Here is a 72,089-nt window from a genome sequence, read left to right as displayed (position 1 = left end):
GAATAAGAACACCTCCTCCCAACTGCCCACTGCACTGAGGATAGGAAACTCTGTCACCACCGATAAGCCCACTATAATTGAGAATTTCAATAAGCATTTTTCTACGGCTGGCCATGCTTTCCACCTAACTACCCCTACTGCATTCAGCAGCACTGCACCCCCCACAGCTACTCGCCCAAGCCTCCCCCATTTCTCCTTCTCCCAAATCCATTCAGCTGATGTTCTGAAAGAGCTGCAAAATCTGGACCCCTACAAATCAGCTGGGCTTGACAATCTGGACCCTTTCTTTCTAAAATTATCTGCCGAAATTATTGCAACCCCTATTACTAGCCTGTTCAACCTCTCTTTCGTGTCGTCTGAGATTCCCATAGATTGGAAAGCAGCTGCTGTCATCCCCCTCTTCAAAGGAGGTGACACTCTTGACCCAAATTGCTACAGACCTATATCCATCCTACCCTGCCTTTCTAAGGTCTTCGAAAGCCAAGTCAACAAACAGATTACCGACCATTTCGAATCCCACCGCACCCTCTCCGCTATGCAATCTGGTTTCAGAGCTGGTCATGGGTGCACCTCAGCCACGCTCAAGGTCCTAAACGACATCGTAACCGCCATCGATAAGAAACAATACTGTGCTGCCGTATTCATTGACCTGGCCAAAGCTTTTGACTCTGTTAATCACCACATCCTCATCGGCAGACTCAGTAGCCTTGGTTTCGCAAACGATTGCGTCGCCTGGTTCACCAACTACTTCTCTGACAGAGTTCAGTGTGTCAAATCGGAGGGCCTACTGTCTGGACCTCTGGCAGTCTCTATGGGGGTACCACAGGGTTCAATTCTTGGGCCAACTCTTTTCTCTGTATACATAAATGATGTCGCTCTTGCTGCTGGTGAATCTCTGATCCACCTCTACGCAGACGACACCATTCTGTACACTTCTGGCCCTTCTTTGGACACTGTGTTAACTACCCTCCAGACGAGCTTCAATGCCATTCAACTCTCCTTCCGTGGTCTCCAACTGCTCCTAAACACAAGTAAAACTAAATGCATGCTCTTCAACCGATCGCTGCCTGCACCTGCCCGCCTGTCCAGCATCACTTCTCTGGACGGTTCTAACTTAGAATTTGTGGACAACTACAAATACCTAGGTGTCTGGTTAGACTGTAAACTCTCCTTCCAGACTCACATCAATCATCTCCAATCCAAAGTGAAATCTCGAATTGGCTTCCTATTTCGCAACAAAGCATCCTTCACTCATGCTGCCAAACATACCCTCGTAAAACTGACCATCCTACCAATCCTCGACTTTGGCGATGTCATTTACAAAATAGCCTCCAATACCCTACTCAACAAGCTGGATGCAGTCTATCACAGTGCCATCCGTTTTGTCACCAAAGCCCCATATACTACCCACCACTGCGACCTGTACGCTCTCGTTGGCTGGCCTTCGCTTCATAATCGTCGCCAAACACATTGGCTCCAGGTCATCTACAAGACCCTGCTAGGTAAAGTCCCCCTTTATCTCCGCTCACTGGTCACCATAGCAGCACCCACCTGTAGCACGCGCTCCAGCAGGTATATCTCTCTGGTCACCCCTAAAGCCAACTCCTCCTTTGGTCGTCCCTCCTTCCAGTTCTCTGCTGCCAATGACTGGAACGAACTACAAAAATCTCTGAAACTGGAAACACTTATCTCCCTCACTAGCTTTAAGCACCAGCTGTCAGAGCAGCTCACAGATCACTGCACCTGTACATAGCCCATCTATAATTTAGCCCAAACTACTACCTCTTCCCTTACTGTATTTATTTATTTTATTTATTTTGCTCCTTTGCACCATACTATTTATATTTTTAACTTTGAACTTTCTTCAAACTACAAATCTACCATTCCAGTTTTCTTCTTGCTATACTTTATTTACTTTGCCACCATGGCATTTTTTGCCTTTACCTCCCTTATCTCACATCATTTGCTCACATTGTATATAGTCTTGTTTTTTTATTTGTATTATTATTATTATTATTTATTTTTTCTACTGCATCATTGATTGTATGTTGTTTTACTCCATTTGTAACTCTGTGTTTTTGTATGTTGTCGAACTGCTTTGCTTTATCTTGGCCAGGTCGCAATTGTAAATGAGAACTTGTTCTCAACTTGCCTACCTGTTTAAATAAAGGTGAAATAAAAAAATAAAACAAATAAAGTGAAGGACTATCAACTTTTCAATACCTTGGACCACGCCAATACAAATGGATTGAGTAGTATGTTTGGTCGTAGTGACTGAGCTGTAATTGGAAGGGATTTGGAATTGAAATAAAATCAGGCAAGCATTGAGCAACCTCTTACCGTCTGTTTAAAGTACTCATTTTCCAACAGTTTTTAATGCGTTTGTTCAGTTTTGTAATGTAAACTCCTGTTGGTCAGGTTATCACCCATTACAAATTCAACCCTGTAGGTCTACCATGTGCTCTGTGGATGTTACTCTCCCCACACCACCCTGTAGGTCTACCATGTGCTCTGTGCATGTTACTCTCCCCACACCACCCTGTAGGTCTACCATGTGCTTTATGAATGTTACTCTCCCCACACCACCCTGTAGGTCTACCATGTGCTTTATGAATGTTACTCTCCCCACACCACCCTGTAGGTCTACCATGTGCTTTATGAATGTTACTCTCCCCGCACCACCCTGTAGGTCTACCATGTGCTCTGTGCATGTTACTCTCCCCACACCACCCTGTAGGTCTACCATGTGCTTTATGAATGTTACTCTCCCCACACCACCCTGTAGGTCTACCATGTGCTTTATGAATGTTACTCTCCCCACACCACCCTGTATGTCTACCATGTGCTTTATGAATGTTACTCTCCCCACATCACTCTGTAGGTCTACCATGTGCTCCGTGCATGTTACTCTCCCCACACCACCCTGTAGGTCTACCATGTGCTTTATGAATGTTACTCTCCCCACACCACCTTGTAGGTCTACCATGTGCTTTATGAATGTTACTCTCCCCACACCACCCTGTAGGTCTACCATGTGCTTTATGAATGTTACTCTCCCCTCACCACCCTGTAGGTCTACCATGTGCTTTATGAAAGTTACTCTCCCCACACCACCCTGTAGGCCTACCATGTGCTCTGTGCATGTTACTCTCCCCACACCACCCTGTATGTCTACCATGTGCTTTATGAATGTTACTCTCCCCACATCACCCTGTAGGTCTACCATGTGCTCCGTGCATGTTACTCTCCCCACACCACCCTGTAGGTCTACCATGTGCTTTATGAATGTTACTCTCCCCACACCACCTTGTAGGTCTACCATGTGCTTTATGAATGTTACTCTCCCCACACCACCCTGTAGGTCTACCATGTGCTTAATGAATGTTACTCTCCCCTCACCACCCTGTAGATCTACCATGTGCTTTATGAAAGTTACTCTCCCCACACCACCCTGTAGGCCTACCATGTGCTCTGTGCATGTTACTCTCCCCACACCACCCTGTATGTCTACCATATGCTTTATGAATGTTACTCTCCCCACACCACCCTGTAGGTCTACCATGTGCTTTATGAATGTTACTCTCCCCACACCACCCTGTAGGTCTACCATGTGCTTTATGAATGTTAATCTCCCCACACCACCCTGTAGGTCTACCATGGGCTCTGTGAATGTAACTCTCCCCACACCACCCTGTAGGTCTACCATGTGCTTTATGAATGTTACTCTCCCCACACCACCCTGTAGGTCTACCATGTGCTTTATGAATGTTACTCTCCCCTCACCACCCTGTAGGTCTACCATGTGCTTTATGAATGTTACTCTCCCCACACCACCCTGTAGGCCTACCATGTGCTCTGTGCATGTTACTCTCCCCACACCACCCTGTAGGTCTACCATGTGCTTTATGAATGTTACTCTCCCCACACCACCCTGTAGGCCTACCATGTGCTCTGTGCATGTTACTCTCCCCACACCACCCTGTAGGTCTACCATGTGCTTTATGAATGTTACTCTCCCCACACCACCCTGTATGTCTACCATGTGCTTTATGAATGTTACTCTCCCCACACCACCCTGTAGGTCTACCATGTGCTTTATGAATGTTAATCTCCCCACACCACCCTGTAGGTCTACCATGGGCTCTGTGCATGTAACTCTCCCCACACCACCCTGTAGGTCTACCATGTGCTTTATGAATGTTACTCTCCCCACACCACCCTGTATGTCTACCATGTGCTCTGTGAATGTTACTCTCCCCACATCACCCTGTAGGTCTACCATGTGCTTTATGAATGTTACTCTCCCCACACCACCCTGTAGGTCTACCATGTGCTTTATGAATGTTACTCTCCCCACACCACCCTGTAGGCCTACCATGTGCTCTGTGCATGTTACTCTCCCCACACCACCCTGTAGGTCTACCATGTGCTTTATGAATGTTACTCTCCCCACACCACCCTGTAGGCCTACCATGTGCTCTGTGCATGTTACTCTCCCCACACCACCCTGTAGGTCTACCATGTGCTTTATGAATGTTACTCTCCCCACACCACCCTATAGGTCTACCATGTGCTTTATGAATGTTACTCTCCCCACACCACCCTGTAGGTCTACCATGTGCTTTATGAATGTTAATCTCCCCACACCACCCTGTAGGTCTACCATGGGCTCTGTGCATGTAACTCTCCCCACACCACCCTGTAGGTCTACCATGTGCTTTATGAATGTTACTCTCCCCACACCACCCTGTATGTCTACCATGTGCTCTGTGAATGTTACTCTCCCCACATCACCCTGTAGGTCTACCATGTGCTTTATGAATGTTACTCTCCCCACACCACCCTGTAGGTCTACCATGTGATTTATGAATGTTACTCTCCCCACACCACCCTGTAGGTCTACCATGTGCTTTATGAATGTTACTCTCCCCACACCACCCTGTAGGCCTACCATGTGCTCTGTGGATGTTACTCTCCCCACACCACCCTGTAGGTCTACCATGTGCTCTATGAATGTTACTCTCCCCACACAGTGAAAGAGCACTGCATTAGCATTACCAGTTAGCAGACCTGTACTAACTCCTACTCTGGCTCAATCTAAAGGAACCACATCCCAGATGAAAGAAAGAGCATTAGAGTTAGCATTAGCTACTTGTATCTCTCTCTGCAACTGCCTGAAACCCTGCAGGATATCTCCTCTTGACTGTCCATTAATTCCAATGAGATGTTCCATCTGTAAGTCTACATCTGTTTCTACTTTCCCTCTGCCAGAAAGACAATCAGTCACTATTAGTCCTTCCATTAATGGCTGTGTTGACAGAGACCAGTCTAAAAAGACATTCATCAAGACCTTCGATACGGTCACTTTATTCTCTGTGTAAATAAGTATTTGACGACATTGTTTAAGTTCGCTGGAGAATTAAAGTCAGTCATGGAGGTCGGATGCTGTCCGTCTGTGATGCGGTGGTTGTGATGGTAACTGCTGCAGCCTCCCCGAGATCAGGCTGCTTGGGATTCAAACCATTTATTCTTCCTGACAGTTTGAATCTCATCGGCGGCGTGAGAGACGTTTTATCATTGTATCTATTATCTCAGACTGTTTTTATAGCCTTTTAATTACTGTACAGTTGGCTCTGTCCCAAGGTGTGTCAGAGTCGACATGGACAGTCTGTTTGGAGTGACCTTTCGGCTTTAATGGCTTCAACTTCTTCTGAAGAGTTCTTATGACTGGACTGCACTGCTAGTGTCTTGATACTGAGAACCATACTACTGTAGATACTACAGCCACATCTACCACTAGGTATTTTAATCTTAGTCGGTTGGTACAGCCCAAGCCGTTTAAATACAGCCCACCAGACACAAGTGGTGTCAGAGGTGATATGAACAGTCCTTTTGACGTGACCTTTGGTTTTAAAAGCTTTTAGAATGAGTTGCTAAGACTGGACTGGGTGGGACGGGTCAGCCAGGGTCATAACGACGAGAGCTATTCTAGAAACTAGAGATATAGTTACAGGTACAGTCTGTCTGTAAAGCCTTTAAAGTACAGCCAGTTCAGTGAAGTGTTGTCAGAGGTCACCTTTGGTCTTGAAGGCCTTTGAATAATCTTCTGAAACTGGACCTGGACTCATCAGCTAGAGTCAAGGTGGAGACTTGGGTCAGGTCCAATCACAGAGGCAAGACAAATAAAGTAAACATTCCTCCGGTTAGTGTCCAGTAATGATGACAGAGGAGCTAGGCGGTCAGAGATGTTCAGAAGCCCTAACTGTAACTCAAGTTTGACCGCTGGTTTTATCGTTTTTTGTTCCTTAAACTTGACTGGACCCATTAGCTAGAGCCAAGGTGGAGACTTGGATCAGAAGCAAGCAGAGAAACAAAGGCTTTGGAAACCAACTTCCTCCTGTCGGCGTCCAGTAATGACTGTCTGAGGAGGTAGTATGTATGTCAGGGACGTTCTGAAGGCCTAACCCTGATCCAGGAGACCAGTAGAGCCCAAATATGTCAGAGGTGAGCTGGACAGTACATTTGGGATGACCTATGGGCCTTAAGAATTTGTTATATAGTTATATAGTCTTGGAGGGCAATAGTTATATAGTCTTGGAGGGCAATAGTTATATAGTCTTGGAGGGCAATAGTTATAGAGTCTTGGAGGGCAATAGTTATATAGTCTTGGAGGGCAATAGTTATATAGTCTTGGAGGGCAATAGTTATAGAGTCTTGGAGGGCAATAGTTATATAGTCTTGGAGGGCAATAGTTATATAGTCTTGGAGGGCAATAGTTATATAGTCTTGGAGGGCAATAGTTATATAGTCTTGAGGGCAATAGTTATATAGTCTTGGAGGGCAATAGTTATATAGTCTTGGAGGGCAATAGTTATATAGTCTTGGAGGGCAATAGTTATACAGTCTTGGAGGGCAATAGTTATACAGTCTTGGAGGGCAATAGTTATATAGTCTTGGAGGGCAATAGTTATACAGTCTTGGAGGGCAATAGTTATACAGTCTTGGAGGGCAATAGTTATATAGTCTTGGAGGGCAATAGTTATACAGTCTTGGAGGGCAATAGTTATACAGTCTTGGAGGGCAATAGTTATATAGTCTTGGAGGGCAATAGTTATACAGTCTTGGAGGGCAATAGTTATATAGTCTTGGAGGGCAATAGTTATACAGTCTTGGAGGGCAATAGTTATACAGTCTTGGAGGGCAATAGTTATATAGTCTTGGAGGGCAATAGTTATACAGTCTTGGAGGGCAATAGTTATATAGTCTTGGAGGGCAATAGTTATATAGTCTTGGAGGGCAATAGTTATATAGTCTTGGAGGGCAATAGTTATATAGTCTTGGAGGGCAATAGTTATACCGTCTTGGAGGGCAATAGTTATACAGTCTTGGAGGGCAATAGTTATACAGTCTTGGTGCATTTTCCGTCATCTCAGCCTCTACAGTACCCAGAGACATCTTATCCGATCAGTTGGATTGGCGTCTCAGTACTTAAGCAGATTGATGTTAGGCTTTGTTTGACCACACTTAGTTAATTCAAGGGTTTTTAAAGGTTATAGGCAGCCAATATCTGAAGAGTGTACTGAAGCACCTACATTGTATATCTCTTGTACATCTTCTTCTTTATCATCAAAGCACTTTTGTCCACCATGTTGCTGTGGTCTGAAGGATACGGAGGACAGGCACCAAATTTTGTAACTAACATTTACAAAAAACTACAAAACGAAGGCACATTTCACTTCCCCAAAGTCTGCTCATCTTAACGACCAAAACTACGTAGACTTGACAGCTATTTTGAACATGAAAAAAATGCCTTAACGTCTGTATTTAACAACCCAGAACAAACGCCATGAGGACCCATCCATCCATCGTCCATCCATCCATCGTCCATCCATCCAGGCAGGCTGGGAGGGCACTACAGCCATGTTAAACCTAGCGGAATGACTCCTTACCTAGATGGAAGAACAGTTTAGTTTTAGGGCGAGTTTGTGTCCCCCACCACTCCTAAATGAACAGAGAATTACATAAATAACGCCAGGCCAGTAGAACTCAGACACACAAAGAACCTGAGAAAGTACTTCAGTGTCCAGTTTTGCCTGTGGACTTCAGATGTAAAGAATGTGAGGATGTGAGGGGAGATCTCTGAGGTACAGGATAGGTGTTCTGTTCTCTACATTATCTCTGAGGTACAGGATAGGTGTTCTGTTCTCTACATTATCTCTGAGGTACAGGATAGGTGTTCTGTTCTCTACAGTATCTCTGAGGTACAGGATAGGTGTTCTGTTTTCTACAGTATCTCTGAGGTACAGGATAGGTATTCTGTTTTCTACAGTATCTCTGAGGTACAGGATAGGTGTTCTGTTCTCTACAGTATCTCTGAGGCTCTACGGAGTCTAAGACACTAAACTACTGATAATGAATGAAAGGCTATAGTTGGATTTAGAGGCACAAACCTTATTTTTGACATTGGCAGATACTGTAGATGTACAGTATATCATAGTTTGTTAAATGTTTTCAAGGTTATTCAGAGAGTTCAACTATTCATGAATCAAAGTCACTTCAACACAGCACTTTCAACATGTTAATTTCCTTACGTGTTGAACAATGATTTAAAACATATCCCTTAAAAGGCTCAAAGTAGTCTTAAATCACTGTGTTCTGAAGCAAATAACTCTTTAGAGGGGCTTGTCTTTTCATGTCGGATGTACAGCGTAAACACTCTTCCAGATGTTGTTCGGTGACAAGATAATCCCAGCAGTACTATTGGGAACACTCAGCAGCCAGACAGCACAGTACTGCTGTGAAACACTATAACACTATAAAACCAGGGCCCTCCAAGCCCTTCCACCCTTCAGAGACTGCGCCAGGCAGTTTTCAGGGCTGGAAGTGGGACTGAGCGCTGACTGAGGGGAGTGCTTTGCTCGACATGTGCAATGAGCGCCAGTCAGGCTGCATTTCAAAATGGCACCTTATTCCCTATAAAGTGCACTACTTTAGGGCTCTGGTCATAGGACTCTGGTCACTAGTAGTGCACTATATAGAGAATAGGGTACCATTTGATACGCAGCCTCCAGAATCACAGGAAGTCCCCCTGTTTATAAAGCATCTGGAGCCGAGCGGAATGGCAGTGTCCCTGGGGACCAGTAAATCACCAGAGCACAGCCATGTCAGAAGGGCCTTTGTTGCATCCTCAATCAAAAACGCTACCAAATGGACGAATGGGAAGTTACTTTCAGACTTTAAAAGCACAGAGACATATTTCAGATATGGTTGAAGCCTTGCCTTTTCCTCTTATAGCTGTTGTCACCAATGCAAGAAAACATAGTCCTTTCCAGTGGAGATTTCATTTTATTTTTCATCTGCATGGTCTGAGTACTTTCATTGTTCATTTTATTCATTTTTATTGAACCTTTATTTAACTGAGTACTGTAGCCTGTCTGCCTGACATCTACTGTATCAGCCTGATATCGGACACTAAGGCCTTTTTGAACAAGATCTTGGTTTAGGGAGGAGGAAGTCCCATTGCTTTTATTTATTTATTCATTGTTTGTTTTAGAGGAACTCAAGCTTCAATATGTTCTTCCTGCATTGGCTTTTCTCTTTTCTACCAGCCATTCCGCCAGTTTCCACAGCCATTTTGAGTAGAAATATATTTATTTCTTAGTCCCTTGTGATATACCTGAGTTAAATAATGCATGGCAAGCTTGGGAAAATAAATCTCAAAGATGAAGTTCATTAATTGAAGTCCACTCCTCCATCTTCGACATACAATTGTTAGTGAAAGTCTACACACCCCCTGCACAGTCTTCACATTTTGCCACCTTAACCTTTTAATGCAGTGGGCTAAATCAGGGTCACACAGTGTTTCTTGGTAGTCTTAAACAAATCTACTTTGAAACAAAAATATACACCTCACACACAGGGTTATGGGCTTTAAAAAAGAAGACATCTTTACCATATCAGATATAGAGTTGTAATGTATTACAGTTTGAGTTTGCATCCAAATATTACACTTTATATACATCACAGAAGACTGAAATATCACAAAACCATTTGACATACAAACACCGGTGTAAAAAAAAGTGTATTAATTATGAAATGATGAATAATCTGAATAACATTCCACATTCCATGAGGCCACTAGGTCATGTGACTGCAGGAAAGGGCTACAATTATATCTGAAAAGGGATTATTATTTTTTTATCTACACAACATACTCATACATTTTCAAAATAATCGTTTTATTTTTCAGCCGGACAATTACACACATTTTAATGCCAAAGACACACCGGAATGGCTTTCCAAGCAGTCTTAAGTGTGCCTGAGGTGTCCAGTCTCAGTCTTGACTTAAATCTTCTAGAAAATCAGAGACAAGGTGTTACGGATTCAGGTATCCTGAGTGTGTATCCTGTATGTGTATTTCTTTTCTCTCCTTCTCCTCCTCGCAGGTGACAATCATCACTTCCCAATCAGCCACAATCAGATGACACCTGTTCCTTTTCCCTCAGCCAATCAAATCAAATCAAATGTATTTATATAGCCCTTCTTACATCAGCTGATATCTCAAAGTGCTGTACAGAAACCCAGCCTAAAACCCCAAACAGCAAGCAATGCAGGTGTAGAAGCACGGTGGCTAGGAAAAACTCCCTAGAAAGGCCAGAACCTAGGTAGAAACCTAGAGAGGAACCAGGCTATGAGGGGTGGCCAGTCCTCTTCTGGCTGTGCCGGGTGGAGATTAGAACAGAACATGGCCAAGATGTTCAAATGTTCATAAATGACCAGCATGGTCAAATAATAATATTTACAGTTGTCGAGGGTGTAACAATGCAGCACCTCAAGAGTAAATGTCAGTTGGCTTTTCATAGCCGATCATTGAGAGTATCTCTACCGCTCCTGCTGTTTCTAGAGAGTTGAAAACAGCAGGTCTGGGACAGGTAGCACATCTGGTGAACAGGTCAGGGTTCCATAGCCGCAGGCAGAACAGTTGAAACTGGAGCAGCAGCACAGCCAGGTGGACTGGGGACAGCAAGGAGTCATCATGTCAGGTAGTCCTGGGGCATAGGGCTCAGGTCCTCCGAGAGAGAGAAAGAGAGAAAGAGAGAAAGAGAGAATTTGAGAGAGCATACTTAAATTCACACAGGACACCGGATAAGACAGGAGAAATACTCCAGATATAACAGACTGACCCTAGCCCCCTGACACACAAACTACTGCAGCATAAATACTGGAGGCTGAGACAGGAGGGGTCAGGAGACACTGTGGCCCCATCCGACGATACCCCCGGACAGGGCCAAACAGGAAGGATATAACCCCACCCACTTTGCCAAAGCACAGCCCCCACACCACTAGAGGGATATCTTCAAACACCAACTTACCATCCTGAGACAAGGCTGAGTATAGCCCATCCCCTTTCCCTTGGTTTAAAAACCCATTCAGTTGTTTTCTCCCCAGATCAATCTTTGTGTTCAATCTCTCTCTCTGTGTCCCCAATCTCTCTTTCTGTATTGATCTCTCTTTTGTTTTGCAACTACATGTCAAATTTGTCCGGTTATCCTGTGAGTATTGTTTTGTTGTTTGACTGTTTGTTTGTTTGGTGGGAAAAGGGGGTACCAAGACAAGTCGCCCATGGCGTTACCCATAGATTACCCACATTACCCATAGGAATACTTTGTCTAAGTACCCTAGTTAGAACTGGGCGGACCACCCACTGTATTTTTGGTTAGTTAGCTAGCTGTTCTTGAAGTAGGCTAGTCTAGTTTAGGGGTGTTTTTGGATTATTGTTTCTTTGCTTGGGTCCAGCTCAGCCCCTTTTCTCACACCCCCTTAAACACTAAATGTTTAAAAATAAACATTTAGTGTTTGACGGTAACTTTCAGTTGTCTGTGGTTTTTCATTCTCACTGTTACTTTTTCCCTATTATAATTTACATGATTTATGTTACGGGTCTCGTTGCCATCCCCCCTAGACTGCAGGGCCAAAGAGTATTCGTAACACAAGGTTTGAATATTGTTTTCCATCAAGGATCGCAACCAAATTTACTGAGTTTGAGCAATTTTGATAAAAAACTATGCATATATGTTGCCCTAAGAGTTGTGCAAGGTTGGTAGAACCTTATTCAAAATGATTAACTGCTGTAAAGGTGCTTCCACCCAGTATTAACTCTGGGGTGTGAAGACAGACGCAATCAAGACATCTTCATTTTCTATTTGTAATTAACCCCTGATAACCCCACGCAACACATGGTTTATAGTGAACCCTGATAACTCCACCCAACACATGGTTTATAGTGAACCCTGATAACTCCACCCAACACATGGTTTATAGTGAACCCTGATAACTCCACCCAACACATGGTTTATAGTGAACCCTGATAACTCCACCCAACACATGGTTTATAGTGAACCCTGATAACTCCACCCAACACATGGTTTATAGTGAACCCTGATAACTCCACCCAACACATGGTTTATAGTGAACCCTGATAACTCCACCCAACACATGGTTTATAGTGAACCCTGATAACTCCACCCATTACATTACATTACATTTAAGTCATTTAGCAGACGCTCTTATCCAGAGCGACTTACAAAATGGTGCATTCACCTTATGATATCCAGTGGAACAACCACTTTACAATAGTGCATCTAAATATTTTAAGGGGGGGGGGGGGGGGGGTTAGAAGGATTACTTTATCCTATCCTAGGTATTCCTTAAAGAGGTGGGGTTTCAGGTGTCTCCGGAAGGTGGTGATTGACTCCGCTGTCCTGGCGTCGTGAGGGAGCTTGTTCCACCATTGGGGTGCCAGAGCAGCGAACAGTTTTGACTGGGCTGAGCGGGAACTGTGCTTCCTCAGAGGTAGGGGGGCCAGCAGACCAGTGGTGGATGAACGCAGTGCCCTTGTTTGGGTGTAGGGCCTGATCAGAGCCTGAAGGTATGGAGGTGCCGTTCCCTTCACAGCTCCGTAGGCAATCACCATGGTCTTGTAGCGGATGCGAGCTTCAACTGGAAGCCAGTGGAGAGAGCGGAGGAGCGGGGTGACGTGAGAGAACTTGGGAAGGTTGAACACCAGACGGGCTGCGGCGTTCTGGATGAGTTGTAGGGGTTTAATGGCACAGGCAGGGAGCCCAGCCAACAGCGAGTTGCAGTAATCCAGACGGGAGATGACAAGTGCCTGGATTAGGACCTGCGCCGTTTCCTGTGTGAGGCAGGGTCGTACTCTGCGAATGTTGTAGAGCATGAACCTACAGGATCGGGTCACCGCCTTGATGTTAGTGGAGAACGACAGGGTGTTGTCCAGGATCACGCCAAGGTTCTTAGCACTCTGGGAGGAGGACACAAGGGAGTTGTCAACCGTGATGGCGAGATCATTGAACGGGCAGTCCTTCCCCGGGAGGAAGAGCAGCTCCGTCTTGCCGAGGTTCAGCTTGAGCTGGTGATCCGTCATCCACACTGATATGTCTGACAGACATGCAGAGATGCGATTCGCCGCCTGGTTATCAGAAGGGGGAAAGGAGAAGATTAATTGTGTGTCGTCTGCATAGCAATGATAGGAGAGACCATGTGAGGATATGACAGAGCCAAGTGACTTGGTGTATAGCGAGAATAGGAGAGGGCCTAGAACAGAGCCCTGGGGGACACCAGTGGTGAGAGCGCATGGTGCGGAGACAGATTCTCGCCACGCCACCTGGTAGGAGCGACCTGTCAGGTAGGACGCAATCCAAGCGTGGGCCGCGCCGGAGATGCCCAACTCGGAGAGGGTGGAGAGGAGGATCTGATGGTTCACAGTATCAAAGGCAGCAGATAGGTCTAGAAGTATGAGAGCAGAGGAGAGAGAGTTAGCTTTAGCAGTGCGGAGAGCCTCCGTGACACAGAGAAGAGCAGTCTCAGTTGAATGCCCAGTCTTGAAACCTGACTGATTAGGATCAAGAAGGTCATTCTGAGAGAGATAGCAGGAGAGCTGGCCAAGGACGGCACGTTCAAGAGTTTTGGAGAGAAAAGAAAGAAGGGATACTGGTCTGTAGTTGTTGACATCGGAGGGATCGAGTGTAGGTTTTTTCAGAAGGGGTGCAACTCTCGCTCTCTTGAAGACGGAAGGGACGTAGCCAGCGGTCAAGGATGAGTTAATGAGCGAGGTGAGGAAGGGGAGAAGGTCTCCGGAAATGGTCTGGAGAAGAGAGGAGGGGATAGGGTCAAGTGGGCAGGTTGTTGGGCGGCCGGCCGTCACAAGACGCGAGATTTCATCTGGAGAGAGAGGGGAGAAAGAGGTCAAAGCACAGGGTAGGGCAGTGTGAGCAGGACCAGCGGTGTCGTTTGACTTAGCAAACGAGGATCGGATATCGTCAACCTTCTTTTCAAAATGGTTGACGAAGTCATCCGCAGAGAGGGAGGAGGGGGGGGAGGGGGAGGAGGATTCAGGAGGGAGGAGAAGGTAGCAAAGAGCTTCCTAGGGTTAGAGGCAGATGCTTGGAATTTAGAGTGGTAGAAAGTGGCTTTAGCAGCAGAGACAGAAGAGGAGAATGTAGAGAGGAGTGAGTGAAAGGATGCCAGGTCCGCAGGGAGGCGAGTTTTCCTCCATTTCCGCTCGGCTGCCCGGAGCCCTGTTCTGTGAGCTCGTATTGAGTCGTCGAGCCACGGAGCAGGAGGGGAGGACCGAGCCGGCCTGGAGGATAGGGGACAGAGAAAATCAAAGGATGCAGAAAGGGAGGAGAGGAGGGTTGAGGAGGCAGAATCAGGAGATAGGTTGGAGAAGGTTTGAGCAGAGGGAAGAGATGATAGGATGGAAGAGGAGAGAGTAGCGGGAGAGAGAGAGCGAAGGTTGGGACGGCGCAATACCATCCGAGTAGGGGCAGAGTGAGAAGTGTTGGATGAGAGCAAGAGGGAAAAGGATACAAGGTAGTGGTCGGAGATTTGGAGGGGAGTTGCAATGAGATTAGTGGAAGAACAGCATCTAGTAAAGATGAGGTCAAGCGTATTGCCTGCCTTGTGAGTAGGGGGAGAAGGTGAGAGGGTGAGGTCAAAAGAGGAGAGGAGTGGAAAGAAGGAGGCAGAGAGGAATGAGTCAAATGTAGACGTGGGTAGGTTAAAGTCACCCAGAACTGTGAGAGGTGAGCCATCCTCAGGAAAGGAACTTATCAAGGCGTCAAGCTCATTGATGAACTCTCCAAGGGAACCTGGAGGGCGATAAATGATAAGGATGTTAAGCTTGAAAGGGCTGGTAACTGTGACAGCATGGAATTCAAATGAGGAGATAGACAGATGGGTCAGGGGAGAAAGAGAGAATGTCCACTTGGGAGAGATGAGGATTCCAGTGCCACCACCCCGCTGGCTCGATGCTCTAGGGGTATGCGAGAACACGTGGGCAGACGAAGAGAGAGCAGTAGGAGTAGCAGTGTTATCTGTGGTAATCCATGTTTCCGTCAGCGCCAGGAAGTCTAGGGACTGGAGGGTAGCATAGGCTGAGATGAACTCAGCCTTGTTGGCTGCAGACCGGCAGTTCCAGAGGCTGCCGGAGACCTGGAACTCCACGTGGGTCGTGCGCGCTGGGACCACCAGGTTGGAGTGGCAGCGGCCACGCGGTGTGAAGCGTTTGTATGGCCTGTGCAGAGAGGAGAGAACAGGGATAGACAGACACATAGTTGACAAGCTACAGAAGTGTTGTTTCTTGTATTATTGTCTCCTGTGTCTTTAGAGAACTGTTTCACTTTGATATCCTTTTTCTTCTGTCCTGATTTTCTCTTTCTTTTCTTCTGTTAACTAGATATTCTTTGTTGTTCTTCGTTAGCTAGCTAGCTTCTTCCAAAAGAGTCCCTAGCAACTGCTTAGCAACTGGTAAACAATTCAGCTAGCTAAGATAACTACAATTTTATGAAAAATAGTTATTTTTCAAAAGCCTATCTTCTTTGTTTGTTGCTTGTTTTTTCTCCTATTCAGTCTTGCAGTTTTCTTTTGCTTTTTTCCGATGTACTTCACTCTAAAAACCATGTAAATTTCAATATTTGTAGGAGCTCATTTTTCAGCTGCTGCTGCTCAAATTGGAGTTCCGGAACACCCAACACATGGTTTATAGTGAACCCTGATAACTCCACCCAACACATGGTTTATAGTGAACCCTGATAACTCCACCCAACACATGGTTTATAGTGAACCCTGATAACTCCACCCAACACATGGTTTATAGTGAACCCTGATAACTCCACCCAACACATGGTTTATAGTGAACCCTGATAACCCCACCCAACACATGGTTTATAGTGAACCCTGATAACTCCACCCAACACATGGTTTATAGTGAACCCTGATAACTCCACCCAACACATGGTTTATAGTGAACCCTGATAACCCCACCCAACACATGGTTTATAGTGAACCCTGATAACTCCACCCAACACATGGTTTATAGTGAACCCTGATAACTCCACCCAACACATGGTTTATAGTGAACCCTGATAACTCCACCCAACACATGGTTTATAGTGAACCCTGATAACTCCACCCAACACATGGTTTATAGTGAACCCTGAAAACTCCACCCAACACATGGTTTATAGTGAACCCTGATAACTCCACCCAACACATGGTTTATAGTGAACCCTGATAACTCCACCCAACACATGGTTTATAGTGAACCCTGATAACTCCACCCAACACATGGTTTATAGTGAACCCCTGATAACTCCACCCAACACATGGTTTATAGTAAACCCTGATAACTCCACCCAACACATGGTTTATAGTGAACCCTGATAACTCCACCCAGTGTATAGGGGAACTGTTCCAAACTGACTACATACAGAGAAAGACACTAGACAACGTCTGCAGTGTTTACAGAGTTTTAAATGAGTTCTCCTTGGTGAGGTCCACAACATTTAAAACTACATTTCCTCCAATACGCCACACACAGAGATTATAGTGCAATACGTAAAGGTCCAAGCAAGGTCAAATAATAAAGGTCAATAATTGGTTCAACTCTGGCGTGGTATCTTGTAATATATCTACTACTACTATCTAGAAATCATTGGACAATCATTTAGACCCTCGGACATCATTGTGAATACATTCAGTTAATCATCTTTGACAAACTCTTGTTCCATACCCATGTTCTTCCAGACATAATGTTGGCAGCAGCACATTAATTAAAAAGCTCACAAGATGGTGTGCAATGACTTCCTGTCCTACAGCCATTCATCAACAGTCAAACACGAAATGACTTACAATGTTCATTCATTTGATTTCTGGCACAATGATCTCCAATGCCCAGTATTGGCTGTAGTAAGTAAATGCAGGTGGTGGTAGACCGTCCAGTCGAGACCTGTAGGGTTCAAGTACTACTTGAAATCTTTCAAACACTTGTAACGTTTGCTTTAGTTTGCCTGGAGTGCCAGATGGGTGAGGTTTGCAGTTTTGTGACTATTCCATTAGTCCCATTGTGCCAGGCCAGCTCAATCAAGCCCAGATAAAGTATGTGAAATGATAACAAATAGTCTTTGAACCCAGGTCTGAGTCCGATCAGCCTCTCATGCTGTGTATTTTCCTCAGTGTTATGACATAATGTTTTCTTTATAAATGTGATATCCTTTTCAATCAACAGAGCAGCTGATTGCTGGCAAACCCCAATGATCTGGACTGGGGCAATCGGATATATTTGGAAAACTATCCCAAGTGGTTTACCCAATGGGAAAAGGGAAACTGCAAATCTCATTGCCAATACACTGTACATTTTATAAATGCTGTTTTTCAGGGTTGATCCATCATGTCAGTGTCTTTACTGTCATTTATCATCCTGTAGGGAGCAGCCCTGCTAGTAATGATATATAACCACGCTAAGTGACCTGCCATTGTGGAGTCACAAATTTACTTGCCGTTGTGGAGTCACTAATTGACCTACCATTGTGGAGTCACAAATTTACCTGCCATTGTGGAGTGACAAATGTACTTGCCATTGTGGAGTCACTAATTGACCTACCATTGTGGAGTCACTAATTGACCTACCATTGTGGAGCATAAGCAAAGTGTCTTGATTCTTTCCAGACACTACTGCCCTGGGGCAGCCATGGTAAATCCCATTGACTTCTCCCTCCCAATGTTACGGGTGGTCGGGCTGATCTGGCCTGGTGCTGCACAATCAAAGTATCCGCTCTAGTGTTCTTTCCTTCCCTTCTTCAGACCCTCTCTACTTAACCACTAATAACATCATTACATCTATTCACCAGAACTTAACTACATAATTAGATGTATTCACCAGAACTTAACTACATAATTAGATGTAATCACCAGAAGGTAATGAGTTGATAACTCCCTTTTGTTGCAGCCAGCCAGGGCTTCAGTTTGACGGGGGGGCGTTGGTAAACTCCGTCTGCTGCTCTACCAGAGGTTTGTGGTTGACCACCCAGGGTTCCCCCACCGAAACACCATGTCTGCGTCTCAAATGGCACCCTATTCCCTACTATGGGCCAAAGGCCCTGGTCAAAAGTAGTGCCCTATATAGGGAATAGGGTGCCATTTGGGATGTAACACCATCGAAGTGGGGCAACCGTGGGATATACAGTTTAATCCTGTAAAAACACAATGGGTTCTTCTATGGTTGTAAACCTGATTCAGGGCAGACAAGCAGGCAGGATGGCTGAGTCAGCCATATGGGATCCAGTCAGGATGGCTGAGTCAGCTATATGGGATCCAGTCAGGATGGCTGAGTCAGCCATATGGGATCCAGTCAGGATGGCTGAGTCAGCCATATGGGATCCAGTCAGGATGGCTGAGTCAGTCATATGGGATCCAGTCAGGATGGCTGAGTCAGCCATATGGGATCCAGTCAGGATGTCTGAGTCAGCCATATAGGATCCAGTCAGGATGACTGAGTCAGCTATATGGGATCCAGTCAGGATGGCTGAGTCAGTCATTTGGGATCCAGTCAGGATGGCTAAGTCAGCCATATGGCAAACAGTCAGGATGGCTGAGTCAGCCATATGGGAAACAGTCAGGATGGCAGAGTCAGCCATATGGGAAACAGTCAGGATGGCTGAGTCAGTCATTTGGGATCCAGTCAGGATGGCAGAGTCAGCCATATGGGATCCAGTCAGGATGACTGAGTCATTCATTTGGGATTCAGTCAGGATGGCTGAGTCAGCCATATGGGATCCAGTCAGGATGGCTGAGTCAGCCATATTGGATCCAGTCAGGATGGCTGAGTCAGCCATATGGGAAACAGTCAGGATGGCTGAGTCATTCATTTGGGATCCAGTCCGGATGGCAGAGTCAGCCATATGGGATCCAGTCAGGATGGCTGAGTCAGTCATATGGGATCCAGTCAGGATGGCTGAGTCAGTCATTTGGGATCCAGACAATAGCAACTGTATGAAAGAGGACAGGCGGCGTTGCCTTCAGCTGTGTGTGTGTGTGTGTGTGTGTCCTGTGTGTGTTTATGTGTGTGCGTGTGTTGTTCCACATACCCCATGCCCATCAGGAGAGTCCTGACTTTTCACTGTTTTCAGATGGAGCTCACAGCTGTTTTAGCAGGGAGAGAACGACAGCAGGCTGTTTTAGCAGGGAGAGAACGACAGCAGGCTGTTTTAGCAGGGAGGAGAACGACAGCAGGCTGTTTTAGCAGGGAGGGGAACGACAGCAGGCTGTTTTAGCAGGGAGGGGAACGACAGCAGGCTGTTTTAGCAGGGAGGGGAACGACAGCAGGCTGTTTTAGCAGGGAGGGGAACGACAGCAGGCTGTTTTAGCAGGGAGGGGAACGACAGCAGGCTGTTTTAGCAGGGAGGGGAACGACAGCAGGCTGTTTTAGCAGGGAGGGGAACGACAGCAGGCTGTTTTAGCAGGGAGGGGAACGACAGCAGGCTGTTTTAGCAGGGAGGAGAACGACAGCAGGCTGTTTTAGCAGGGAGGGGAACGACAGCAGGCTGTTTTAGCAGGGAGGGGAACGACAGCAGGCTGTTTTAGCAGGGAGGGGAACGACAGCAGGCTGTTTTAGCAGGGAGGGGAACGACAGCAGACTGTTTTAGCAGGGAGGGGAACGACAGCAGGCTGTTTTAGCAGGGAGGAGAACGACAGCAGGCTGTTTTAGCAGGGAGGGGAACGACGGCAGGCGGTGCGTTTCGTTGATTCTAGGTTCCAGTTCCATCTGTGATTTTATTAACGGCAGCAGGGTAAATATGATTTCTCTGAATGGCCTGTTGGTCAGGAAAGACTAATGACGACAGTTAGTAAATAATTGCTGTTGAGGGGAGGGAGGGTCTCTTCATGTGTCTCTGTTTGGACCTTTCCCCGCTGAGCGAAACAATGAAACAAGTGAAATAAAACACATGTTTATTGTTGGGAGGCAAGAGACAAAACCCCCTGGAGATAAGTGAACAGGACATCTTGAGAACAGACACTTGAATGGTAGATGACATTGAATGGTAGATGACATTGAATGATAGATGATGTTGAATGGTAGATGACATTGGATGGTAGATGATGTTGAATGTAGATGATGTTGAATGGTAGATGACATTGAATGGTAGATGACATTGAATGGTAGATGATGTTGAATGGTAGATGATGTTGAATGGTAGATGACGTTGAATGGTAGATGATGTTGAATGGTAGATGATGTTGAATGGTAGATGATGTTGAATGGTAGATGATGTTGAATGGTAGATGATGTTGAATGGTAGATGATGTTGAATGGTAGATGACATTGGATGGTAGATGATGTTGAATGTAGATGACGTTGAATGGTAGATGACATTGAATGGTAGATGATGTTGAATGGTAGATGATGTTGAATGGTAGATGACATTGGATGGTAGATGATGTTGAATGTAGATGACGTTGAATGGTAGATGACGTTGAATGGTAGATGATGTTGAATGGTAGATGATGTTGAATGGTAGATGACATTGGATGGTAGATGATGTTGAATGGTAGATGATGTTGAATGGTAGATGATGTTGAATGGTAGATGACATTGAATGGTAGATGATGTTGAATGGTAGATGACGTTGAATGGTAGATGACATTGAATGGTAGATGACGTTGAATGGTAGATGACGTTGAATGGTAGATGATGTTGAATGGTAGATGATGTTGAATGGTAGATGATGTTGAATGGTAGATGATGTTGAATGGTAGATGATGTTGAATGGTAGATGACATTGAATGGTAGATGATGTTGAATGGTAGATGACATTGAATGGTAGATGACATTGAATGGTAGATGACGTTGAACGGTAGATGACATTGAATGGTAGATGATGTTGAATGGTAGATGATGTTGAATGGTAGATGACATTGAATGGTAGATGACGTTGAATGGTAGATGACGTTGAATGGTAGATGACGTTGAATGGTAGATGACGTTGAATGGTAGATGACATTGAATGATAGATGACATTGAATGGTAGATGACATTGAATGGTAGATGACATTGAATGATAGATGACGTTGAATGGTAGATGACATTGAATGGTAGATGACATTGAATGGTAGATGACATTGAATGGTAGATGACATTGAATGGTAGATAAAGGTTAAATAAAACATAAAAAATAATAAATGACTAAAATGTAAATATATAAGCATGGGAAGCAATAGTTCATGCTGAATCAAACACAGCTATTAAGACTCAGATCTTATGGCCTTGGATAACCTTTTCTATGTGGATAGATGTTATGTATTTATTTACATATATACCCTCATTAAGTATGTATTTTGTCCTCTCAAAACCATGGGAAACTGATAATGGTATAGTGGCCAGCCACATTTGAGTGTCTTGAGGAAAGAGGCCAAATCTATAAAATGTACTGTAATGACCTCTAGATTCCTAACAATTATTCAGTGCCTTCTTCACCGAGCCTGAGTTTTTATAGCTTACAGTAACCATGCTCAAGTATGTCCCAAATCTAATTGTCTTATTAAGGCCAACAGTTGTAAGGAACATTGAAGTCACAAGTATAAACCTAAAACAGAAATGAATTCAGTGGAAATCAAACCTTTCTGCTCTTTCTTATAACATTGCGTGCCACAGTACTGTAGATGGATGTAAGGTTGGCCTAGTGTATACTGTAGATGGATGTAAGGTTGGCCTAGTGTATACTGTAGATGGATGTAAGGTTGGCCTAGTGTATACTGTAGATTCATGTAAAGTTGGCCTAGTGTATACTGTAGATTCATGTAAGGTTGGCCTAGTGTATACTGTAGATTCATGTAAGGTTGGCCTAGTGTATACTGTAGATTCATGTAAGGTTGGCCTAGTGTATACTGTAGATTCATATAAGGTTGGCCTAGTGTATACTGTAGATTCATGTAAGGTTGGCCTAGTGTATACTGTAGATTCATGTAAGGTTGGCCTAGTATAATCAAATCAAAATCAAATCAAAGTTCATTTGTCACGTGCGCCGAATACAACAGGTGAAATGCTTACTTACAGGCTCTAACCAATAGTGCGGGGGAAAAAAAGGTGTGTGTGTGTGTGTGTGTAGATAAGTAAAGAAATAGAACAACAGTAAAAAGACATTTGAAAATAACAGTAGCAAGGCTATATACAGACACCGGTTAGTCAGGCTGATTGAGGTAGTATGTACATGTGGGTATGGTTAAAGTGACTATGCATATATGATGAACAGAGAGTAGCAGTAGCGTAAAAAGAGGGGTTGGCGTGTGGTGGGACACAATGCAGATTGCCCGGTTAGCCAATGTGCGGGAGCACTGGTTGGTCGGGCCAATTGAGGTAGTATGTACATGAATGTATAGTTAAAGTGACTATGCATATAAGATAAACAGAGAGTAGCAGCAGCGTAAAAGAGGGGTGGGGGGGGGCACACAATGCAAATAGTCCGGGTAACTATTTGATTACCTGTTCAGGAGTCTTATGGCTTGGTGGTAAAAACTGTTGAGAAGCCTTTTTGACCTAGACTTGACACTCCGGTACCGCTTGCCATGTGGTAGTAGAGAGAACAGTCTATGACTGGGGTGGCTGGGGTCTTTGACAATTTTCAGGGCCTTCCTCTGACACCGCCTGGTGTAGAGGTCTTGGATGGCAGGCAGCTTTGCCCCAGTGATGTACTGGGCCGTACACACTACCCTCTGAAGTGCCTTGCGGTCGGAGGCCGGTCAGGATGCTCTCGATGTTGCAGCTGTAGAACCTTTTGAGAATCTCAGGACCCATCCCAAATCTTTTAAGTTTACTGAGGGGGAATAGGCTTTGTTGTGCCCTCTTCACGACTTTATATACTGTATATTTATGTAAGGTTGACCTAGTATATACTGTATATTTATGTAAGGTTGGCCTAGTGCATACTGTACAACGCTCCCAAAGGACCGAATAACCTTTGACCTCGTTAACAGTTAACTTTTATAACATAGCTTCAACATATACAGTTGAAGTCGGAAGTTTCCATACACTTAGGTTGGAGTCATTAAAACTCGTTTTTCAACCACTCCACAAGTTTCTTGTTAACAAACTATAGTTTTGGCAAGTCATTTAGGACATCTACTCTGTGCATGACACAAGTAATTTTTCCAACAATTGTTTACAGACAGATTATTTCACTTATAACTCAATGTATCACAATTCCAGTGGGTCAGAAGTTTACATACACTAAGTTGACTGTGCCTTTAAACAGCTTGGAAAATTTCAGAAAATGATGTCATGGCTTTAGAAGCTTCTGATAGGCTAATTGACATAATTTGAGTCAATTGGAGGTGTACCTGTGGATGTATTTCAAGGCCTACTTTCAAGCTCAGTGGGAAAATGGGAAAATCAAAAGAAATCAGCCAAGACCTCCACAAGTCAGGTTCATCCTTGGGAGCAATTTCCAAACGCCTGAAGGTACCACGTTCATCTGTACAAACAATAGTACGCATGTATAAACACCATGGGACCATGCAGCCGTCATACTGCTCAGGAAGGAGACGTGTTCTGTCTCCTAGAGATGAACGTACTTTGGTGCGAAAAATGCAAATCAATTCCAGAACAACAGCAAAGGACCTTGTGAAGATGCTGGAGGAAACAGTACAAAAGTATCTATATCCACAGTAAAACGAGTCCTATATAGGCATAACCTGAAAGGCCGCTCAGCAAGGAAAAAGCCACTGCTCCAAAACCGCCATAAAAAAGCCAGACTACGGTTTGCAACTACACACGGGGACAAAGATCGTACTTTTTGGAGAAATGTCCTCTGGTCTGATGAAACAAATATAGAACTGTTTGGCCATAAGGACCATCGTTATGTTTGGAGGAAAAAGGGGGAGGCTTGCAAGCCGAAGAACACCATCAGGGGTGGCAGCATCATGTTGTGGGGGTGCTTTGCTGCAGGAGGGACTGGTGCACTTCACAAAATAGATGGCATCATGAGGGAGGAAAATTATGTGGATATATTGAAGCAATTTCTCAAGACATCAGTCAGGAAGTTAAAGCTTGGTCGCAAATGGGTCTTCCAAATGGACAATGACCCCAAGCATACTTCCAAAGTTGTGGCAAAATGGCTTAAGGACAACAAAGTCAAGGTATTGGAGTGGCCATCACAAAGCCCTGACCTCAGTCCTATAGAATATTTGTGGGCAGAACTAAAAAAGCGTGTGCGAGCAAGGAGGCCTACAAACCTGACTCAGTTACACCAGATCTGTCAGGAGGAATGGGCCAATATTCACCCAACTTATTGTGGGAAGCTTGTGGAAGGCTACCCGAAACGTTTGACCCAAGTTAAACAATTTAAAGGCAATGCTACCAAATACTAATTGAATGTATGTAAACTTCTGACCCACTGGGAATGTGATGAAGAAATTAAAGCTGAAATAAATCATTCTCTCTACTATTATTCACAGATATCACATTCTTAAAATAAAGTGGTGATCCTAACCTACCTAAAACATGGACATTTTACTAGGATTAAACGTCAGGAATTGTGAAAACTGAGTTTAAATGTATTTGGCTAAGGTGTATGTAAACTTCCGACTTCAACTGTATCATATAAATGAGAGACCAAACGAATACACAGCCCTCCCTCTTGACAGCAGAACCATTTCACATTTGTTTGTTTTCATCAGAAATTAATGCTTTTGGCTACCTTTAAGTGTATAAGTGTGTATAAATATTACTGTCCTCATATTTTGGATTAACTGATGTGTATTAGATGTGTATTACAATGGGTTTAGTTGCAAAATGTTGTATATCCATTGGTTATCTGGAATCGAATGTTCCTATCCTGTATATCCATTGGTTAGCTGGAATGGATTGTTCCTATCCTGTATATCCATTGGTTAGCTGGAATGGAATGTTCCTATCCTGTATATCCATTGGTTAGCTGGAATGGAATGTTCCTATCCTGTATATCCATTGATTAGCTGGAATGGAATGTTTCAATCCTGTATATTTAACACCAATTCTAGCCTCATGCTACAGTGTTTGGTTAGAGTTAGGTCTCGTCCCAAATGGCACCCTATATAGTGCACTACTCTTGACCAGAGCCGAGATAAAAACAAATTAAATTTAAATATTGATTTCACAAATGTATCATTTGTCACATTTGACTGTGTAAAACCTTCCAGTGCTACTTTTTCTACATTTTGTTACGTTACGGTCGTTTAATAGTTTTTTCCCACTCAAATCTACACCAAATACCCCATAATGACAAAGCAAAAACTGGTTTTTAGCATTTCTTGCAAATGTATTAAATATAAAAAACGGAAATGTCACATTTACATAAGTGTTCTGACCCTTTACTCAGTACTTTGTTGAAGCACCTTTGGCAGTGATTACAGCCTCAAGTCTTCTTGGGTATGACGCTACAAGCTTGGCACACCTGCAGATCCTTTCAAGCTCTGTCAGGTTGGATGGGGAACGTCACTGCACAGCTATTTTCAGGTCTCTCCGGAGATGTTCGATCGGGTTCAAGTCTGGGCTCTGGCTGGGCTACTCAAGGACATTCAGAGACTTGTCCCGAAGCCTCTCCTGCATTGTCTTGGCTGTGTGCTTAGGGTCATTGTCCTGTTGGAAGGTGAACCTTCGCCCCAGTCTGAGGTCCTGAGCACTCTGGAGCAGGCTTTCATCCAGGATCTTTCTAAACTTTTTTCCGTTCATCTTTCCCTCAATCCTGACTAGTCTCCCAGTCCCTGGCAGGTTTCCTCCAGACGTGACGCTTGGCATTCAGGCCAAAGAGATCTTGGTTTCATTAGACCAGAAAATCTTGTTTCTCATGAGCTGAGAGTCCTTTATGTGCCTTTTGACAAACTCCAAGCGGTCTGTCATGTGTCTTTTACTGAGGAGTGGCTTCCGTCTGGCCACTCTACCATAAAGGCTTGATTGGTGGAGTGCTGCAGAGATGGTTGTCCTTCTGGAAGGTTCTCCCAACTCCACAGAGGAACTCTGGAGCTCTGTCAGAGTGACCATCACCTCCGTGACCAAGGCCCTTCTCCCCCAATTGCTCAGTTTGGCTGGGCGGCCAGCTCTAGGAAGAGTCTTGGTGGTTCCAAACTTCTTACATTTAAGAATGATGGAGGCCACTGTGTTCTTGGGGTCCTTCAGTGCTGCAGGAATGTTTTGGTACCCTTCCCCAGATCTGTGCCTCGACACAATCCTGTCTTGGAGCTCTATGGACAATTCCTTCGACCTCATGGCTTGGTTTTTGCTCTGACATGCACTGTCAACAGTGGGACCTTATATAGACAGTTGTGTGCCTTTCCAAATCATGTCCATTCAATTGAATTTGCCACAGGTGGACTCCAATCAAGTTGTAGAAACATCTCAAGGATGATCAATGGAAACAGGATGCACCTGAGCTCAATTTTGGGTCTCATAGCAAAGGGTCTGAATACTTATGTAAATAAGGTATTTCTGTTTTCTATTTTTAATACATTTGCTAAAATTCTAAAAACCTGTTTTCACTTTGTCATTATGTGTATTGTGTGTAGATTGAGGAAATCGTTTTTATTTAATCCATTTTAGAATAAGGCTGTAACGTAACAAAATGTGGAAAAAGGGAAGGGGTCTGCATACTTTCCGAATGCACTGTATCTTGTTTTGCAAAAACATGTGATGGTTTGTCTCTCTGACATGAAACCACGTAGTGATAGGTGTCAAACACACCCATCTGTCATTCAACAACCCCATTCCATGATTAGATGGTGAAAACACACCCATCTGTCATTCAACAACCCCGTTCCATGATTAGATGGTGAAAACACACCCATCTCTTTCAGAAATTCTTTGAACAAAAAAAGCAAATTTACGAAAGCGAATTATGAAAATGCATATATAACGTTTTGGAATAAAACTCTTCACATCTGTTCTATATCTACAGTATGAGTAGAACATTCACAACAGCCAATGTGTTCTTTAGAGTCTCAATGGTTTCTAGAACGGTTGAGTCATTCAGTCCCACAGATCCTCATGGTATATGTATCAGCTGTACTGCTAATGATTCCACTGTGCAGAGTCTGGCAGCTCTGACCAAGAACTGGAGCTCTGCATGCAGGAGAACATGACATGAGTTCCATACATTAATTCCCACAGACAGAGGGGAATAGCTGCAGCTCTGAGCGCTACTTTAACGCCTCCGGCAGAGCTGGGAATGGCGTTTCCCTGCTGACGCACTGCAGACCCTGGGTTCAAGTACTATTCCAAATCTTTTGCATACTTTCAGCATTTGCTTTAGCCTGCCTGGAGTGCCAGATTGGCGGGGTTTTACACTTTTGGAATGATTCCATTGGTTCCATTTCGCCAGGCAAGCTCAATCAAACATAGACAAAGTATGTATAATGATTTCGGATAGTTTTTGAACCCAGGTGTGACGCACTGGGGGACTTGGCTCCGGTGTTGCCCACATGTGCCGTTCTGGATGTATGACTGGGTCTCTCAGTCTGTTACTACAGTGAGGTAGCTAGACAGAGAAAACACAGCTGGCTTGGTGGCTGTGCAGTACTGAGAGAATTCACATTTACTTTTTCTTTCCATGACCCAACCAACCAGGAAGAAGCTGGATTTTTTTTGACCACCTGTTGAAAGTGGTATAGTACAGTGTTGCGGTTCCAGTTTTCCCCTTATGGTCTGAGACCAGACAAGAGTTTTCATCACAAATGGAACCCTATTCCCTATATAGTGTACTCCTTTTGACTAGGGCCATTTGGGAGCCACGTTGGAGACTGGACAGAAATACAGCAGATCTCAGGAGGATTTTAACAGCAGGTGTTCAATCCAATGTTAGTCTAGGAGGACTTGAACATGTCATATTGTGTGAGTAATAACCTAGTTCTGTACTCTGGAATGGGCTGCCTTGAATAATAGAGTATTGAGTTAGAATTCTGTGGGAGAATTCTGTGAGAGAATTCTGTTCATTAAAGAAAAAGAAAAATCTTCCCTATTAATACCGTGTGATGTATCTCATTCAAAGTGAGCTTCCTGGATGATCTGGGAAGATTAGTGAGAGGATGCTTATGGAATGGCCAAGCCTAGACGACTGATTTCACTACTCTGCTACTTTATACTAAAATGTTTGTGTGTACAATAAATAAGCTTCTCTGCCATGGCAACTCTCCACCCCCTGATTCTTGTCTGGAGAAAGGCCCTGTATCCTCCACATTCAGCTGTCTCCATTGAATCAATAAAACACAATAACAGCCAAACAGCAACATCCGCCAATGTAAACTAACACTACTACACTAGTGAGAATGTCTCATTTTATGTGCAAACAAGTGTGTTTTACTGACCATCAGTGTTATAAGACACGAGGGAGTCACACGTATTCATTATGGCATAGGTAGTATTACAGATTAATAATGACAACTTTCTAAACATAGTAAGACATTATTTTTTTTATTTTATTTTTTGGCACAACACAAAAGTGCTTCATGATAGTACTACCCATGATCCCAAAGTCACGGTTCAATATTCGGTCTGATCAATTTTAATAAGATGGACTAAAATGTGTTCTTAAACTCTCTAAAGAGTAAATACTCTGGAATAGATCATTACATCGATACATGATACATGAAAATGTATCTTTTGGGATTTTAATCTGATGTGGATTAACGCATTGTTTATACAATTTTCAGAATGCATCATGTTACGAATGTCCTCATGTGAACTCGTATGAAACCTTGAAAACTATTTCAGGAAGTCCGACAGTAAGGCAAGAGGTGGTCAAAACCGCCGCCTGAAGAGATACTGCGTGGCAGGCTTTTGCTCCAGCCCTGCCCTGCAGTAACAGTTAGCCTGGTCCCAGATCAGCTTGTGCTGATCAGTAGAATAGAGTGTGTTAGAGCTAGCCTGGTCCCAGATCTGTTTGTGCTGTCTTGCTAATTTAGATTTGAGAAAGGCTATGTTAAGATTAGGGCTGGAGCAAAATCCTGCAGAACGGCTACCTCTCCAAAACGAGTATTGGTCTCTATAAGGTCTGAAATGTATATTCAAATATATAATTATCTATAAACCACAGAATGTTCTTATAAATATTGCTGGTTATCTGTCAATGTACATAAAAAACACAGGTTAATCACCCTTCTTGTATTCAATAACTTATCCCTAGAATTGCATTTTATTGTTATCATTGCAGACAAAAACCCAGCTGTTAACTTCACATTTTTTGGTCAGATACACATCATTGTTATAACAGTTGAATGCACAATGTATTTTTTTCTCCCCATCTTATATAAAAATGAATGAAAATAAAGAATCTTTGGTGGTTATTAAAGCAAAAATAGAATTAAAAAAGTCTATATAAAAAGGCATTAAAATATAATATGTAACTTACAAAGTAACAAGTCAACAGATACAGCATGGCCAAAAGAACTGAGAAATTCCAGCTTTGACTTTCATTAAGAACTGTGTATAAAAAAATGACAAATATGACCAAAAACATCATAAATTATGTTATGATCAAGAACGAGCCATTTTCTGGGTGCATCCCGATCACTCACTCATACAATGAAAAGCATAACCACTGAGGTATTTCATCTTCAAATGACTCTGTCAAGCATTATGCACAATGAGAGTGAGACGTAAAAGTGCATAGGACATTATGCATATCATCTCTGTGTATCTATGTGGAAAAACAGGATGTCCATTTGGTGGTTTTCCATTTGGCAAAACACATCACCAACAAGAGTTCCATTTTTTATTTCTTTTTTACCTCATCACCATAATATTTCAGAAGGAAATATCTGTAGTTTCTTGTATCAGTCAGTCACAGCAGCAATGATATCGCTCTTTTGGCATTGTCACTTCACGTCACCTGCCGAGAGTCCAACAATCAGAGCAGTTTGAGATTCTTCACTTTGTAAACGTTGAGAGGGAGAATGTCTGCATCTCAAACTGCACCCTGATCCCTAAAAAGTGTGTTACTTTTTGACCAGAGCCCTGTATGGACCCTGGTCAAAAGTAGTGCACTATACAGGAAATAGAGTGGCGTTTAAGACCCAATGGAGGAGTTTCAGGGGAGGAGGAGGAGGAGGAAAGGAGGGAGATGTCATACATCCAGCACCATATCATACTGCTGTTCTTTCTTCCTCTTGCCACATTTAGTGATCAGTACCATGTACAACGTCAAGAGCATGACCCAGTAGCTGGCGTACACTATCGCACCAACGATTAAGACTATCTTTTCAGAGTCTGGAAAAGGAAAATCTTTTCTGGTTTCCTGGACGACCGTATAGATAATGCCAAGGAAGAGGATGGTGAACCAGACCGATATGGGAACGAGCCCTACGAAGTTAGTCACGATCGTCTTCCTCCCTGACGTGCCCCAGCCAGCCTTGTTTATGGTGGCGATAGCGAACATCTTGGCCGGTAGCAGACTGGACATGTACAACACTGAGTAGAAGGACATGAAGACCATGACGATGTTGCCCCTCATGCAGGAGGCAAAGGAGGACTTGATGAGGGCGACCGCCTGGACGATCAATAGGAAGAGAAGGATATTCCAGATCCTCCCCTGGTAGAACAGCTGTATCGCCGTGGCGATGAGGAAGAAGGGGAAGAACCCAGTGATGACAGCCTCGTAGGTCATCCAGAGGTGGTGTTTGTGGAACCACATGGCGTTGTAGAGCCACTCTCTGAAATAGGACTTACTCCAGCGGGTCTGCTGGTTCAGCCAGCGTAGGTAGGTGATGGGGGTCTCGGTCAGGCACTTGGACCGGGCCGTGTACTTGGTGGCGTAGCCCAGGCTCAGCACGCGGTTGGTGAGGTGGCGGTCATCACCGAAGCTACAATGGCTGCCCATGAAGGTCTGGTTGTACCAATCCTCTATGAACTCGTGGAGCAGGTTGTTCCTGTACATTCCCAGTGGTCCGCTGATGCACTGGACGCAGCCGAAGTAGGACTGACACGCTCGCTCGATGTTGAAGGCCATCCAGTAACGGACGCTGCTAAGAAACGAGATCCAGGACTCGTATTTGTTCAGGATCTGTGGAGGAAGAAAGACACATAGGGTCAGGGTATTTAAGTTGGTTAACAACTGCTGTAAACACATTCTATAGTATTAGCATAGCAACCAAACGGCACAATCGTGGGCAATTGGTTTAAGGACCCCTAATTAGCAAAATAAAATGCTATCAACTCTCCCAGAGCTCTTACAAATGTTCCACCCTATCAACCTGCTATTGTGTAGAATTCTCACATGAGAGTAATCAATGTAAGCCTAAGGTATAGGCTAACTCAATTTTGTCAAGGAATGTCCTGTTGTGTAGATTCATTTTTATAGTTTGTATTATTTGGTATTCAGGGAACTTTAAAGTCAATAAGGCCAGATTTGGTCCTCAACAACTGTGTAGGCTTAACCATTACTCTTTCTCTTGTCCAGAAATACTTTACAGGATCATAAAAGAAAGCACTAAAGCTTTATTTTATGTACTGAAGCTTACTTGTTGAAAAAGCTATCAAAATACTATTAAGAGGTTTGTGTTTATTTCTTTGTAACTTCTAAATGTGGGTCGTAAAGGCATCAACATCACTACATCAGTTAATAAACCACAGTGTGAGAAGATTCTCTCAGCTTAACCTGGAGCAAATCTGAAGATTCTCTCAGCTTAACCGGAGCAAATCTGAAGATTCTCTCAGTTTAACCGGAGCAAATCTGAAGATTCTCTCAGTTTAACCCGGAGCAAATCTGAAGATTCTCTCAGCTTAACCTGGAGCAAATCTGAAGAGTCTCTCAGCTTAACCTGGAGCAAATCTGAAGATTCTCTCAGTTTAACCGGAGCAAATCTGAAGATTCTCTCAGTTTAACCTGGAGCAAATCTGAAGATTCTCTCAGTTTAACTGGAGCAAATCTGAAGATTCTCTCAGTTTAACCAGAGCAAATCTGAAGATTCTCTCAGCTTAACCGGAGCAAATCTGAAGATTCTCTCAGTTTAACCCGGAGCAAATCTGAAGATTCTCTCAGCTTAACCTGGAGCAAATCTGAAGATTCTCTCAGCTTAACCAGAGAAAATCTGAAGATTCCCACAGCCTCCCTATAGAGTCCACTACTGTTGGCCAGAGCCCAAATTGTGCTTATGGATCAAAGGGCTCTAGGTAAAAGTTGTGCATTCTATAGGGAATAGAGTTCCGTTTAGGCAGTGTAGACACGTAGACTACAGCAGTGCACTATATAAGGCAGGGGTCTCCAACCCCGAGTCCTGGAGAGCTACTGGGTGGTCAGGCTTTTTGGTCCAGCAGTAACACACCTGGATCTGCCAATCACGGTCCAGACTGAAGATCAGGATCATTTTTTACCAGCTTTGTTAGTGATGGGTCAGATCAGTGGAGGCTGCTGAGGGGAGGACGGCTCATGGTTTTCATGTGTTTGATACTATTTCATTCACTCCATTCCACTCCATTCCAGACATTATTATGAGTCATCCTTCCCTCAGCAGACTCCACTGGGTTAGATGACCCACCTGCACACCCAGTACATCTCTGAAAGCAGTTGGACAACCCTAGCTTTGTATTCATGCCGTATGTACTGTAGGTGCTGAACCACAGGAGGTTGGTGGCACCTTAATTGGGGAGGACGGGGCTCGTGGTAATGACTGGTGCGGAATGAGTGGAAAGGTATCAAATACATGAAACACATGGTTTGATGCCATTCCATTTACTCCATTCCAGACATTATTGTGAACCGTTCTCCCCTCAGCAGACTCCACTGTGCTGAACGCAACACTAGTCTTCTATCAACAGAAGACTGGAGCTGGTTTCAGCACCTACAGTACGGTACCAGGCTAGGAGAACACCGTCTCAGACAAACAGACTAGTCAATAACAATGGAGACATTACCTGGACGTCTCCTCCCACTCCTCCCACCATGGGGTCTTCCTCCAGAACCTTCACCATCTCCACAGAGGACGCAGGATCCAGCATAGTGTCAGAGTCACACACCTGAAACACAAGGGGGACACACGATCCTGTTGAATCCACAAAACACTTTACCCAAAACACTTCTCACGCTCTCTCTCTCTCAGAACACAAAGTTAGAAAGTTAAACTAGGCCAGAAGATCTCGTTACACGGACAAAGAGTCCTTCATCAACTTTTTGGGCGGGATATGTTTGTTTTATATTGGCCAATTTGACCAATCAGCAGCTCATTAATTACACTGATTACTGAAGTACAGTGTTGGTACATTAATTACACTGATTACTGATGTACAGTGTTGGTACATTAATTACACTGATTACTGATGTACAGTGTTGGTACATTAATTACACTGATTACTGATGTACAGTGTTGGTACATTAATTACACTGATTACTGATGTACAGTGTTGGTACATTAATTACACTGATTACTGATGTACGGTGTTGGTACATTAATTACACTGATTACTGATGTACAGTGTTGGTGCATTAATTACACTGATTACTGATGTACGGTGTTGGTACATTAATTACACTGATTACTGATGTACAGTGTTGGTACATTAATTACACTGATTACGGATGTACAGTGTTGGTACATTAATTACACTGATTACTGATGTACGGTGTTGGTACATTAATTACACTGATTACTGATGTACGGTGTTGGTACATTAATTACACTGATTACTGATGTACAGTGTTGGTACATTAATTACACTGATTACGGATGTACAGTGTTGGTACATTAATTACACTGATTACTGATGTACGGTGTTGGTACATTAATTACACTGATTACTGATGTACGGTGTTGGTACATTAATTACACTGATTACTGATGTACAGTGTTGGTACATTAATTACACTGATTACTGATGTACAGTGTTGGTACATTAATTACACTGATTACTGATGTACAGTGTTGGTACATTAATTACACTGATTACTGATGTACAGTGTTGGTACATTAATTACACTGATTACTGATGTACAGTGTTGGTACATTAATTACACTGATTACTGATGTACAGTGTTGGTACATTAATTACACTGATTACTGATGTACAGTGTTGCTTTGTGTTTCTTTGAAACTCTTTTGGATGTCAAGTTGAAGATTTGTTTGCAACGTGGATGTTTCCCCGGAAAGATTGTTCCAAAACAAGTTAGTGTCAAGTGGGAAGGTCCGTCAGTTGGTCAACAACCAACCGTGTGAGTAAAGTCATATTTGCAGCGATCTCTTCACAGATCAGAAAGGTTTCTTCAGTCACTCCTTAATTGGGAATGATTTCATTGGGGAAGTGAAGTCATTGGGGCCGGTGTAAGGAGGGCTGGGGTTTGGCTGGAAGGCTGGAAGGAAGGTTGATGTGCTGTTTGGGACGGCTTCCTAGACTGGAAGTGATACAGTAAGGTTGTGTTCTGACTGAGAGAGGGTTGTGATTGGTTGTGTTCTGACTGAGAGAGGGTTGTGATTGGTTGTGTTCTGACTGAGAGGGCTGGGTTGTGATTGGTTGTGTTCTGACTAAGAGAGGGTTGTGATTGGTTGTGTTCTGACTAAGAGAAGGTTGTGATTGGTTGTGTTCTGACTGAGAGAGGGTTGTGATTGGTTGTGTTCTGACTGAGAGGGCTGGGTTGTGATTGGTTGTGTTCTGACTAAGAGAGGGATATGATTGGTTGTGTTCTGACTGAGAAAGGGTTGTGATTGGTTGTGTTCTGACTGAGAGAGGGTTGTGATTGGTTGTGTTCTGACTAAGAGAGGGTTGCGATTGGTTGTGTTCTGACTAAGAGAGGGTTGTGATTGGTTGTGTTCTGACTGAGAGAGGGTTGTGATTGGTTGTGTTCTGACTGAGAGAGGGTTGTGATTGGTTGTGTTCTGACTGAGAGGGCTGGGTTGTGATTGGTTGTATTCTGACTAAGAGAGGGATATGATTGGTTGTGTTCTGACTGAGAAAGGGTTGTGATTGGTTGTGTTCTGACTGAGAGGGCTGGGTTGTGATTGGTTGTGTTCTGACTGAGAGAGGGTTGTGATTGGTTGTGTTCTGACTGAGAGAGGGTTGTGTTGTGATTGGTTGTGTTCTGACTGAGAGAGGGTTTTGATTGGTTGTGTTCTGACTGAGAGAGGGTTGTGATTGGTTGTGTTCTGACTGAGAGAGGGTTGTGTTATGACTGGTTGTGTTCTGACTGGGAGAGGGTTGTGATTGGTTGTGTTCTGACTGAGAGAGGGTTGTGTTATGACTGGTTGTGTTCTGACTGGGAGAGGGTTGTGATTGGTTGTGTTCTGACTGAGAGAGGGTTGTGATTGGTTGTGTTCTGACTGAGAGAGGGTTGCGATTGGTTGTGTTCTGACTGAGAGAGGGTTGTGATTGGTTGTGTTCTGACTGAGAGAGGGTTGTGTTGTGATTGGTTGTGTTCTGATTGAGAGAAGATGCGTTATGATTGGTTGTGTTCTGATTGAGAGAGGGTTGTGTTGTGATTGGTTGTGTTCTGATTGAGAGAAGTTGTGTTATGATTGGTTGTGTTCTGATTGAGAGAGGGTTGTGTTGTGATTGGTTGTGTTCTGATGGTGACAGAGATTTTGTAGTATAGCTGTATAGCTGTTTCAAAATGGTCATATATGGAGAAAGATCAAGACAGCTGTTTGAATTGTTTGAAAAGGAATACATTTTGATCGTGTAGCGCTGTGATAATTCAATTATATCTTTCTACTGTAAGAGAAATGTATTAAAACACAAATGGCATGAAAGGAGAGTAACTAAAGAGAATGATATGGCCAGAAGATAATCAAACCACTTCAGGAATAGACTTCTGTACCCCTAACCAGTCTATTGGTTTTGATACACAGAACACCAACACACATTCTCCCTTTCCCGGTGAGAACAGATACTCATGTGTAGTTTGGCATAGCCTGTTGGCACGTCTGCTAATGTGCACAACATTCCTCATGTTATTTTCATCATCTGTAGAGTGTTTGATTAAGCGATGCTGCATCACTACCATAGAAATGGAATTCTATTTCTTTGATCACTGCTCCTTGGCAACCAGTCCCATAGCAACGTTAGCACCAAACCTGTTCTGACAGGTCCATAAATGGCATGAATATTCACAGATCACCCGCAACAAATCACTGCAAAGACTACAGATGCTGAAAACGAAGGGGGAAAGTCCCATTTAATATTTATAGTTTGACTGTAAAAGAGGTAACAGATTGCAGCTGTAACGAGCCTCAGCTTGGGGAGATGACATGAAAACCGCTAATAATGAGTTGTTCCTTCGATAAGAGGTTATGGGGAATAGGTTGTGTAAAAGGTCTCCTCAGTAAAACATGTTCAATCTGGCGTCAGTCGGTTGACCTGTACCACAAATACCACAGGGTTTTTACATCACAAAAGGCTAAGGTCGGGGGTCATAAAGTCAGCAGACGAACAATGGATTCACTGATGTTCCATCTGGATCCATACTACACATAGGACATGTCCTCTGTCCGACAGACAGCGTTGTAGTCTTCTCCTAACGTAGGACATGTCCTCTGTCTGACAGACAGCGTTGTAGTCTTCTCCTAACGTAGGACATGTCCTCTGTCCGACAGACAGCGTTGTAGTCCTTCTCCTAACGTAGGACATGTCCTCTGTCTGACAGACAGCGTTGTAGTCTTCTCCTAACGTAGGACATGTCCTCTGTCTGACAGACAGCGTTGTAGTCTTCTCCTAACGTAGGACATGTCCTCTGTCTGACAGACAGCGTTGTAGTCCTTCTCCTAACGTAGGACATGTCCTCTGTCTGACAGACAGCGTTGTAGTCCTTCTCCTAACGTAGGACATGTCCTCTGTCTGACAGACAGCGTTGTAGTCCTTCTCCTAACGTAGGACATGTCCTCTGTCTGACAGACAGCGTTGTAGTCTTCTCCTAACGTAGGACATGTCCTCTGTCTGACAGACAGCGTTGTAGTCTTCTCCTAGCGTAGGACATGTCCTCTGTCTGACAGACAGCGTTGTAGTCCTTCTCCTAATGTAGGACATGTCCTCTGTCTGACAGACAGCGTTGTAGTCTTCTCCTAACGTAGGACATGTCCTCTGTCTGACAGACAGCGTTGTAGTCTTCTCCTAACGTAGGACATGTCCTCTGTCTGACAGACAGCGTTGTAGTCCTTCTCCTAACGTAGGACATGTCCTCTGTCTGACAGACAGCGTTGTAGTCCTTCTCCTAACGTAGGACATGTCCTCTGTCTGACAGACAGCGTTGTAGTCCTTCTCCTAACGTAGGACATGTCCTCTGTCTGACAGACAGCGTTGTAGTCTTCTCCTAACGTAGGACATGTCCTCTGTCTGACAGACAGCGTTGTAGTCTTCTCCTAACGTAGGACATGTCCTCTGTCTGACAGACAGCGTTGTAGTCCTTCTCCTAACGTAGGACATGTCCTCTGTCTGACAGACAGCGTTGTAGTCCTTCTCCTAACGTAGGACATGTCCTCTGTCTGACAGACAGCGTTGTAGTCTTCTCCTAACGTAGGACATGTCCTCTGTCTGACAGACAGCGTTGTAGTCCTTCTCCTAACGTAGGACATGTCCTCTGTCTGACAGACAGCGTTGTAGTCTTCTCCTAACGTAGGACATGTCCTCTGTCTGACAGACAGCGTTGTAGTCTTCTCCTAACGTAGGACATGTCCTCTGTCTGACAGACAGCGTTGTAGTCTTCTCCTAACGTAGGACATGTCCTCTGTCTGACAGACAGCGTTGTAGTCTTCTCCTAACGTAGGACATGTCCTCTGTCTGACAGACAGCGTTGTAGTCCTTCTCCTAACGTAGGACATGTCCTCTGTCTGACAGACAGCGTTGTAGTCCTTCTCCTAATGTAGGACATGTCCTCTGTCTGACAGACAGCGTTGTAGTCTTCTCCTAACGTAGGACATGTCCTCTGTCTGACAGACAGCGTTGTAGTCCTTCTCCTAACGTAGGACATGTCCTCTGTCTGACAGACAGCGTTGTAGTCTTCTCCTAACGTAGGACATGTCCTCTGTCTGACAGACAGCGTTGTAGTCTTCTCCTAACGTAGGACATGTCCTCTGTCTGACAGACAGCGTTGTAGTCCTTCTCCTAACGTAGGACATGTCCTCTGTCTGACAGACAGCGTTGTAGTCTTCTCCTAACGTAGGACATGTCCTCTGTCTGACAGACAGCGTTGTAGTCCTTCTCCTAACGTAGGACATGTCCTCTGTCTGACAGACAGCGTTGTAGTCCTTCTCCTAACGTAGGACATGTCCTCTGTCTGACAGACAGCGTTGTAGTCCTTCTCCTAACGTAGGACATGTCCTCTGTCTGACAGACAGCGTTGTAGTCCTTCTCCTAACGTAGGACATGTCCTCTGTCTGACAGACAGCGTTGTAGTCCTTCTCCTAACGTAGGACATGTCCTCTGTCTGACAGACAGCGTTGTAGTCTTCTCCTAACGTAGGACATGTCCTCTGTCTGACAGACAGCGTTGTAGTCTTCTCCTAACGTAGGACATGTCCTCTGTCTGACAGACAGCGTTGTAGTCCTTCTCCTAACGTAGGACATGTCCTCTGTCTGACAGACAGCGTTGTAGTCTTCTCCTAACGTAGGACATGTCCTCTGTCTGACAGACAGCGTTGTAGTCTTCTCCTAATGTGGGACATGTCCTCTGTCTGACAGACAGCGTTGTAGTCCTTCTCCTAACGTAGGACATGTCCTCTGTCTGACAGACAGCGTTGTAGTCTTCTCCTAACGTAGGACATGTCCTCTGTCTGACAGACAGCGTTGTAGTCCTTCTCCTAATGTAGGACATGTCCTCTGTCCGACAGACAGCGTTGTAGTCCTTCTCCTAACGTAGGACATGTCCTCTGTCCGACAGACAGCGTTGTAGTCCTTCTCCTAACGTAGGACATGTCCTCTGTCTGACAGACAGCGTTGTAGTCCTTCTCCTAATGTAGGACATGTCCTCTGTCCGACAGACAGCGTTGTAGTCCTTCTCCTAACGTAGGACATGTCCTCTGTCTGACAGACAGCGTTGTAGTCTTCTCCTAACGTAGGACATGTCCTCTGTCTGACAGACAGCGTTGTAGTCTTCTCCTAACGTAGGACATGTCCTCTGTCTGACAGACAGCGTTGTAGTCCTTCTCCTAACGTAGGACATGTCCTCTGTCTGACAGACAGCGTTGTAGTCCTTCTCCTAACGTAGGACATGTCCTCTGTCCGACAGACAGCGTTGTAGTCCTTCTCCTAACGTAGGACATGTCCTCTGTCTGACAGACAGCGTTGTAGTCTTCTCCTAACGTAGGACATGTCCTCTGTCTGACAGACAGCGTTGTAGTCCTTCTCCTAACGTAGGACATGTCCTCTGTCTGACAGACAGCGTTGTAGTCTTCTCCTAACGTAGGACATGTCCTCTGTCTGACAGACAGCGTTGTAGTCCTTCTCCTAACGTAGGACATGTCCTCTGTCTGACAGACAGCGTTGTAGTCCTTCTCCTAACGTAGGACATGTCCTCTGTCTGACAGACAGCGTTGTAGTCTTCTCCTAACGTAGGACATGTCCTCTGTCTGACAGACAGCGTTGTAGTCTTCTCCTAACGTAGGACATGTCCTCTGTCTGACAGACAGCGTTGTAGTCCTTCTCCTAACGTAGGACATGTCCTCTGTCTGACAGACAGCGTTGTAGTCCTTCTCCTAACGTAGGACATGTCCTCTGTCTGACAGACAGCGTTGTAGTCCTTCTCCTAACGTAGGACATGTCCTCTGTCTGACAGACAGCGTTGTAGTCTTCTCCTAACGTAGGACATGTCCTCTGTCTGACAGACAGCGTTGTAGTCCTTCTCCTAATGTAGGACATGTCCTCTGTCTGACAGACAGCGTTGTAGTCTTCTCCTAACGTAGGACATGTCCTCTGTCTGACAGACAGCGTTGTAGTCCTTCTCCTAATGTAGGACATGTCCTCTGTCTGACAGACAGCGTTGTAGTCTTCTCCTAACGTAGGACATGTCCTCTGTCTGACAGACAGCGTTGTAGTCCTTCTCCTAATGTAGGACATGTCCTCTGTCTGACAGACAGCGTTGTAGTCTTCTCCTAACGTAGGACATGTCCTCTGTCTGACAGACAGCGTTGTAGTCCTTCTCCTAATGTAGGACATGTCCTCTGTCTGACAGACAGCGTTGTAGTCCTTCTCCTAACGTAGGACATGTCCTCTGTCTGACAGACAGCGTTGTAGTCCTTCTCCTAACGTAGGACATGTCCTCTGTCTGACAGACAGCGTTGTAGTCTTCTCCTAACGTAGGACATGTCCTCTGTCTGACAGACAGCGTTGTAGTCCTTCTCCTAACGTAGGACATGTCCTCTGTCTGACAGACAGCGTTGTAGTCTTCTCCTAACGTAGGACATGTCCTCTGTCTGACAGACAGCGTTGTAGTCCTTCTCCTAACGCCGTAGTACGCCGGTCACATGGAGCTAGTCCTCGAACAAACGAGGGGTTGTCTGAGGACAGCTTGGGTGTCCTGGGGGGCTTTCCTCTCACAATGTGGTGAATATTACCCATAATGTACCTGCCAACAGAATAATGACACCGCAAAGCCATGCCGGGTAACACCTTACACTAAGTTTCTCTTACGCCTGTGTAGTTAAGTGTTACCCTATGCCACAATATCAATACATTCACACACAGTTATGGTGAGAATATAAGGTTTAGTTCTTTTGACCCTATGGGCCCTGGTCAAAAGTAATGCACTATATAGGGAAAAAGGGGTGCTATTTGGGACGCATTCGGGCCATGTTAGTTTATTGTGATGATCATGCAGCAACCGGTAGCTAAATAAAGGTCACGTCAAGTTCATCCACTGATGCAACATATCTTATCCGACATAACCTGACTACTAAGAGGAATGCTTAAAGGGACAACTCAATGTCATAGCCATCATCTCCAGCACCACTCCAACGTCAACATAGTTGAAAATGGCACGTTTCTATGTTTAGTAGTAAAAAAAGATGGAGGAAGGTAGGTGTTTCCAATGACATCATAAACTAATTAGTAGACAATTAGTAGGTAATTAGTAGATAATGCCTCCTCACAATTGGTTAAAATCACATGATGCACACCGATGATGTCATTGGAAACATCTTCTTCTATCTATTTTACTACAAAACATAGAAATGTGCAATTTTCACATATGTTGACGCAGGGATGGTTCTGGAGATAATGACTATGATGTAGATATTTTTATTTTTTATTTCCATTTAAGCAATTTGGAGTAATTCAGTTTAAACTGGCTACCTTTGAAAGGACATGGCCTTAGAGAACAATCTGTCATGTCTGTGTTGAACTGTCGAGGCCCTCTGCTCCAATAGTAGCTAAAAGGAATAAAAGCGTCAGCATGCTTCAGTTCGGCTGAATCTTCACCCTGGAATTATTTTCCAACAGTCTTGAAGGAGTTCCCACTTATGCTGAGCACTTGTTGGCTGAAGCTAGTCGAACCGAACGAGTGTGCTCGCATACTCTCTTAAAAAGACCTTCACTTTAAAAATGATAAAAGAGCGGCAATAGTACTGTTTGTCCATTTTGACATGCCGTAGCCAGTATACACTTCCTCAAAATAGTCTGAATTAATCTAAGATAACTCAAGAAATCTGTTTTTTGCCGAAGTGATCTTAGTCACACAATTTTACATCTAACTAAGATGTTTGGTGCAGTGTTTTTCAATTAAAAAATGTGCATGAAAACAAGTCGTCTTATGTTGAATGACAACAAAGACTTTATTGAAGAATCCCTACCGTTGACCAATCACCGACGAAGGGGTGGAAACTTCAGACACCGAACTTAGGCTTGCCTCCAGAAAAAAAATGTGTGTGCACGAACAGCTGAAAAAACCCTGACCGTAGTCCAAAACTAACTAAAATGTCACAAAATGTTGTTATAATACAGTATATGCACAAACTCTACCGAACTGTTTTGGCACCCTATTTCCTATATACTGCACTACTTTTGACCAGGGCCCTTAGGGTAGTGATCAAAAGTAGTGCACTATGTTTGGGAATAGGGTGCCATTTGGGACGTAACCTAAGTCAAGTCAAGTAAGTCATCTGTGTGTTGCCAAGCCAAGGCTTTAACCGTCACGATCAGGTACGTTAGACAGACGACCCCACAGTGAGAATAACCACACAGGTCTGGTAACGAATAGCTAGCTAAAACAGATCTGTGACAAGACCAACACAGTTAGCCCTCCATAAGCTTTGGATCAGAGGTTAGAATTATAACTGAAACCAGGAGTTTACGGTGGAAAGACAGCAGTGTACTAGGCTGCGTCCCAAATGGAGCCCTAGGGGCCCTGGACAAAAGTAGTGCACTGAATAGGTCCCATACACTCCAGTATTATCCAGAGCAGTTTGATCAGACCTACACTCCAGTATTATCCAGAACAGTTTGATCAGACCTACACTCCAGTATTATCCAGAGCAGTTTGATCAGACCTACACTCCAGTATTATCCAGAGCAGTTTGATCAGACCTACACTCCAGTATTATCCAGAACAGGTTGGAGGACCTACACTCCAGTATTATCCAGAGCAGTTTGATCAGACCTACACTCCAGTATTATCCAGAGCAGTTTCATCAGACCTACACTCCAGTATTATCCAGAGCAGTTTGGAGGACCTACACTCCAGTATTATCCAGAGCAGTTTGATCAGACCTACACTCCAGTATTATCCAGAGCAGTTTGATCAGACCTACACTCCAGTATTATCCAGAGCAGTTTGATCAGACCTACACTCCAGTATTATCCAGAGCAGTTTGATCAGACCTACACTCCAGTATTATCCAAAGCAGTTTGATCAGACCTACACTCCAGTATTATCCAGAGCAGTTTGATCAGACCTACACTCCAGTATTATCCAGAACAGTTTGGAGGACCTACACTCCAGTATTATCCAGAGCAGTTTCATCAGACCTACACTCCAGTATTATCCAGAGCAGTTTGGAGGACCTACACTCCAGTATTATCCAGAGCAGTTTGGAGGACCTACACTCCAGTATTATCCAGAACAGTTTGGAGGACCTACACTCCAGTATTATCCAGAGCAGTTTGATCAGACCTACACTCCAGTATTATCCAGAGCAGTTTGATCAGACCTACACTCCAGTATTATCCAGAGCAGTTTGATCAGAACTACACTCCAGTATTATCCAGAGCAGTTTGGAGGACCTACACTCCAGTATTATCCAGAGCAGTTTGATCAGACCTACACTCCAGTATTATCTAGAGCAGTTTGGAGGACCGACATTTCAGTATTATCCAGAGCAGTTTGGAGGACCGACATTCCAGTATTATCCAGAGCAGTTTGGAGGACCTACTCTACAATATTATCCAGAGCAGTTTCATCAGACCTACACTCCAGTATTATCCAGAGCAGTTTGATCAGACCTACACTCCAGTATTATCCATAGCAGTTTGGAGGACCTACACTCCAGTATTATCCAGAGCAGTTTGATCAGACCTACACTCCAGTATTATCCAGAGCAGTTTCATCAGACCTACACTCCAGTATTATCCAGAGCAGTTTGATCAGACCTACACTCCAGTATTATCCAGAGCAGTTTCATCAGACCTACACTCCAGTATTATCCAGAACAGTTTGGAGGACCTACACTCCAGTATTATCCAGAGCAGTTTGATCAGACCTACACTCCAGTATTATCCAGAGCAGTTTCATCAGACCTACACTCCAGTATTATCCAGAGCAGTTTGGAGGACCTAAACTCCAGTATTATCCAGAGCAGTTTGGAGGACCGACATTCCAGTATTATCCAGAGCAGTTTGGAGGACCTACACTCCAGTATTATCCAGAGCAGTTTGGAGGACCTACTCTACAATATTATTGTATAACTATTCACAATGTAGTATATACAGCACAGTTGGTGCTGTTTACTTAGTAAATGTTAATGTAGGAAGTTAATACACGCCTTGGGATAGTAGCTAATGTGGATACTGTCACTTTTAAAGTTCCTCACTGAGAATACTGTGTTTTGACACGATGCTATGCAACATGATCTGACTCCAACCTATTAGCCTACAGGTCTCCCCACTTTGTCTGAGTTGGACTGAGTGCAGAAACATATGTAAATGGGTTTCACGCTGAGCTCTAGCACTCTGTGAACAGCATTAGCCTTACAGCCGTAGGGCTACAGTACATACACAAGGCCTCCACACCATCCTTTTAAAGAAAGAAAGCACAAAAGGGTCTTTGTGTACCCCACCGCCCCCCTCCAACCCCTCCTCCCCCCAGGACTTACCTGAACATAGTCCACACTCCTCCCCAGGGCTTTGAAGGCTGTGTACATTACTTCCCTCTTGCCTCCCCACTTCTGCATGATGCAGACACATTTATTATTGAGCACAAGGCGCGAGATGGCCTGTAGGCTCTCAGCGTACATCTCGTCCGTCTCCTCAGGTCCCCGGTGGTGGTAGTTGTTTTTCCAGACGTACGTGGTGGCTTTATCCCACCCCATGATCTCCCGGAAGATCTCCATCATGTAGTTGTCGTCCTCGTTATTCCCGTCGATCACCATGATGACCTTGATGCCCGGGTAGGTCAACCTCTTGACCGATACCAAACACTTCCTCAGGTAGGCCGGGTCCTCCTGATAGGCTGCAATGCACAGGGCCAGTGATTTGGTGAGTTTGATGGGCGTCTCCAGGGATCTCCTCATGTTCCGGTGTTCTAGGACAGCAAACAGGCTCTGGATGATGAGGTGGACGACCAGGATGGCCCCGTACAGCCCGAAGGACAAGTGGTTTCGTGCCGTGGTGAAAAACTGGTAGCCCATGATGTAGGCGGTAGAGATTCCCACGAGTAGCGAGACTCCAAACATTGTCGTCCCGAAAATTCTTAGGTAGGTGAGAGCTTTGTCACATTTCATCTGGAAAAGCAAACCAGAACAGAATCATTGTCAATGTCAAATGAGATGACAGTAGAGACATACAGTGGGATCAATAATGAGATGACAGTAGAGACATACAGTGGGATCAATAATGAGATGACAGTAGGGACATACAGTGGGATCAATAATGAGATGACAGTAGAGACATACAGTGGGATCAATAATGAGATGACAGTAGAGACATACAGTGGGATCAATAATGAGATGACAGTAGGGACATACAGTGGGATCAATAATGAGATAACAGTAGGGACATACAGTGGGATCAATAATGAGATGACAGTAGAGACATACAGTGGGATCAATAATGAGATGACAATAGGGACATACAGTGGGATCAATAATGAGATGACAGTAGGGACATACAGTGGGATCAATAATGAGATGACAGTAGAGACATACAGTGGGATCAATAATGAGATGACAGTAGAGACATACAGTGGGATCAATAATGAGATGACAGTAGGGACATACAGTGGGATCAATAATGAGATGACAGTAGAGACATACAGTGGGATCAATAATGAGATGACAGTAGAGACATACAGTGGGATCAATAATGAGATGACAGTAGAGACATACAGTGGGATCAATAATGAGATGACAGTAGGGACATACAGTGGGATCAATAATGAGATGACAGTAGAGACATACAGTGGGATCAATAATGACATGACAGTAGAGACATACAGTGGGATCAATAATGAGATGACAGTAGGGACATACAGTGGGATCAATAATGAGATGACAGTAGAGACATACAGTGGGATCAATAATGAGATGACAGTAGAGACATACAGTGGGATCAATAATGAGATGACAGTAGAGACATATAGTGGGATCAATAATGAGATGACAGTAGGGACATACAGTGGGATCAATAATGAGATGACAGTAGGGACACTGGGAGGACATTGATACGGTAATTACTAAATGAACACAGCTTCAGATATTAATTGGTCAACTTGTTAGAAATATACAGAAGACATAATGATGATAATGATGATATATGTACCTAATAATCACCATAATGATGATATTGATGATAAATGTACCTAATAATCACCATAATGATGATAATGATGATAAATGTACATAATAATCACCATAATGATGATATTGATGATAAATGTACCTAATAATCACCATAATGATGATAATGATGATAAATGTACCTAATAATCACCATAATGATGATATTGATGATAAATGTACCTAATAATCACCATAATGATGATAATGATGATAAATGTACCTAATAATCATCATTACGATGTGTCACAGTAAAAGCTCTAACTCTACTCTGTCACCATAGCAACAGACTCCATGTTTTACAACAACAAAAAAACAGGACAAGACAGACTGTAAACAGACTCCTTCCATCCCTCTCTCCCTACATCCCCCTCCCCAAAATCCCCCTCTAAATGTCAGATGGTTCTCTATGGCCGATTGTTCCAAGTCTCTTTATTAATGCTGCATCCCATCTGCTGGGCAGACGTAAGAGTGGAGCGAGAGAGCGAGCACCACCCTCTGACATCATCTGTTTATATCTCCGTGGGAAGACAAGAGCAGGGAAATGTAAAACGCTGCCTCTCCAGTAAAGACCCTTCTGCCACATTGAAGAATATGCTGCTACATTTGATCAGTTTAGGCAGTAGGAGGGTGGCACCTTTTGTTTAAGGCTTAGACATGTGATAGTTTAAGTGACACTTCAAGGTGTCTAATGCCGTTGAAAAGCAATGAAACACTATCATGTCTTGTTTTATTTAAATGCCAGTTTTTTGGGTCTCCACTAAAGACCCTTCTGTCACAGTGATGCAGGTAGTAGTGCATCTTGTTACTTTGTTTTAATTAAAGATCTTGGATCTATCATAAGTGACACTTTGATGTGTCCAATGCTGCCTGCATGGGTCTGTCCAGTAACACTAAAGACCCATCTGTCACAATGGAGCACAAAGTGGTACGCCTTGGTCAAGTAAAGGCTAAGGTCGTCTTGGTAGACTAAATTAAAGGCTGAGGTCGTCTTGGTAGACTATATTAAAGACTGAGGTCGTCTTGGTAGACTATATTAAAGATTGAGGTCGTCTTGGTAGGCTATATTAAAGGCTGAGGGCGTCTTGGTAGGCTATATTAAAGGCTAAGGTCGTCTTGGTAGACTAAATTAAAGGCTGAGGTCGTCTTGGTAGACTATATTAAAGGCTGAGGGCGTCTTGGTAGACTAAATTAAAGGCTGAGGTCGTCTTGGTAGACTATATTAAAGATTGAGGTCGTCTTGGTAGGCTATATTAAAGGCTAAGGTCGTCTTGGTAGACTATATTAAAGATTGAGGTCGTCTTGGTAGGCTATATTAAAGGCTGAGGGCGTCTTGGTAGGCTATATTAAAGGCTAAGGTCGTCTTGGTAGACTATATTAAAGGTTGAGGTCGTCTTGGTAGGCTATATTAAAGGCTGAGATCGTCTTGGTAGGCTATATTAAAGACTGAGGTCGTCTTGGTAGGCTATATTAAAGGCTGAGGTCGTCTTGGTAGGCTATATTAAAGGCTGAGGGCGTCTTGGTGGGCTATATTAAAGGCTGAGGTCGTCTTGGTAGGCTATATTAAAGGCTGAGGGCGTCTTGGTGGGCTATATTAAAGGCTGAGGTCGTCATGGTAGGCTATATTAAAGACTGAGGTCGTCATGGTAGGCTATATTAAAGGAAGAGGTCGTCTTGGTAGGCTATATTAAAGGCTTGTAGTATAAGTTGCAGTCCAAGGCTGTCCAAGGCTGTCTAAAAGCAAAGAAACCCTGACATGTCTTGTTTGACTTGAGTACTAGTTATTTGAGTTTTTAAATCAGCCGCCTCCTTGACTTGGAATAAGGACTAGATTCCCTAGATTCCCTACATACTGGTCTGAAACTAGATTCCCTACATACTAGTCTGAAACTAGATTCCCTACATACTGGTCTGAAACTAGATCCCCTACATACTGGTCTGAAACTAGATTCCCAACATACAGGTCTGAAACTAGATTCCCAACATACAGGTCTGAAACTAGATTCCCTACATACTAGTCTGAAACTAGATTCCCTACATACAGGTCTGAAACTAGATCCCCTACATACTAGTTTGAAACTAGATTCCCTACATACTGGTATGAAACTAGATCCCCTACATACTGGTCTGAAACTAGATTCCCTACAGTACATCCTGGTCTTGACGAGAAGGAAATAAACTGTCGGGGGAGGTTCTCTTCTGCACTGTTCAACCAATCCAGTAAATGTGGAGGATGAGTTAAGATGGAGTGTCTCCTTGTTAACATCCAAAAGTGGAAGTCACGCGAAGTCACAGGCTCTCTTTCCATTTCCCCTGAAAACTGGAACATCCATCTGGTTGTTAGGGACTCAGCAGAGGCTACTCTCCATGAAAGACCCCTCTATCTGTCACAGTGAAGAAGAAGGTGGTACATCGTGGTTAAAGTCTTGGATATTTGATTGCATAAGTGACACCTTGAAGTGTTTCGATGCTGTTGTGAAGCAAAGAAACCCTGATATGCCTTGTGTCTAGACTGTAGTTTGGTTTCTTTTTATAAAATCAGCCACCTTCTTGGCATGGATTAAGGCCTGGATCACTTGATACAGGATGAAAAGTGGATGTAATCAGTGTGTGAGGCGAGCTGAGTGCTGAACTGGCATGTTTCTGGACTTTAAGCGTCATCACATTTACAAGACATCTGACTCCATTCCCCTCCATATGTTCCAAGTCCCCACCACTTGGCCAACTGGTTAACCTAACGCATTGGTGTTAACGTCTGTAGTGTTAAACCAGTACAAAGAGTGTCCCAACCCTAAAATCTTTATTTTCAAGTCTCACTGTTGTAGGCTACACTTTGTGTCAACTGTGAACCTAAACCCCCCCTTCAGAGGGTGCTAAAACAGCCTAGATAGCTAAACCCTGCGGGCCAGATGCAGAAGTATTAACCACTAATGTGTGTTTGAAGTGACGTTTTGCACCCCCCCCCCCTCTTAACACCCTTGTTGTTCCGGACCCTATGTAGATCTAAACCCTGGTTTGATGTTGATGATGATGTGTTTTTCTGTGTGCCAAACACCAGATATTGTTGTTGATGGGGGCCAGGGTGAAGTGCTCATCTTGGAAGTGGGCTGCTCATTTGACGGCTACTTGGAGCAGGCCTTTGCCGAGAAGCTGCTTAAGCACCAGTCCCTCGTGGCACGCTTGGACAGCTTCGGGTGGAGCCTCCAGATTGTGGGCCTGACAAAAACTAGGACAAAGAAATTGGCTAGGTACTGCTCTGTTTCAGCTGTAGTGGACTGTTTGGAGAAGGAGGTGCTTTCTGTACCCTTGAGTGCCATGCATACAGGGACCTTTGAAATGTTTCAATTGAATGGTGGATTGAAATAAAATGTAATTGGTGGATGTAAATAAAGTATGTCAAATGTGTGTGTGTGTGTGTGTGTGTGTGTGTGTGTGTGTGTGTGTGTGTGTGTGTGTGTGTGTGTGTGTGTGTGTGAGACATTGAGGGTGTCATCAACGTATTGAGATGATGTCACCTCACAGTTGCACAAGGCCCTGTGTGTGATGTCTAGGGCTGTTTGCTGGTGGGTTAGCTTGAACACTTCCAGACTGACAATACGTCCCAAATGGCACCCTATTCCCTGTATAGTGCACTATTTTTGACCAGAGCCATATGAGCCCTTGTTAAAAAGTAGTGCACTAAATAGTGTGCCATTTGTGATGCGGCCTGACTGACGCACTGTGTCGGCTGGGGCTGGGTCTGGGCCTGGGTCTGGGCCTGGGTCTGGGTCTGGGCGGGACACTCCCTTTGCCTGAGATAACACCGCCAATGATCTCAATTGATAGTGAGTAAGGCTGAGTAAGTGATGGGGGATGTAGGAGAGTGAAGGCTGAGTAAGTGAAGGGGGATGTAGGAGAGTGAAGGCTGAGTAAGTGATGGGGGATGTTGGAGAGTGAAGGCTGAGTAAGTGATGGGGGATGTAGGAGAGTGAAGGCTGAGTAAGTGATGGGGGATGTGGGAGAGTGAAGGCTGAGTAAGTGAAGGGGGATGTTGGAGAGTGAAGGCTGAGTAAGTGAAGAGGGATGTTGGAGAGTGAAGGCTGAGTAAGTGAAGGGGGATGTAGGAGAGTGAAGATAACCAATAAAAACCTTGTGGCTGCAGCCAACAGCAAGTCTAACACATGTCATGTTATACTGTACTGTACCTTCAGCTGAGGTAGAGTGAGTGAGTGTGTGTGTGTGTGTGTGTGTATCTGTGTTTGTGCTCGCGTGTGTGTGTGTGTGTGTGTGTGTGTATATGTGTGTGTGTATCTGTGTTTGGGCTTGCGTGTGTGTGTGTGAGCCTGTATGTGCATGTGCGCACATGTGTGTGTGTTTCTGTAGGCTATAGCGTAATGTATCTGCCATGTTGGTGAAACGGCATGGTAGCTGACATGTAAAGACTTCATATTTACACCTGTTGTCTGACTACATGTCTGAGAATCCAACATGAAGACCATTAGTTTGATTCTGCTGGACCTGGACCTGTTCCAGGAGGGGTATAAAGGCTAGGCGGACACAGGGAGGGGTTCCTGTGCTGAGCTGGATAGACTCAACGGACAGTTGAATCATGGTCAGTGGGGAAAACCTAAACTCCAAGGCTTTGACGGTTTAGATGAAATACAACACCGCGGCCAGAGCAGAACTGAGCAAAGCTGAAACTGGGCCAAGAGGACTTGAGGTCTGTTCTGTTCAACAACTGAAATATAATCGTGGCAATGACTGTGGTCAATGGACTTTACAGCTCTAAAAGGAATACCTGCTGTAGTCAAAAACACTTTATTAATGTAGTGGTCTACCGCCGTGGAGGTGCAGTTCACACCTGGTCAGTGATGTGGGCTGTGTCCCAAATGACACCAAATCCCCTATATAGTGCACTACTTTTTTTTACCAGAGCCCTGTAGGCCACAGCTGTATGAAGTGCACTAGATAGGGAATAGGGTGCCATTTCAGACACAACCACGCCCACACTTGATATAACTTTAATAACCCTTGTCTTGGTAACACTTGTCTTGCTAACAGTTGTCTTGGTAATAGTTGTCTTGGTAACACTTGTCTTGATAACAGTTGTCTTGGTACCACTAATCTTGCTAACAGTTGTCTTGGTAACACTTGTCTTTCTAACAGTTGTCTTGGTAAACACTTATCTTGCTAACCATTGTCTTGCTAACCATTATCTTGCTAACACTTGTCTTGGTAACACTTGTCTTTGTAACACTTGTCTTGCTAACAGCTGTCATGCTAAAAGTTGTCTTGCTAAAAGTTGTCTTGCTAACAGTTGTCTTGCTAATACGTGTCTTGCTAACACTTGTCTTGCTAACACTTGTCTTGCTAACACTTATCTTGCTAACAGCTGTCTTGCTAACACTTGTCTTGGTAACATTTGCTTGCTAAATGTTGTCTTAATAACCCTTGTCTTGCTAACACTTGTCTTGCTAACAGCTGTCTTGCTAACAGTTGTCTTGCTAACACTTGTCTTGCTAACACTTGTCTTGCTAACACTTGTCTTGGTAACAGTTGTCTTGGTAACAGTTGCCTTGCTAACAGTATGTGTAGAAGGAGGATGAAAGGATAGAAGAGGGTTGTTGAATTAAAAAATAAGACATTGAATTGACATACTGAGGTGTATGGTGAGGTGAAACTTCATGTGGGGAATAATCAATCAATCAATCAATCAATCAATCAATCAATCAAATGGTGTACCATCACCATGAATATATGGCTTCAATGGCACTTACACCTTACAGCATGTGCAGAAGGGGGAAATATATCTGGATAGAAGGGGGTTGTTGAAGGAAAAAAATCAGTTGGTGTCCTGTAATTAATAAATGTTAAAGCGATGTCCTTCTGTTGCTGGATGGGATTTAGTGTAGCACACGCTGAAGTGGAACCTCATGTGTAGTCATGAAGACCAGTAAAGTTAGATCCTCATTTCATTATTTATGGTTTCATAACGCATCTGTGTTACATGCTAATACAGTAACGGTACTATATTACAGTACTATAGTTCAAGTCTGCAGAGATTCCACTTCATGTCTAAGAGGCACAGCTGCAGTAAAATGAAGATGGCCCTCAATACTGCCATTATCAATGGCAGGAAACACATGCCTCATGACGACTATTCTATAGCAGATTAAAAGACAGGAACGCCTGGAATGACCAGGGATCCTTGTACAAGATGTTAATTATATATACAGTACTGTACTATCTTAAAGCTTGCTACTGTAGTTAGTAACTTGTAGTTCTTGCTAGGCTTGCTACTGTTGTTAGCAACTTCTAGTTCTTGCTTGCTTCTGTAGTTAGCTACTTGTAGTTCTTGCTTGCTTCTATAGTTAGCTACTTGTAGTTCTTGCTAGGCTTGCTTCTGTAGTTAGCTACTTGTAGTTCTTGCTAGGCTTGCTTCTGCAGTTAGCTACTTGTAGTTCTTGCTTGCTTCTGTAGTTATCTACTTGTAGTTCTTGCTTGCTTCTGTAGTTAGCTACTTGTAGTTCTTGCTTGCTTCTGTAGTTATCTACTTGTAGTTCTTGCTTGCTTCTGTAGTTAGCTACTTGTAGTTCTTGCTTGCTTCTGTAGTTAGCTGCTTATAGTTCTTGCTAGGCTTGCTTCTGTAGTTAGCTACTTGTAGTTCTTGCTAGGCTTGCTTCTGTAGTTAGCTACTTGTAGTTCTTGCTTGCTTTTGTAGTTAGATACTTGTAGTTCTATCTAGGCTTACTACTGTAGTTAGTTCAGATCGAAGCTTCTCTTGAACTGGACTTAAAAGCAAACTCAATGAACAAAAGTCACTGAGGTTCTGAAACGTGATTAAGAGACAACTAGTAATATGTCAAAAGGGTGTGTGTGTGTGTGTGTGTGTGGTTGTGTGTGTGTGAAGTGACGTCCTCGTCCCCCCCTCCACCCCTTAACCCTCTTGTAGTTCCGGAACCCTATGTAGATGTAAGGCCTTTCCCTGTGGCTGCAGTATTCTCAACGGTGTGGGAATCATGTTGTCATTAAGTGTTCCATCATTAAATGGAACACCCTACTCCTCTTCCTCTCCTGATTGGAATCAGCTGTAGTAGTTACCGTACAACACAGAGTCTTCCCTCATACAGCTCCCTCTCTCTTTCTGGATGGGTTGAACCTCAGGAAGAGGAGGAGACTGTGTGTGATGTTGAACTTGGGCGGTGGTGGCGCCTTGCCACCCTTGGCTCCTGGATGCTTTCCTGATTCAGCTAGCTCTCTGACTCATCCATCACATCTCTCTGTCCCTCCCTCCTTCCTATCTGGTCTGGTCAGTGATCCTCCACCACTACTACTTATTGTTGCTCCAGCTCCCTGACTTTCTGCTACTCACCTCCTCTTTATGCTTCCCTCCTTCGCTGCTTCCATCGCTCCTATCTTCCCTTCTTCCCTCCTTCCAAGCTTCCCTCCCAGCTTCCCTCCTTCCCTCCCTCCCAGCCTTCCTCCTTCCCTGCTTCCCTCTTACCCAGCTTCCTTCATTCCCTGCTTTCCTTCCTCCCAGCTTCCCTCCTACCCAGCTTCTTTCCTACCCTGCTTCCTTCCTTCCCTCCCTCCCATCTTCCTTCCTTCCCTGCCTCCCAGCTTCCCTGCCTACCTGCTTCCCAGCATGCAGTGTTTAAGCATGGCTGGCAAGGCCCTGACTGGGAGCACTAATACGGAACAGGCGTGGAATGCTTCCTGTGAAAATACACAAACTAACTCATTAGTGGATAGTGCTACAGAACTCTTCCTCTGTAAATACACAAACTAACTCATTAGTGGATAGTCCTACAGAACTCTTCCTCTGTAAATACACAAACCACCTCATTGGTGGATATTCCACAGAGCTCTTCCTCTGTAAGTACACAAACCACCTCATTGGTGGATAGTCCTAAAGAGCTCTTCCTCTGTAAATACACTAACCACCTCATTGGTGGATATTCCACAGAGCTCTTCCTCTGTAAGTACACAAACCACCTCATTGGTGGATAGTCCTAAAGAGCTCTTCCTCTGTAAATACACTAACCACCTCATTGGTGGATAGTCCTAAAGAGCTCTTCCTCTGTAAATACACAACCACCTCATTGGTGGATATTCCTACAGAGCTCTTCCTCTGTAAGAACACAAACCACCTCATTGGTAGATAGAACCTACAGAGATCTTGATTGCATTTTACATTTTACATTTTAGTCATTTAGCAGACGCTCTTATCCAGAGCGACTTACAAATTGGTGCATTCACCTATAATATCCAGTGGAACAACCACTTTACAATAGTGCATCTAAATCTTGCACACTGTATATACTGTAGGTGGGATTAGATAGAGAGTACGCCTACTAGAAATGAGATAAATGGTAGTCTGAAATGCAGACATAAACAATGCATTAGTTTGTGTGTGTTGCCATCTCTCTGTGTAAGTTGTTGAGCAATGGCCCACACGTAGCCATGGGCATGCTGAGTCATGACTTTCCTCATAGTAAGTAAGAGTAAGTAACCTTGACCGAGCCAGAACGGACAAATGACTTCCCTCATAGGCAGCAGGCTTATTGTGACAAAGTTATTGTTCAACTATAAATGTGTACTGGTCCGGTAGATCAGGGATTCCCAAACTTGGTCCAGCTTTAAGCATCTCCATATATGTTGAGTTGAGGACTACCATGTCTCAACAGGAGTCTTCATGCGGTTAAAATGAATGGCAGCATGTACTCTTGCAGTCATGTGGTTTTGTTTTCACACAGTTCAAAGCATGTATTTTATAATTTTACCATTTACAGTCATATCCCACTGGGCACACACTGGTTGAAACAACATTGTTTCCACGTCATTGTAATGAAATTAAGTTGAACCAATGTGGAAGTAAATGACGTTGAACCAACGTGGCATAGACGTTGAATTGACATCTGTGCCCAGTGGGATATTTTACTTTCAGAAATGAAAATAGTCTACTGTATACTGTAGGTGTACATCTTTGAAAAAAATTATAATCCCTACACAACAGATGAGATATGAATATCTCCAGAAAGTATAGGCTAATCATAAATGATAACAAAGAATATGGAATCAAGTCAACTCAAAACCACTAGCTAAATAAACTGCTATGGAATCAAGTCAACTCAAAACCACTAGCTAAATAAACTGCTATGGAATCAAGTCAACTCAAAACCACTAGCTAAATAAACTGCTATGGAATCAAGTCAACTCAAAACCACTAACTAAATAAACTGCTATGGAATCAAGTCAACTCAAAACCACTAACTAAATAAACTGCTATGGAATCAAGTCAACTCAAAACCACTAGCTAAATAAACTGCTATGGAATCAAGTCAACTCAAAACCACTAACTAAATAAACTGCTATGGAATCAAGTCAACTCAAAACCACTAACTAAATAAACTGCTATGGAATCAAGTCAACTCAAAACCACTAACTAAATAAACTGCTATGGAATCAAGTCAACTCAAAACCACTAGCTAAATAAACTGCTATGGAATCAAGTCAACTCAAAACCACTAACTAAATAAACTGCTATGGAATCAAGTCAACTCAAAACCACTAACTAAATAAACTGCTATGGAATCAAGTCAACTCAAAACCACTAGCTAAATAAACTGCTATGGAATCAAGTCAACTCAAAACCACTAGCTAAATAAACTGCTATGGAATCAAGTCAACTCAAAACCACTAGCTAAATAAACTGCTATGGAATCAAGTCAACTCAAAACCACTAGCTAAATAAACTGCTATGGAATCAAGTCAACTCAAAACCACTAACTAAATAAACTGCTATGGAATCAAGTCAACTCAAAACCACTAACTAAATAAACTGCTATGGAATCAAGTCAACTCAAAACCACTAACTAAATAAACTGCTATGGAATCAAGTCAACTCAAAACCACTAACTAAATAAACTGCTATGGAATCAAGTCAACTCAAAACCACTAACTAAATAAACTGCTATGGAATCAAGTCAACTCAAAACCACTAGCTAAATAAACTGCTATGGAATCAAGTCAACTCAAAACCACTAGCTAAATAAACTGCTATGGAATCAAGTCAACTCAAAACCACTAACTAAATAAACTGCTATGGAATCAAGTCAACTCAAAACCACTAACTAAATAAACTGCTATGGAATCAAGTCAACTCAAAACCACTAACTAAATAAACTGCTATGGAATCAAGTCAACTCAAAACCACTAACTAAATAAACTGCTATGGAATCAAGTCAACTCAAAACCACTAACTAAATAAACTGCTATGGAATCAAGTCAACTCAAAACCACTAACTAAATAAACTGCTATGGAATCAAGTCAACTCAAAACCACTAACTAAATAAACTGCTATGGAATCAAGTCAACTCAAAACCACTAGCTAAATAAACTGTTATGGAATCAAGTCAACTCAAAACCACTAGCTAAATAAACTGCTATGGAATGAATGGCGGGCTGCTATTTCTGTGTTTCGAACAGCGCGGGCATCCACCCTGAAGGTATAAAAAACCCTGAGCGGGAAAGGCTAGGAAGTTCGAAAATCGTTGTGTCCTTCATTAAGGAGGGAACTTCACCCTAATTTGCTCCAGTACTACTGTGGCTGACCGTGTAAAACACAATATTTCACCGCATCTAACCTGTGTTTGTGACAATAAATACAAAATAAATAAAATACTGTATCCATGGAAAAAACGATATTTCTATTCTACTGAGTGTGCTCTGAAGGAAACCCAATACCTGCCTTGTCATTGGCTCAAGCACCCCTGCTATTCGAATGACGTATGAGGCCGTGACGTCAACATACATTTTATTCTAACCTTACAATAAATGATTTGGACAGTGATTATGCCCAGCCTCGACGGAGTACCGTGTGAATCCAGTTTACTCTAAAACGTTATGGTGCAGATTTTTTTCTCTCCCGTAGGCAGCAGGGAATAATAAAGAACTACCTTGTTTCGACTTTATAGTTACACTATTTAATTTATCCACCGCATATTGGCTGAGATTAATGCAATACTTAAGTCTATAAAAAAAAGCCTTAACCAAACCACACATCAACATGTCTACAGGACTGTTCTGTATGGCATAGTAGCCCTACGGTCTATATCCTACCATAGTACTTTAATATAACAAACACTACATACTTCCCACACCCTGACAGATAAAGCATCACTTCAGAAACGATTCACTGATGTGGATTAAACCATGACTTGGCAACTACCGGAAAACCATGACATGTCAGTTAACTTTAGTTGATAAGTTTCACCCAAAGCTCCATTAATTTAATTCAAATTATTCTAAATGAAAATGTCAAACAAAATAAAAATGTATGTTCTCATAACGAAATAAAACAGTTAGTTAGTTGATAACAAAGTTGACAAAGTGAATACATTTGATGTGATGGGCATACCTTGAAGCAGCTGTGTGTGGCTGTGCCGTTTCTTTAAATGGATGCAGTCAGCATAGGCTCGGTTTGCAGCGTTCAACTTGGAGAAAACTTCTCAGCAACGTCCCTTCTTGAGTCACCTTTGCAGAAACACTCATGAAGCTTCTTAAAATGTTCTTCATAAAGAAAAAAGTTTGTGCAATTTACCAAGTCTCCTTGCTTTGAACGGTTGAAAAGATTCATTCAAGTATTGTATTTTTTTTCTTCTTTTAACTTCTCTCTTTGCATACATTAATAATATAATGTATACATTTTAAGTCTATACAAATCATCTTGTTAGTCAACTTTGGCATAAGTGTAATTTATACAATGAATAAAAGAAATAAAGAAAATAAAGAAAAAAGAAAAAACTGTCATTCAACAGTAGTCAATGTTGGTGAGAAGAGCTGTAGGTAATACAGGTTAAAGTCATGAACTGCCCAACCACGCTAGTTTTACTACTTCTTCAGCGTCTAATTCCTTCCAGACGCCCCGGGTTTATGCTTCCTGCACGTAGCTCCTTACATTTCAAAAGACTCTTAACCAGGGAGAGTTTTTGGACTTGTTTTAATAAGGGGGGAAGGTTTGGGGATGAGGAGGAGCAACTTATTGAGGAGAAGAGAGAGAAAAAAAGTTGATGCCCACAAGTAAGTACCCAATTCAAACTTCTGAGACGTGGACATGGGGATGGAGACGTGCCTGAGGCTAATTAACCGGAATGTTCTTGGGGGAATACATGAAGAGAGATTGCATTCGATTTTGAATACGTGCAATATGCTTTCGAAATCTGCAAATAGTTTTTTTGCTACTTTGTGTGAGGGTTTTCCATGACAATGTCAGAGTATAGCCTACAGGTAAAACGCATCCTCCTTTAGCAAAACTAAAAAAACACACCGCATTTATTCGTTGTTATATTAGCTCGAAATAATAACTATTATTCTTGCAATATAACTTGTAATATTTTCATGCTATCTTTTCTGTTCCCGTAAAGACCGTAATTATCCATCTGGTATTTGTCTGCCATCCATCAGTAGGAGCGCAGTACAAATATTGGCCAGCAGGGAGCGCCATATAATTCTAAATCCAGTACTAGAGCCCTTGTCATGGAATAGTCTACTGCAGAGTCATGTAATAAGATCTAAATATATGACTCTGGTCTACTGTAGATGCACAGTCATTGGACAAGGCACATTCCTCTACCTTGTGATGGAATTCAAATAGGTGTAAAAATGACAATATCAGTCATTCTAAAAGCTAATCAAATGGCTAGCCAGAGTATTTGCATTGCCCCCCCCCCCCCTCCCTTTTTCGCTGCTGCTATTCTCTGTTTATTATCTATGCATAGTGACCTTAACTCTACCTACATGTACATATTACCTCAATTACCTCGACTATCCGGAGCCCCCGCACATTGACTCCGTACCGGTACCCCCTGTGTATAGCCTCGCTCTTTAATGATTTGTTACTTTTATTTCTTATTTTATAATTATCTATTTTTTACTTAACACATATTTTTCTTAAAACTGCATTGTTGGTTAAGGGCTTGTAAGTAAGCATTTCACTGTAAGGTCTACACCTGTTGTATTCGGCGCATGTGACAAATACAATTTGATGTGATTCATTAGCTCATGTTTTAACAGAGAAAAAGTGGTTTTCATCTAGCGTCCCAAGAGCTTTGTACCTTATCATTATTGAATGGGACAGAAATTCCAAATTAAAAGTCACTTGGCTGAAATTCCAAACATAATATATAAGATGAAAATAATATTGGTCGCTCACATTTGTTATTATTATAATCCCTGAGTTGAACAAGAACAGTGGGATGGAATGACATGCCATTGAAATACCCCATACAGCTGTGTGTGTTTATTTGTTCTGTATAAAACATATGCCTGTCAAGCTCAAATGACTTTCTCTGCCAGGGAGGGACATTGTCACGGCCTGTTTGACAGAGGGCCAAATATGAGTACCCTTATTTCTCCTGTCTATGTTGCCCAGCCACTATATTGATTTAAACAAGGATACACAATTACTTTTACCTTCACCACACACACAAACACACACACACAGAAACACACAATCGTTTCCCATCAGTGTTTCACTGTGAGCTTTGGTGTGTGTACGCATATGCGCTTGTATGTGTGTGTGTGTGTGTGTGTGTGTGTGTGTGTGTGCGTGTGTGTGTGTGTGTGTGTGTGTGTGTGTGTGTGTGTGTGTGTGTGTGTATTGCTTCTGGGAAATGGCAGGCAGCTCCAGCTCAGTTGTAGAGCTGCATTCAGAACAACCACCCTGGGAGGAAGAGAGAGAGAGAGAGAGAGAGAGAGAGAGAGAGAGAGAGAGAGAGAGAGAGAGAGAGAGAGAGAGAGAGAGAGAGAGAGAGAGAGAGAGAGAGAGAGAGAGAGAGAGAGAGAGAGAGAGAGAGAGAGAGAGAGAGAGAACATGAAGGGTTCTATGCTATTCCATCAGCCCAGAGAGGTGCTGAGGGCTGGGGAGTGATGAGTTCAGGCCTTCACTGGTTCTCTTAGGATTCGTCCCAAATGGCACCCCATTCCCTATATAGTGCACTACTTTTGATCAGAGCCCTATGGGATTCCCTATGGGCTATGGTCAAAAGTAGTTCACTAAATAGGTAATAGGGTGTCATTTGGGACGCTGGCTCTCCCTGACTTTGATGAACAGCAACCATATGTTTCCCAACTGAGGATGCCCAGAGCAGAAGCAATGGCAACAGGCTAGGACACAAACTATGTATTGTTTTAAGGCCTAGTCCGTCTCGCCATCCAAGCACCAATCTAAACATCACGCTGGCTTCCTCGCTGGTGATAAAACAATTATGACATCACATTAAATGTCTCTGTCCTTCCAAACAGTAGACTGTTGAGGTGTGCACTTTTGGTACTGTTCCATTGGTTAATTTGGTTCCAAATTGGTTAAAGGTGAAAAAAAGGCTTCTTTACAGGTTGTACTGATATATACAGTACTTTAGAATCATGGAATTGAGGCTTTGATTTGTTCTCTTCTCTCAAGGCCCCTCTAAAGTAATGCAGTGATCTCAAGGCCCCTCTAAAGTAATGCAGTGATCTCCAGGACCCTCTAAAGTAATGCAGTGATGTCCAGGCCCCTCTAAAGTAATGCAGTGATCTCCAGGCTCCTCTAAAGTAATGCAGTGATCTCAAGGACCCTCTAAAGTAATGCAGTGATCTCCAGGCTCCTCTAAAGTAATGCAGTGATCTCCAGGCTCCTCTAAAGTAATGCAGTGATGTCCAGGACCCTCTAAAGTAATGCAGTGATCTCCAGGACCCTCTAAAGTAATGCAGTGATCTCAAGGCTCCTCTAAAGTAATGCAGTGATCTCCAGGCCCCTCTAAAGTAATGTAGTGATCTCCAGGCTCCTCTAAAGTAATGCAGTGATCTCCAGGCCCCTCTAAAGTAATGTAGTGATCTCCAGGCCCCTCTAAAGTAATGCAGTGATCTCAAGGACCCTCTAAAGTAATGCAGTGATCTCCAGGCCCCTCTAAAGTAATGCAGTGATCTCCAGGACCCTCTAAAGTAATGCAGTGATCTCCAGGACCCTCTAAAGTAATGCAGTGATCTCAAGGACCCTCTAAAGTAATGCAGTGATCTCCAGGCTCCTCTAAAGTAATGCAGTGATCTCCAGGCTCCTCTAAAGTAATGCAGTGATGTCCAGGACCCTCTAAAGTAATGCAGTGATCTCCAGGACCCTCTAAAGTAATGCAGTGATCTCAAGGCTCCTCTAAAGTAATGCAGTGATCTCCAGGCCCCTCTAAAGTAATGTAGTGATCTCCAGGCTCCTCTAAAGTAATGCAGTGATCTCCAGGCCCCTCTAAAGTAATGTAGTGATCTCCAGGCCCCTCTAAAGTAATGCAGTGATCTCAAGGACCCTCTAAAGTAATGCAGTGATCTCCAGGCCCCTCTAAAGTAATGCAGTGATCTCCAGGACCCTCTAAAGTAATGCAGTGATCTCCAGGACCCTCTAAAGTAATGCAGTGATCTCAAGGACCCTCTAAAGTAATGCAGTGATCTCCAGGCTCCTCTAAAGTAATGCAGTGATCTCCAGGCTCCTCTAAAGTAATGCAGTGATGTCCAGGACCCTCTAAAGTAATGCAGTGATCTCCAGGACCCTCTAAAGTAATGCAGTGATCTCAAGGCTCCTCTAAAGTAATGCAGTGATCTCCAGGCCCCTCTAAAGTAATGTAGTGATCTCCAGGCTCCTCTAAAGTAATGCAGTGATGTCCAGGACCCTCTAAAGTAATGCAGTGATCTCCAGGCTCCTCTAAAGTAATGCAGTGATGTCCAGGACCCTCTAAAGTAATGCAGTGATCTCCAGGCTCCTCTAAAGTAATGCAGTGATCTCCAGGACCCTCTAAAGTAATGTAGTGATCTCCAGGCTCCTCTAAAGTAATGCAGTGATCTCCAGGCCCCTCTAAAGTAATGCAGCGATCTCCAGGCTCCTCTAAAGTAATGCAGCGATCTCCAGGCCCCTCTTAAGTAATGCAGTGATCTCCAGGCTCCTCTAAAGTAATGCAGTGATCTCCAGGCTCCTCTAAAGTAATGTAGTGATCTCCAGGCTCCTCTAAAGTAATGCAGTGATCTCCAGGCCCCTCTAAAGTAATGCAGTGATGTCCAGGACCCTCTAAAGTAATGCAGTGATCTCCAGGCCCCTCTAAAGTAATGTAGTGATCTCCAGGCTCCTTTAAAGTAATGCAGTGATCTCCAGGCTCCTCTAAAGTAATGCAGTGATCTCCAGGCTCCTCTAAAGTAATGCAGTGATCTCCAGGCCCCTCTAAAGTAATGTAGTGATCTCCAGGACCCTCTAAAGTAATGTAGTGATCTCCAGGCCCCTCTAAAGTAATGCAGTGATCTCCAGGCTCCTCTAAAGTAATGCAGTGATCTCCAGGCCCCTCTAAAGTAATGTAGTGATCTCCAGGACCCTCTAAAGTAATGTAGTGATCTCCAGGCCCCTCTAAAGTAATGCAGTGATCTCCAGGCTCCTCTAAAGTAATGCAGTGATCTCCAGGCTCATCTAAAGTAATGCAGCGATCTCCAGGACCCTCTAAAGTAATGCAGTGATCTCCAGGACCCTCTAAAGTAATGCAGTGATCTCCAGGACCCTCTAAAGTAATGTAGTGATCTCCAGGCCCCTCTTAAGTAATGCAGTGATCTCCAGGCTCCTCTAAAGTAATGCAGTGATCTCCAGGCTCCTCTAAAGTAATGTAGTGATCTCCAGGCTCCTCTAAAGTAATGCAGTGATCTCCAGGCCCCTCTAAAGTAATGCAGTGATGTCCAGGACCCTCTAAAGTAATGCAGTGATCTCCAGGCCCCTCTAAAGTAATGTAGTGATCTCCAGGCTCCTTTAAAGTAATGCAGTGATCTCCAGGCTCCTCTAAAGTAATGCAGTGATCTCCAGGCTCCTCTAAAGTAATGCAGTGATCTCCAGGCCCCTCTAAAGTAATGTAGTGATCTCCAGGACCCTCTAAAGTAATGTAGTGATCTCCAGGCCCCTCTAAAGTAATGCAGTGATCTCCAGGCTCCTCTAAAGTAATGCAGTGATCTCCAGGCCCCTCTAAAGTAATGTAGTGATCTCCAGGACCCTCTAAAGTAATGTAGTGATCTCCAGGCCCCTCTAAAGTAATGCAGTGATCTCCAGGCTCCTCTAAAGTAATGCAGTGATCTCCAGGCCCCTCTAAAGTAATGTAGTGATCTCCAGGACCCTCTAAAGTAATGTAGTGATCTCCAGGCTCCTCTAAAGTAATGCAGTGATCTCCAGGCTCCTCTAAAGTAATGCAGTGATCTCCAGGCCCCTCTAAAGTAATGTAGTGATCTCCAGGCTCCTCTAAAGTAATGCAGTGATCTCCAGGCCCCTCTAAAGTAATGCAGTGATCTCCAGGCCCCTCTAAAGTAATGCAGTGATCTCCAGGCTCCTCTAAAGTAATGTAGTGATCTCCAGGCTCCTCTAAAGTAATGCAGTGATATCCAGGCTCCTCTAAAGTAATGCAGTGATCTCCAGGCCCCTCTAAAGTAATGTAGTGATCTCCAGGCTCCTCTAAAGTAATGCAGTGATCTCCAGGCCCCTCTAAAGTAATGCAGTGATCTCCAGGCCCCTCTAAAGTAATGCAGTGATCTCCAGGCTCCTCTAAAGTAATGTAGTGATCTCCAGGCTCCTCTAAAGTAATGCAGTGATATCCAGGCTCCTCTAAAGTAATGTAGTGATCTCCAGGCTCCTCTAAAGTAATGCAATGATCTCCAGGACCCTCTAAAGTAATGCAGTGATCTCCGGGCCCCTCTAAAGTAATGCAGTGATCTCCAGGCTCCTCTAAAGTAATGCAGTGTTTTTTTTTATTATAGAAAAAAAGGCTCTCCTCACCAAAACACAATCAGTCAGAGAAAAATCATATTTGGCATGGAGTCCTAAGGTAAACATTACTCCCTCTCATTAACATACAGTAAATACATAGATTTAAATCAATAACACTCCATTATACTATAGAACGACGTCATCACATATTGTCATGCCTCCTCCCGCTCTCCCTCTCTGGCGCTCGAGTGCGCCAGACCTCCCTTCATTCTGCACACCTGTCACCATCATTATGCACATCAGCGCTCATTGGACTCACCCCTGGACTCCCTCACCTTGTTGATTGCCCCGTCTATATCTGTCTGTTTCTCTATTGGTTCCCCATGTCAACATTAATGTCGTTATGTTTTCCTTGTCCAGACACTGTCCGTATTCTGTTCCTGTCTGTGTTTCATTAAATGTTCACTCATTGTACTTGCTTCTCGTCCTTACACATACTGTACATAACCAATACATAGACTTATTTAACCTTTATTTATAGGCTTAAAATAATCTCAATTCAGACCTGGGTCTCTTTTTCACTGGTGTCCAGTGTTACAACTATCAACAATCCAAACAGATTAAACAGAAACAAACTACAGACTTAAATGTTAACGAATGGTAAAGAAAGCCGTACTCATACAGTTAACACATAATGAATGTCCCTTTCATGTATTACCATTTGTCCTAATGAACATTGAGAGCCAAACTCCTTATCCCACAGTTGGATAAGCATATCATTTGTTTAAAGCATGAGCCTGCTGAAAAGAGCACAATTGAGAGTAATAACATGTCTTGATATTTAGCTTCCCCGGGTCCTGTTGCTAAGAAGATGATGTGGCTTAGGGATTATTTAGACAGGTTGCACTGAATCAGTCCCTTCCAATGTCTTGTAGGATTACTACTGTACTGTATCGCCCCAGACCGGAGACAGTGGGAGTGGATCGTGAGTAATGGGTACTAATGCCCTTTGAACTCTTTAAGGAAAGCACCTTACTATGCTTTGAGGTGGCCGGGCTGGTCTCTCACCATCACATTTTCCACAGTTATATCCCTGGCTAGCTCCTCTCCTCCTCCACTAGAGTCACGTTCTGGTCAGGGGCTTCCTTTCAGCTATAATCACTCTTTTCACTGAGACTCCATTATCGCTGACTAATCAGAGACGTGGGAGAGCTGCATGCAGCAGGCTGCAGAGAGAATGGATCCATTGACTAAAGGGCAGTTAGTTCATGTAAGACGTTGTGTTGTTGAGTTGAGGTTCCGACTGTTTTTGCGTGTCTGCTACGTCCCCGAAGAGTTATCTTCTCCAACCGAAACATGTGTTCTTTAGTGTGGGAAGATTAAGATGACGATAGACTACACCCCTACTCTTCCTCCGCCTCCTCCTCCTCCTCCGCCCTCTCCTCATCGCTTGTTTTTAGCGTTTCCCAGGCGACGGCTCAGAGAACAGCTCACCATAGTGCAGAATAGCAAAAGACAGATCACTGTGATGGGAAGGGAGTGAGTTGGCAGGGACACAACACAACTTGAATAATAATGTAAAGATGAAAGTCAAAGGATCAGGTCTGTAATAACTGTAGTCAAGCCCCCTCAACACAGCAACATTCTTCTGATTTATCAGTGTCCATTGGCAAGTATTTTGATCGTGTTGTAAACAATGTTTTGAATGGCCGTGTATATCATTCCACCATATTTTCATACTGATTTAATGTCATTTTAGAATGATTTGCAATCCAAAAACTCCACAAATCACAATGTTGTTGTTCCTAAAGTCGCAAATCCAAGTCAGTTGTCACCAATGACTTACATAAACCCTGGATGCTGATGCTTTGTATTGGCCAATGAGAGGCTTTGAAACCACTGGTCGACCATATTGGCACTCCCCAGAAGAAGCAGTCCTCCATAAGAATGAATGGAATTCTACAGTATTTCAATTAAGTGTTTCAATGACAAATTTACATGTATTTAAGTATTATGTTGTTGTAGTGCGCTCAGTAACATTAAAACTTTTTTTTTTAAATATACTTTTGCGAAGATGGACGTGCGGTGGCTTCAAACAGCTCCTCCTGTCAGTTATCTAGTGTACATATAAATCACTGGTTGACATCACGCAATACGACTTGGTTTACTTTTGTAGTCCTGCCTCGAAGGTTTCCTTTGAAGTGACTGGAGCCATTTGAGCCATGATAGAGTCACGGTCGCATTGCGTCAGTATTGCTTCATTACTGTATGGAAGCCCCTGAGAGGTCACAGAGTTAATCAATGCCCCTACGACAGACAGGAAGTCACAATACTGCTCTTTACTGCTTCGCTTCCACCCCGAGTCACTCTCCTCAGCTTCAAAGAGAAGCTTTATTACTACTACAGCAATAAGGGCACTCTACAGACTGATTGTTCATGACTGTGGTTGTCTGTCATTGGCAGGACAGGACACAGTGATATGCAACTAAACAACAGATTAAAGGGATGTATCAAGCAACGTTCCCACAAAAATGTTTTGGCACTAAGAAAAGGACTTGAGAGAGGAAAAGTTCATTTTGTCAGCATTCTGTGTAACTTCTGGCGTGTGTTAACTGTGAACACTGAGGCTGTACCTGCTTGAAGTTACAGTTTCAGACAGTGGCCAATAGGCTATTGTAGCTATCAGAGCAGGTAGGGCTATCAGAGTGGAGCAAATGCCATAACATTTCCACATGGATATAGCTATTGACTTTTGTGATATTGTCTACAATAGCCAATATGTGGTGTTCAATGAAGGCCTTTTTAAAACCTTATGCATGGCTTAACCATTTCATGACTGATGTTTACGTTGTAAGACATTATCTAAAACAATTGGCCAAATAGATGACTGACAAATGGAATTATATTATGTTACATGATGCAAGAAACCACTTTACAAAAAATGCAATTCATTGTCATCATTATTATTACTACTGTATTTAAGCGTCTCAAAATAGGACACTGCCCCTTTAAGACAAAAAAATTATCTGATTCTGATCACAGGAGGCATGTTGTCTCCAGTGATTATACACAGCGCTCCACACGTTTCCCACATTTACATTTGATAGTGAAAAAGGAAGAGAGAGCGTGACGTGTTGACTTCATTATCACTCCCCTGACCTGCAACTCTCTCTAGAAGCCTTCCTAGAACAACCAGACAGTCAAAGGGTCGCCTTTCCACCCTCAGGGGCTCTCAGCCTCTCGTCTCAGAGCCAGCTGGACATGGGATCAAATAGTATACATTTTCCTTCAAATTGAGTGTTTGCTACGAGTCTTCCTGGAGTGCCAGATTGGGTGGGGTTTTGACTTTCGACCAGATTCTACTTGACTTTAGGTTCAGCATGTTCAACAGGCTAAAGGGGCCAAAGCCTTTGAAGAACAGGCAGGCGAGTCGTGGAACACCTCTATTAAACGAACATCGGTCACCATCGGCATCGGTTTGAATTGTAACTGACAGCTGTGGCATCGAGTGGTGACTCCTGGGTGAAATAAACCTGCTCACACTGGCCTCTTCTCACCTTACTGGTTCACATCTTCTCACCTTACTGGTTCACATCTTCTCACCTTACTGGTTCACATCTTCTCACCTTACTGGTTCACATCTTCTCACCTTACTGGTTCACATCTTCTCACCTTACTGGTTCACATCTTCTCACCTTACTGGTTCACATCTCACTAGAGACCCTGACGTGTCTGAGAGGGATGAAACAACCACACATCATGAAGTTCGTATCTACTCTGTTAGGGGGAAAAAAGGTGCTATCTAGAACCTTTTGGTTCCAGGTCAAACCTTTTTGAGTTATATGTAGGACCCTTTACACAGAAAAGGTTCTAACAGGAACCAAAAAGGGTTCTCCTATGGGGACAGCCGAAGAACCTTTTGGAACTCTTTTTTCTAAGAGTGTGACATCCTTAGCTGAGTGGACGGCTAAAAGACCCTTTTAAGAGGCCATGATGTTTGAAAGCCCAGTATTAGAGGTCATGATGTTAGAAACCCCAGTATTAGAGGTCATGATGTTAGAAACCCCAGTATTAGAGGCCATGATGTTTGGTACCCCAGTATTAGAGGCCAAGATGTAAAGAAACCCCAGTATTAGAGGTCATGATGTTAGAAACCCCAGTATTAGAGGCCATGATGTTAGAAACCCCAGTATTAGAGGCCATGATGTTAGAAACCCCAGTATTAGAGACCTCACGTCACCCCGCTCCTCCGCTCTCTCCACTGGCTTCCAGTTGAAGCTCACATCCGCTACAAGACCTCCGTACCTTCAGGCTCTGATCAGGCCCTACACCCAAACAAGGGCACTGCGTTCATCCACCTCTGGCCTGCTGGCCCCCCTACCTCTGAGGAAGCACAGTTCCCGCTCAGCCCAGTCAAAACTGTTCGCTGCTCTGGCACCCCTATGGTGGAACAAGCTCCCTCACGACGCCAGGACAGCGGAGTCAATCACCACCTTCCGGAGACACCTGAAACCCCACCTCTTTAAGGAATACATGGGATATGATTAAGTAATCCTTCTAACCCCCCCCCCTACCCTCCCCCCCCAAAAAAGATATAGATGTACTATTGTAAAGTGGTTGTTCCACTGGATATCATAAGGTGAATGCACCAATTTGTAAGTCGCTCTGGATAAGAGCGTCTGCTAAATGACTTAAATGTAAAAATGTAAATGGAAAATGATGTTAGAAACCCCAGTATTAGAGCCCATGATGTTGGAAACCCCAGTATCAGAGGCCATGATGTTTGGTACCCCAGTATTAGAGGCCAAGATGTTAGAAACCCCAGTATTAGGGACCCATGATGTTAGAAACCCCAGTATTAGAGGTCATGATGTTAGAAACCCCAGTATTAGAGGCCATGATGTTTGGTACCCCAGTATTAGAGGCCAAGATGTTAGAAACCCCAGTATTAGAGGTCATGATGTTAGAAACCCCAGTATTAGAAGCCATGATGTTAGAAACCCCAGTATTAGAGGTCATGATGTTTGGTACCCCAGTATTAGAGGACATGAAGTTTGGTACCCCAGTATTAGAGGCCAAGATGTTAGAAACCCCAGTATTAGAGCCCATGATGTTGGAAACCCCAGTATTAGAGGCCATGATGTTAGAAACCCCAGTATTAGAGGCCAAGATGTTTGAAACCCCAGTATTAGAGGCCAATATGTTTGAAACCCCAGTATTAGAGCCATCATGTTTGGTACCCCAGTATTAGAGGCCAAGATGTTTGAAACACCAGTATTAGAGATCATGATGTTTGAAACCCCAGTATTAGAGATCATGATGTTTGAAACCCCAGTATTAGAGCCCATAATGTTTGAAACCCCAGTATTAGAGGCCATGATGTTTGAAACCCCAGTATTAGAGATCATGATGTTTGAAACCCCAGTATTAGAGCCCATAATGTTTGAAACCCCAGTATTAGAGACCATGATGTTTGAAACCCCAGTATTAGAGCCCATAATGTTTGAAACCCCAGTATTAGAGGCCATGATGTTTGAAACCCCATTATTAGAGGCCATGATGTTTGAAACCCCAGTATTAGAGCCAATGATGTTTGAAACCCCAGTATTAGAGGCCATGATGTTTGAAACCCCAGTATTAGAGCCAATGATGTTTGAAACCCCAGTATTAGAGGCCATGATGTTTGAAACCCCAGTATTAGAGAACATGATGTTTGAAACCCCAATATTAGAGGAAATTAGGTTTGAAACACCAATATTAGAGGCCATGATGTTTGAAACCCCAATATTAGAGGCCATGATGTTTGAAACCCCATTATTAGAGGCCATGATGTTTGAAACCCCAATATTAGAGTCCATGATGTTTGAAACCCCAGTATTAGAGGACATGACACAGCAAAGGAGTGACAATATAACCACACCTCCTGATTAGGGCATTGCTCCTCTAAGGGATTTCCAGTGTGATTTAGGTACAGTACTTCTAGAGGTCAAGCTAGATCACATGAGAGCATGTCCATATTTTTAAGCTGTCAGATTCAATTGATATCAGTGACTTTTTAACACTACTACTGTATGTAATGTGGCCACAGCCAGGGCCTGATGCCTCATAGTGGATGTCAGTATGTAATGTGATGACAGCCAGGGCCTGATGCCTCATAGTGGATGTCAGTATGTAATGTGATGACAGCCAGGGCCTGATGCCTCATAGTGGATGTCAGTATGTAATGTGATGACAGCCAGGGCCTGATGCCTCATAGTGGATGTCAGTATGTAATGTGATGACAGCCAGGGCCTGATGCCTCATAGTGGATGTCAGTATGTAATGTGATGACAGCCAGGGCCTGATGCCTCATAGTGGATGTCAGTATGTAATGTGATGACAGCCAGGGCCTGATGCCTCATAGTGGATGTCAGTATGTAATGTGATGACAGCCAGGGCCTGATGCCTCATAGTGGATGTCAGTATGTAATGTGATGACAGCCAGGGCCTGATGCCTCATAGTGGATGTCAGTATGTAATGTGATGACAGCCAGGGCCTGATGCCTCATAGTGGATGTCAGGGAGACAGCTGACCAGTATGGGGCGGGGGGGGAGAGAGAGAGAGAGAGAGAGAGACCCCTACTATCCTAACCCTAACCTTCCCACCACCCATCCCACCACCCATCCTTACCCTCAACCCTTAAAATCCTAGCCTTAACCTTCCCACCACCCATCCTTACCCTCAACCCCTACTATCCTAACCCTAACCTTCCCACCACCCATCCTTACCCTCAACCCCTACTATCCTAACCCTAACCTTCCCACCACCCATCCTTACCCTCAACCCCTACTATCCTAACCCTAACCTTCCCACCACCCATCCTTACCCTCAACCCCTACTATCCTAACCCTAACCTTCCCACCACCTATCCTTACCCTCAACCCCTACTCCCTGATCCCTAACCTTCCCACCACCCATCCTTACCCTCAACCCCTACTCCCTGATCCCTAACCTTCCCACCACCCATCCTTTCCCTCAACCCCTACTATCCTAACCCTAACCTTCCCACGACCCATCCTTACCCTCAACCCCTACTATCCTAACCCTAACCTTCCAACCACCCATCCTTACCCTCAACCCCTACTATCCTAACCCTAACCTTCCCACCACCCATCCTTACCCTCAACCCCTACTATCCTAACCCTAACCTTCCCACCACCCATCCTTACCCTCAACCCCTACTCCCTGATCCCTAACCTTCCCACCGCCCATCTTTACCCTCAACCCTTAATATCCTAACCCTAACCTTCCCACCACCTATCCTTACCCTCAACCCCTACTCCCTGATCCCTAACCTTCCCACCACCCATCCCACCACCCATCCTTACCCTCAACCCTTAAAATCCTAGCCTTAACCTTCCCACCACCCATCCTTACCCTCAACCCCTACTATCCTAACCCTAACCTTCCCACCACCCATCCTTACCCTCAACCCCTACTATCCTAACCCTAACCTTCCCACCACCCATCCTTACCCTCAACCCCTACTATCCTAACCCTAACCTTCCCACCACCCATCCTTACCCTCAACCCCTACTATCCTAACCCTAACCTTCCCACCACCTATCCTTACCCTCAACCCCTACTCCCTGATCCCTAACCTTCCCACCACCCATCCTTACCCTCAACCCCTACTCCCTGATCCCTAACCTTCCCACCACCCATCCTTTCCCTCAACCCCTACTATCCTAACCCTAACCTTCCCACGACCCATCCTTACCCTCAACCCCTACTATCCTAACCCTAACCTTCCAACCACCCATCCTTACCCTCAACCCCTACTATCCTAACCCTAACCTTCCCACCACCCATCCTTACCCTCAACCCCTACTATCCTAACCCTAACCTTCCCACCACCCATCCTTACCCTCAACCCCTACTCCCTGATCCCTAACCTTCCCACCGCCCATCTTTACCCTCAACCCTTAATATCCTAACCCTAACCTTCCCACCACCTATCCTTACCCTCAACCCCTACTCCCTGATCCCTAACCTTCCCACCACCCATCCTTACCCTCAACCCCTACTATCCTAACCCTAACCTTCCCA

At 43.9% G+C, this 72,089-nt stretch overlaps 1 protein-coding gene across 1 annotated transcript; it reads right to left on the bottom strand.

The window, feature by feature from the left end:
- Positions 1 to 28,773: 28,773 nt before the first annotated feature.
- LOC106596763 (hyaluronan synthase 2) lies at positions 28,774 to 58,269 on the bottom strand. The gene is made up of 4 exons (XM_045719285.2): positions 57,671 to 58,269; positions 44,592 to 45,218; positions 33,227 to 33,328; positions 28,774 to 31,376 (listed from the first exon to the last, which is right to left on the bottom strand). The coding sequence occupies exons 2-4, from the start codon at positions 45,216 to 45,218 to the stop codon at positions 30,441 to 30,443; spliced, it is 1,665 nt and encodes a 554-aa protein (XP_045575241.1). The 5' UTR covers positions 57,671 to 58,269; the 3' UTR covers positions 28,774 to 30,440.
- Positions 58,270 to 72,089: the final 13,820 nt, after the last annotated feature.

Source organism: Salmo salar, chromosome 05, assembly GCF_965601325.2.
Source record: "Salmo salar chromosome 05, fSalSal1, whole genome shotgun sequence".
Taxonomy (NCBI): domain Eukaryota; kingdom Metazoa; phylum Chordata; class Actinopteri; order Salmoniformes; family Salmonidae; genus Salmo; species Salmo salar.
Note: the sequence above shows the minus strand (reverse complement) of the source record. Positions and strands in the feature narration are given on the sequence as shown.

Coding starts and splice junctions, on each gene's coding strand:
- LOC106596763 (XM_045719285.2), bottom strand. CDS start 45,218: ATGAAATGTGACAAAGCTCTCACCTACCTAAGAATTTTCGGGACGACA. Junction 33,329..44,591: donor GGAGTGTGGACTATGTTCAG/GTAAGTCCTGGG, acceptor CTTGTGTTTCAG/GTGTGTGACTCTGACACTAT. Junction 31,377..33,226: donor GAGTGGGAGGAGACGTCCAG/GTAATGTCTCCA, acceptor CTTCCTCCACAG/ATCCTGAACAAATACGAGTC.